The sequence below is a fragment of the Engystomops pustulosus genome, chromosome 7, assembly GCF_040894005.1.
Source record: "Engystomops pustulosus chromosome 7, aEngPut4.maternal, whole genome shotgun sequence".
In the NCBI taxonomy this organism is placed as follows: domain Eukaryota; kingdom Metazoa; phylum Chordata; class Amphibia; order Anura; family Leptodactylidae; genus Engystomops; species Engystomops pustulosus.
In genome coordinates this window covers 23,036,910-23,106,597 of record NC_092417.1, presented here as the reverse complement: position 1 = coordinate 23,106,597, position 69,688 = coordinate 23,036,910, and the positions used below count along the sequence as shown (strand labels likewise).

The 69,688-nt window shown below is 44.2% G+C and overlaps 2 protein-coding genes and 1 long non-coding RNA gene across 6 annotated transcripts; 2 read left to right on the top strand and 1 right to left on the bottom strand.

Annotated features, from left to right (window-relative positions):
- Window positions 1-12,078: 12,078 nt before the first annotated feature.
- Window positions 12,079-28,540, top strand: LOC140069430 (jeltraxin-like). 3 transcript variants are annotated; one of them, XM_072115126.1, is made up of 4 exons: window positions 12,079-12,242; window positions 14,220-16,064; window positions 23,504-23,558; window positions 26,780-26,857. In XM_072115126.1, exons 1-2 carry the CDS (start codon window positions 12,194-12,196, stop codon window positions 14,843-14,845), a joined length of 675 nt encoding a protein of 224 aa, XP_071971227.1. In that variant the 5' UTR covers window positions 12,079-12,193; the 3' UTR covers window positions 14,846-16,064; window positions 23,504-23,558; window positions 26,780-26,857. The 3 variants fall into 3 exon arrangements, with proteins under 3 accessions (XP_071971227.1, XP_071971226.1, XP_071971228.1); XM_072115125.1 differs by lacking the exon at window positions 12,079-12,242 and having other exon boundaries at window positions 16,020-16,064; window positions 26,780-28,540; XM_072115127.1 differs by lacking the exons at window positions 12,079-12,242; window positions 14,220-16,064 and adding an exon at window positions 22,798-22,879 and having other exon boundaries at window positions 26,780-28,540.
- Window positions 16,538-41,864, bottom strand: LOC140069433 (uncharacterized). The gene is made up of 3 exons (XR_011848789.1): window positions 41,397-41,864; window positions 19,650-19,781; window positions 16,538-18,546 (listed from the first exon to the last, which is right to left on the bottom strand). It is a non-coding gene; the product is annotated as an uncharacterized lncRNA (long non-coding RNA).
- Window positions 41,865-46,726: 4,862 nt separating this feature from the next.
- LOC140069431 (jeltraxin-like) lies at window positions 46,727-52,954 on the top strand. 2 transcript variants are annotated; one of them, XM_072115128.1, is made up of 3 exons: window positions 46,727-46,810; window positions 46,942-46,999; window positions 52,044-52,954. In XM_072115128.1, exons 1-3 carry the CDS (start codon window positions 46,808-46,810, stop codon window positions 52,652-52,654), a joined length of 672 nt encoding a protein of 223 aa, XP_071971229.1. In that variant the 5' UTR covers window positions 46,727-46,807; the 3' UTR covers window positions 52,655-52,954. The 2 variants fall into 2 exon arrangements, with proteins under 2 accessions (XP_071971229.1, XP_071971230.1); XM_072115129.1 differs by having other exon boundaries at window positions 46,741-46,810; window positions 52,047-52,954.
- The last annotated feature ends 16,734 nt before the right edge of the window (window positions 52,955-69,688 follow it).

The window sequence follows — 69,688 nt, the reverse complement described above, 5'->3', positions numbered from 1 at the left end:
CCTTTCCTTTAAGAAAAAAGTATTTAAATTATGCCAATGAACCTCAAGGGCTACAGGCTCCGTTAACACCCATGGAGCCCAGAGCCCCTGAGTCTCATTTGCATAATTGTAGAATTTCTTTGAAAAAAGCATAAAAGGGCATAAGAAGCTAAAATAAGAGCAGATCCTGTCTGACATGGCACACACCAGTATGTCAGTGTGCTTGGTTTACAATCATTCATCCTGGTGGTAGATGCCCTTTAAAGAAGTACACCTTCTTCTTCCCAATGCCTGTAACTGCGTGTTTTGCGATACAATTTACGTTGTCCGAATTAGTCGGATCGTCCGCCGATTTGTGTCGCGTAAGAGCCGGCACCGAAGCGCCAAAATCCGATCACATGTGCCAAAATGTCCTGTTAAATGAGGCGCAACTTGGAAATCGTCGGGAAACCTGATAAAAAATGCGGCCTGTTTACCCTTAGTAAATCAGCCCTGTTGGATAAAATGCAGAAGACTTTCTCAGGGTTAAATTTGTATTACTGTGAGTAAGAAAGATGTTTGATTTTTGGCCATAGATTTCATGGAAAGTGTCACCTATTAAACTTTAACCCCTTTGTGGCCGATGGTAATTTGTACTCGAGTGTCCAGGTCAATTTTTGCAGTTCTGCGCTGATGAGATGTTTGGAAACACTTTGCTTATCAAAAAAATGTTTTCTATGTTTTTTTAATGACATGTGCGACATTAAAGGGAACCTGTCAGCAGAAATTGACGTGATAAACCACTACCAGTATGTTACCAAGAAGCTGAACACCTTCCAGCTGATGTTTCTATCATGACACATGTGGTGGCATCATCCAGAAAATCTACTTTGAAGTGAGATGTAAATGGGTCAAGGAGGCAGAGATTTTACACTGAAGTCAAGCTCTCTCTTCCTCAGTAAGACCCCTTCACTGTCATTGATGGTCCTGCACCCAGAGACATCACTAACCAGATCTCCTGAAGTCCACTGCACAATGTCCATCATAGAGGCGAAGGCATCAGAGCTCCTCTACTTGACTTCAGTTTAACTCTCCGCCTCCTTGACTTTATACAACCGATTTACATCTCACTTGAGTGTTGATTTTCTGGATGGTGTCATCACATTGGACCATGAAAGAAAGAAAAACTAGAAGGTGTTACGCTGTTTGATAATATATTAGTAGTGGTTTATTGGGCCAATCGCTGATGACAGGTTCCCTTTAATTTTAATTACATATTTTTTCTCCATAAAATTAGCTGATAAATAACTACAAATGTGAAAAAATAAGCTTTTTGTCATTTTTCTGATTAAAGTTTTTATTTAATAAGTAAACTTAGTAAAACTTTTACCAAGATGTGTTATAAATATGTACAGCATCATACCATCACCATACTTTCACCAAGTTCAGGTACAGATGCAGAGAGTGCAGGTACTTCTACAATTCGGCACACTGTAAGCTTTTTCCTGTTTCAAACACTTATATCTCCTGAACCCTGGCACATAGGATGTCATATTAAACAGGAGAATCTCCACTTTAATACAATATAAGGATTGTGACTGGATGCTTAAAGTTACAATCCAACATCTCCGAAATAAAAAAAAAGCTGTATATAAAAAAAACAAAATTTTTTTAATACAACTTTAAGAGTGGATATCTCCGGTGAAACATCCATTCACAATCCTTATATCGTATTAAAGGGGAGATCCTTCTGTTTAATATGACACCAGGTGTTTCTAGGTGCCAGGGTACAGGAGAAATTGGTCACTGTCAAGATGTGCATATAGGATCTATATAGACGTGTGGCAGACGTGAAGGAGTTAAAGGAAATTCACCATCAAAATCCATCCTAATAAACCAGGGACATTACTCATAGATCCAGGCACCAGGACTGTGGTAATCATCTTATATTTCTTATCCATGGCCTCCTTCCGCCTAAAATCAACATTTCAAATTATTCAATAAGCCTCAAGGGCTCTACCAGTCTTCACAAGCTATTACACTGTTCTCACCCTCCCCCTGCTCCCTCAGCAAATCTCTCTCATTGCTCTAATCTCAAGGTATCAGCAAACAGTGGGAGGGGAATTGTAAAGGAGCAGAGGGGGAGACAGTGTAACAGCATGTGAAGACAGAGCACAGAGTGGCTCTGGTAGCACTCCCTAGAGCCCAACTGGCTTATTACAGTCATGGTGTCTGGATCTATGAGTAAGTGTTCCTGGTTTATAATGATAGATCTTGATTTCCTGTAAGCAGTTGCCCCATTGGGACAGGGACTGATTTGGCAAACTGTGCAGCGCTGCATAATCTGTGTGAACTATGTAAATAAAGGAATGATTATATATCAAAACTCGTGCAGTGTGTACTAGGTGCAGTTGAATCCAGATTCAGGATTTCCGGTGCACATTCTTCACAAACCTGACGCCCCCTGCCCTGCCCACGACAGAGTGCGCCAATTTTTTTTTAGTGCACCTTTAACATAGAGAGTGTGACACACTTCTGTCGATTCGCAGTAATGAATGTGGCGCACGGTCGGACTCTGCACAAGAACGCCCCTTTATGTGCAGAATTTTGTGTGACACAGTACAGCCCAGACACAAAATTGCCGCAGACACTTTAATAAATGTGGGGCATGTGTGTACAGATCCAATAAAGCTACACAAGGTTCAGAGACTTTTATCAAGACGGTTCTCTGTTCTAAGATGAATTTTAATGATGAGAAAGTAGAGAACAGGAGATATATATGTATATGTATAGGAAGAGTGATGGAGGTAAGATGGGATGTGGGGCGAAAGTACAAAATAAAAACCACTGATAAATTCGGCTGTTTAAAGAAGTAAGTACCACATATTGGGGCACATTTACTTACCCGTCCGTAGGAGTTTACAGAAAGTGCATTGTCCGTGTATAATGCGCTGTGCCGCGATTCACTAAGATCGTGCGCCCGATATCAGCATGTGTCGCTTCCCCGCTCAGGTCCGCCGGAGTTCACCTTCTTCCTGGTGCATGTAAGTTCAACAGAATTTGAAAGTTAATTCCTACACTCAGTCCGAAACAGTCGGAACGTCCATTGGCAAACCCCCCATTTCTGTTGCCACAATCGATCACGACGACCCAATTCCCAGTTAAATACCTGTCACAGCGCCGCAAATCCTGAAAATGTCGGAAACGATGAAAGTGCGTCCGGGGACCCTTTGTAAATAAGATCCATAATCTGTCATTACAGTGTGAGTAGACAGAAAGGTGTGGGGGGGGGGGGGGGGTGCATAGATGAAAGAAGGGTAATATAATGGGGTGTCCATACGGGAAAGCCATATTGAAAGCGAAATATGTAGTGGGGAGGTAATCATGAAGTCCCCGCACAATTACCCCTGCATGCGGTGCAAAGCCCTTGTGTATCCTACAACCGGGTGGTACATGATACAAGATGGTGAGTGTTGGTTTGCACTGGTGGGGCCAGAGGTATCGGCTTCATACATAGGGGTGGGGGGGGGGGGTTTCCAGTGCAAACTGCTTGTACATCTACTTAAGAAGTGTCTGAGCCACATATTTGTTGCACGTGTCAAATTTCGCCACTGAAGGGGGCGTTGCGGTGCTCAGTCGGATCGTATACCAGATTTATCATGCAAAGTCCGACATAATTGTGTCGCACGTCCCGTGGTAAAGGTGCACTACAAAAAAAGTGGTGCACTCTGCCGGAGCAGTGCAGGGGGCACCAGATTCACGCAGAACTTGCACCAGAAATCCTGAATCTGGCGCCCCCTGCACACTACACAGGACACTGCACATAGTACACAATGCACTGTTCTTAGTAAATACATTATTCACATAGCAAAATGGATCACTAGTTACTGAGGTCATACATACACTCGTGGTCAGAACGAGTAGAATAGCTCTGTGCGCAGCAAGTCCTGGGCTGTCTGGGACTGCAGGAAGATATCTGGAGTCCTCTCTGGTGATGGCCTGGGTGCCCACAGCAAGGGCTCTGAGTGCCACCTCTGGCACCCGTGCCATAGGTTCGCCACCACTGTCCTAGGACATTGCCTAATACAGACCACGTAGACCACGGCACACGCTGCTTTGCTGGTAACCCAATTGTGTTTATTTCTCACAACCTCAGTAGCATCCATCCCCCATAAGATCATCAAAATACAACGGAGCACATGTATCAAACTTTTGGCTTGCCTTTTTCTTTAATTTTTGAGACTTTTCATGGTGCTTGGGCTCATTTGTGACTTTTTTTGCACCTAAAACCATCTCCCCTCAAAGTTCACCATGGTCTAGTTTCCTGCAGTGTTCCAAGTTGTCACCTGAATTCAGATGTGAAAGTTGTGACTTTTTTAAAAAGTTGTGAATTTAGGCGCAAATTTACGGCTGCCCCTGACCAGCCGTAAAAATTTACTTGGGTCTTATTGCGACTTTTGGAGACTTTTTGCGTTTTTTGTTTTAAAATAGAAAAGAAGCGTATTCAATCAATCCAGCTCACCTGGTGTTGTGCGGATCCAAAAGGCTGAAGGGCTGGCAGCACACAAACAATAGGAGAAGCTTGTTGAAATGAACCAGCAAGTCCACAGGGATGAATTCTCAATAAAACTGTTTCTTTATTTCTTCCTCCTAAAACCAGTAACAGACAAGTTGGCAACATCAGAGAGTAGTAGATCCACACATCTTATGCGCTTCCAGTCCTTGTGACTCTTAATCATAGACACTGATAAAAAGAGCATGTAAGGGTTTCCTCCTCCCACTTTTGGGCGTTTATATACCCTTACATACTTTTGTATCAGTGTCTATGATTAAGAGTCGCAAGGACTGGAAACGCATAAGATGTGTGGATCTACTACTCTCTGGTGTTGCCAATTTGTCTGTTACTGTGTCAGCACCTGTCTAGCAAACGCACAACCACAACCAGGCTTGGCGCTAGCTGTCAGACTAGGTAAGTGGTGGCGAACTCACCCTGCAACGTCCCTGCGGGCTAAGGCCCTGCCTAAAGCAGATAAACCGCCCTGGAAAGGGCAAACCCACTATCAGGAACCTAACTGATGGTCCCTGAGCGACCCTACATGATGACAGGGAAGACTTACTGCGTCTGGCAGCTGCTGGATGGTGGAGCGGACAGGTAACGGGAATACAGATATAGGTCAGTGTTCACACTGGTGCACAGAATACTAACACAGGTCTGAGACAGGGACAAGCAACAGATATATACAGGTCTTCAGGCGGGTTATACACAGGTCAGGTCAAGATCAAGCGGGTATATACAGGTCAGGTCCAGATACAGACAGACAAGCGGAGACAGGTCAAGATCAAGATGGCTGCACAGGTACAGAATCGTAAACAAAACACAGAATACCAAACAAGATAGCAAGAGCACTAGATACACAGGTAAGACTAGAAATAACCAGCCAGGTATCGTGGGAATGGACAGGTATATAAGGCCGATCCCGGACACGCCTCCAGCAGCACACTGGGGGAACTGTCCATCAGGCTAGTAACCCTTGCTGGGCAGGGCTTAAATGCAAGGAGTAGGGTGTTAATCAAAACACTAAGCCATAGTTCACACACAAATTAACGCCATCTATTCTGCAAAATGCGGATAGAGCGACGTTCAGGCACGGACGTTACATACTGGTTTTATGAGCAAAAAATAAAGAAAAAGTTTTATTGAGAATTCATCCCTGTGGACTTGCTGGTTCATTTCAACAAGCCTCTCCTTATGTTTTAAAAAGTCGCCAATTCACTAAAGACCAAACACCAAATGTATCATTAAGGAAAAAAAAAAACACTAAGATACATCCGACCAGCAGGAAAGTCAAGAAAAATCCCAAAAAACAGATGGAATTATGATACATGTGCCCCATTGTATGTACGGATCCAAAAACTCATACAAGTTTTCGGACACTTTAAAGACTCTGTCCTAAAATAAAATATAATGTAACATTTGTGTTGGTGTCATCCTCTGTCTGTGGTATGATTGTGTCTTTGTGCCTTTCTAGATGCAGTGTGAACACAGGTTTCTGCTTGTAAGGTTTTTTTGTTATCTTAGCATCACAACCTCTCTTTCCTGCAGCACTGTTTCATTGTTAGTTAACCCCTTGCAATCTACAGCTTCTCACAACATTCAATTGCTCTCTGTAATGTCTGGATTTCTTAATTTTTGCCCAATCACTAGTGAGGTCTCGGAGATCAAAAAATAGTCCTTTTTATAGTGTTTAATTTTTAGGCAGCTCCATACTTTGTTTGTGAATATGACCATTGTTTTATGGTATCTTGACCTTTGGCTTTTATTCAGACTACTTGCGATTTTGTACTGCTTTTGCCCTCTTTGTTGTAACCTTGCGACTATTCTTATCTGTTTGCGCTGTTTTGTCTTTGTTACCATGTCTTTGTTACCATTGGTGCAGTGAGGGATCATCACCCAGTGGAGGTGGAGGTGTACTGAAGCTACAGTATATTAAGGAGAGTTGATGAACAATGCATAAATATATTGGAGTTCCTTATTAACTAGTAAAGTGAAATTGAAGAAGTAACTTTCCTGTTACATAACATTTGTGGTTGTGTTGTAACCAAGGATGATAAAACTTACTCTCATCTTCAACACATTTATAGAGAAATTATTATAAAAAATGGATATACTCACAACAAATTTCTATAAAGGATTGAGTTTTTTGGTTTTGGTAGTAAATGGCTTGAGGCTATCAATACCCCACAACGACCAACTCCATATCATAATTCAGCTCGACTAAAAGAAAGAAAATGGATTTGGTCCTCCAAGTATCTTCTCGTTTTTTGGCTGCAGTAGCAAAGACATTATAAGACTCCATGGATTGGTCGTCTATTGTACGGTTGGAAAACCCCTTTAATGCAGACACCACAAATTCCACTGATGATAAATTACACCTAAAATCTGTTTTGTTTTGTTTTTTTGCTGAAGAACTTAAACTTTAATTGTTACTAAGAGAAGATACATACAACAACGTCACACTATTACTATTGATTTTACTGAAAGGCATGTAGTTGGAGGAGCATTAATAACCATAGATGAAACCAGAAGTACCACCAGAAAATGGCTTGACTTTCTCTTACAGGAAATGTCACATGAAGGCAGAGCTTCTAAACCAAGTACACTTACATGTGGGGTGTACCTTCTGAGACAGGTCCATTCTTCTTTCCCAGTTTCCCATTAGATACACACATAAGCAGACCAGACTTTCCCGTACCCTGTATATAGATAGCCCAGGCACTGCACATGCCCCCTCTCTGTACATAGATAGCTCCAGCACATGCTCCCTCAGTATACAGATAGCCCTAGCACATGCCCTCTCAGCATATAGATAACCCCAGAACAGGGGCGTTGCTAAGGTGGTAAAAGATCCGGGGCACGGGCCCCAATGCAAATATATAGAACTTTCAGTAATGCCTACTCCTGTATACAACCCCCTTCATGTTTGGTTGAGCCTATAACTACTGTACATAACAAATACAGCTACAGAAACCACAGGAGAAATCCCTACCTATTCCCTCCAGTGACTGCAGGTGATATGACCTCCATATTCTCCATTAGGTCCTGGCATCACCACGTCTCCTCTTTAGCCACGTGTCCTCCCTGTGGAGTTCACCACACAGGCATCTTATGTTCTTCATTGTCCCTGCATCTTGTCCCCCTAACAGTGTTATCCTGCTGCTACCCCTAACACTCTAGCTCCTTTATTGTAAGGCCCCTTTCCCATAAATATATGCTACAGCCAGGCCAGGACTGCTTGGCGGGGAAGGTGCCCCCCCCCCCTCCACTAATTTGCCCTCAATGTGACTCTAAACTAATTGATGTACGCTACCCACTAAGAAGTCCCCCATAGTGCACCAATGTCCTCACAGCCCCCAGTATTGTGCCCAACAGTCCCCACTAAGAAGTTCTCCAGAGTCCCCTCTAATGCGCCCCCACAGCCCTCTCTAAAGTCCCCCACAGCCCCCCCCCCCCCCCCGCAATGTCTAAAGAGCCCTGTTATGTCCTCCAGAGCCCACCTGTAATGTCCAAAGAACCCTGTTATGTCCACAGACCCCCCTCTAATGCCCCCACACCCCCTGTAATGTCTGAAGAGCCCCTGTAATTTCCCCCACAGAGCCCCTGTAAAGTTCACAGGACCTCCTCTAATACCCCACACAGCCCCCTGTAAGGTCCCTAAGAAGACCCACCACATTTCCCAGTAATGTCCCCCTACAGCCCACTAATTTCCTCACAGGCCCCAGTAATGGCCCCAAGGGTCCCCTGTAATGTCTTATAGAGCCCCAACTTAATGTCCCCCACAGCCCTCTGTATTGTCCCCCACAGCCCCCTATAAATGTCCCCAACGTCCCTTATTTCCTCACAGGCCCCAGGGATTGACCCAGAGCTCCCTGTAATGTCCCCCACAGCCCCCCAATGTCCCTACAGCCCCCTTTAATGTCTGCTAGAGCCCCCACTAAGAAGTCCCCCCACAGTCCCCCTGTATTCTCCGAACAGTCCCCTGTATTGTTCCCAGAGCCTCCTGTTCTGTCCCCAGAGTCCCCTCTATTGTCCCCCAGTGCCATCAGCAATGTCCCCCAAGGGACCAAGTCTCCTCAATGTGCCTCTCTTCCCTGCCCCACCGCATAATAAACAAAAAAAAACACTTATACTCACCTCAGTCTCCTCCAGCTTCTCGCTGTTCACTGCAGCACTGAGGTGACGTCATCAGCCGGCGTCTCCTGCTCCCAGCAGCTGTACTGAACTGCTTGAAGTAGGAGACGCTGGGTGACCGCGTCCCTGCTCCCTGTAGTGGAGAACGGAGCCGACGGTTCTGTTCACCATTACAGGGTACCGAGTGGGGAAATCTGCCCGGGCAGCTAGAGGAGTGTCTTGCTGACCCGGGACATTCGGGGCACGAGGCAAAAGATCCGGGGCACAGGCCCCGGATCTTTTGACCTAGCGACGCCCCTGCCCCAGAACATGCTCCCTCAGTATATAGTTAGCCGCAGCACTGCACATGCTCCCTCAGTATATAGATAGCCCCAGCACATGCCTCCTCCACATACAGATAGCCCCCAGCACATGCCTCCTCCACATATAGATAGCCACCAGCACATGCCTCCTAAACATACAGATAGCCCCCCTCCCGCAAAGGAAACCCTCTCAGCATGCAGATAACCCCCTCTGTATGCACATAGCCCTCCATCATGCACATAGCCCCCTCCAAATTAACAAAGCCCCCAGTGTGAGCACATAGCCCCCGGATTATGCACATGCCCCCTCAGTGTATATAGATAGCCCCCAGCACACATTCTTTTTATTTTTTTTATTTATACTAACCTTCTTATACTCCCTGTAGCCTCCTCTGTGTTCCTCTTCTCTTCCAGGGCTCCAACTAATGCCTCCTCTCTATGACTCAGGCGCCTGGGTCACTCAAAGGTTGGAGGCAATGGAAACACAACTACCTACGTCCAGTGATCAGGGCTGTGAGCTCCTAAAAGATGCACACAGTCCTGATCGATATCGCTATGGTCAGGAAGGCGCTAAGAGGGTTTGTAAGCTCTGTTCCTGTGGGGCCCCTCTTTGATTGCTTCCTGAATGTGCAACATGAGAGATGCAGGAGCAGGTAAGCTGCCTGAGATAAACTGTTTCCATAACTCCCTCAAAGTAGATAGGAAAACTGGGAACAGGGTACAACAGCACCTTCACAGGAACAGCATAGTCTACTGTCCCAGATTTCCTATACGCTTCTAATGGAGTTGGAAAAACAGACAGCTCGGCTGCTTCGGCAATTCCCAGGTCATCATCTCAACCCTCTTAGCGTTGAGTCAAAGGCAAGTTGCTCGCATACTCTGATTTTCATTGACCATGATTGCACGAGTTTGGTCACATTTCAGTCCTTATGTTATCCAAATGTCCGTTTTTGTAGTCCTAACGTCATCCTTGTTGTGTCAAATTTTTATGGCTCTGAGCTTCTTCCTCAAAAAAACATGAGGGAAAAAAAACTGACCACACTAGGGTGACAGCTCTGTGGAATCTTTTGTTACTCTTTGGTCCAGTTCACATCTTCCCTCAGAGCTTTAAACAGAAATGAAACGCAACGGAAAATGCAACGGAAATTCTAAATGGAAGCTTAACATGAAATTCTTCTGTTCCCCTATAGATTTTGATGTAAAGAAAAGTTACTTTCCATTCATACCAGAAAAAAAAATATGCAGGGTCCACCACCTACAACCCTGGGCCCGCCCCTGGATACAGACCACAGAAGGGGCGGCCTGCCCTCTCTTACTCTTGGTGATTACCTGATTGTTTTGAGCAAGTTTTTGGAACTTTAGATTCAAGGTTTGCACTTTTTCCTCTCATGAGAGGTGTATTATTGTATTATATCATATTTTTTATATGTGAATACTTATAACCTCTTGGGGAGACATCTTTATTACTCCTGTTTTTACTGTTCCACCACTTTTCTTACTTAGTTTTATTTGAAATATGTTATTGTCATTATGATTGACTATTACATTCCATGTGATTTTTCTGTATTTTTTCCTCATGTAAGTGTTTGCGTAGCATCGCTTGTCATAAGAATGTTATTATCTCTCAATGGTTTGTGTTTTATCGACATCAGTAGAATGCCGTAAATATGAAGGGAGTGTTTCAACTTATAGATTAAAGGAGATCTACCACCAATTCTGAAGAATTGTAAACCAAGCACACTGACGTACTGGTGTGTGCCCCCTCTGGCATGATCTGCTCTTCTTTAAGCTTACTGTGCCCTTGCTTTTAAGAAAAAAAGGCTTTGAAACTTATGCAAATGAGGGGTTCCAGGCTCCATAAACATCTAAGGAGCCCAGAGCCCCTCAGGCTCATTTGCATAAGTTTTAAAGCCTTTTACAGCACAAGAAGCTAGAAGAAGAGAAGATCCTACCAGAGGGGGCACACACCTGTATGTCAGTGTGCTTGACTTACAATCCTTGTAAGTCACAAATTGACAGCTTGCCGGTATTTAAAAATAACCTGCATGCTATATACCACACCACAGGGGTTTCCATAAATCCTGAGGATCGGACTAGAAGAAAAAATGTGTAATTTCCTGGTCCAACCACCGATTCAAATGTCACATTTCATTTTCAGTTTTTGACAACTTTGTGGATGACACCTGCTTTGACCAATCAGTGGCCTCCTCATTACTTGTGTCAGTAGATCTGAAGAGGCTGAACATTTCCAATATTTGGTTGACCTGTCAGTGTCAAAGGTCGGACTGTGGCAGGACTGGAACCAAGAGCCCGAGAAGGGTAAGTATACTTGATTCCCGGAAAACCCCTTTGAAGTGTAAAACAACCAACTTCTGGATACAGGCAGTCTCCGGGTTACGTACAAGATAGGGTCCATAAGTTTGTTGTTAAGTTGAATTTGTATGTAGGTCGAAACTGTATACTTTATCATTGTAGATCCAGACAAAAAAATGTTTTGCCCCAGTGACAATTGGAGTTTCAAAATTTTTTGCTGTAATGGGACCAAGGATTATCAATAAAGCTTCATTACAGACACCTTACAGCTGATCATTGCAGTCTGGGACTATAGTAACATCCAGAGACCCTAACCAGAGGTCATAGTGGGCAGAGGGGTCCGTCTTTAACTAGGGGTCGTCTGTAAGTCGGGTGTCCTTAAGTAGCGGACCGCCTGTAATATTTTTCATAATGTGTAAAGGTTTGCCTCTTGTTGTATCAAATTTTGATGAAATGCCCAAAACCCAGTTGGCAGTTCTAGGCATCAGTGTCTTCTCCGTACAGTGAACATTTCAGTCCAGACCTGAACAACTAACCCAATTTTGAGCCACAAGGCCACCACTCAGGACCTCTGTATATGGTCCAGCACTGGAAGGAGAAGTAGTCTGTGGATAGTCAGAAGGGTCTCATTTCTGTAGATATTGTACAGTGAAGAGCTCGTATTATTATTATACTACATTCAAGTGTGATGCTTATCGCAGACTTTTCTTATCAGAATCTTATTCAAGGGAAATTGGTCCATTTGTTCCTCTCTAAGTAAAAACTCTTGACTAATCTGTAATGTCAGTATCAGGAAACTATATTTCATCAGAAACCATCAGCTCCGGCTTAGTAACGAGTCCGAGTCCAGTCTCCGATTACATCGGTCCTTTGTTTGGTGAAGACTTTAACAAGACTCTTTACTTAATTAGATTCAGGGAAAAGTAAGAAAATGTTGGTCTGGATCTTGTTGTGGATCTCAGGAGTTTTGGGCCAGGAAGGTAGGTGGACGTTTTCTTACATTCCATTAGTGTCGGAGTAGTTTGGAAATTCTTACAATTCTAACTGATCATTACATATGAAAACCATAAAATGGCTTTAAAACTATTCTTTAAGGTGCCCATAAATATTAGAAGTTTTTTAAAACTTTTTGTAAATTTTTATGCCCAGCCATTTTTCTCCCCCATGATAATTATTTACAGTGAGCAGTGAGCACCTTCACCTTCATTGTTCATAATCCTACCTACAAATAACAGCGTCCAATGATCTTACATGAAACTCTACAGCAGTGTTCCCCAACCTTTTTGCATCTGGGGACCCGCTGCACCAAAAAATGTTTTTCTAGGGGCCGGGTAACCCTTTTACCATGGTATTGGAAGAAAAACATTGTGTGCCCCACAAATACTCCATTTCTAACCCCAACCCAAATGATGTCCCATGTTCTGCAGCCCCTGGTCTAAAATGCCCATTCTCCTGCAGCCCCCCTCTATAGTGCCTCTTTTTCTGTGGCCCTTTTATAATGTTTTGATAAGAAGACAGATACAGAAAAGGGGACATTATAATACCCTCATTATAATGATCCCCCCAATGCAATGTCCCCAGAAGTGCTCCACCAAATGCAACATCTCCAGCAGTGCCCCCCCACACAATAAAACATCCCCAGCAGTGCTCCCCCACACAATGAAATGTCCCCAGCAGATCCTCTCACCCAATTAAATGAAATGTCCCCACTCATAAAATGTCCCTAGAAGTGCTCCCCCATTAATAAAATGCCCCTGACAGTGCTCCCACCCAATGAAATGTCCCCATCAGATCCTCTCACCCAATGAAATGAAATGTCCCCACCCATAAAATGTCCCTAGCAGTGCTCCCCCATTAATAAAATGCCCCTGACAGTGCTCCCCACATTAGTGAAATGCCCCCAGCAGTGCCCCATGAAATGTTCACAGAGGAGGCCCCATAAAATTCCCCCAACAGTGCTCCCCCCATATAATGCCCCCAACAGTGCTTCCCCCCATGAACTGCCCCCAACAGTTTCCCCCCATGAAATGCCCCCAACAGTATTCCGTCATGAAACTCCATATACATAGCCGAGGTCTTTTTCCCACCTTCAGGAACCCTAAAGGGGCCTAGCAGCTCTCTCACCATGATTCCAGCCCAAAACATGACTCCTCCATCTCCTTTCTGACATCGCCGCCTTGTTGGGACATGGTGGCCATCCACCAACCATCCACTTCTCCATCCATCTGCACCATCCAGGGATGCACGACACTTATCAGTATGTATGGGCCCACTAAACCTAACACTAACCCTAACCATATTATCAAGATCTATGTGGGTGGGAGGCTGTTCACATCGAAAAGCAGCTCTGGGAGGTTATTCTGACATCATGCAGAAAAATTCAATCAGAAACTCTCCGAAGACTCACAAGTTCAATGGATGCAAAAATTGTGAAGGGGATATCACAGAAGGTCCTATGTGACATGTAACTTGGCCTGTTACTGTAGGATGTTTTGGATTAATATTGCTTTTGATTTCAGTGAATGTGACCTCCTTATGCTGCAAATAACCATTTTCAGTTCTTTACAACCTATAAAATGTTTGGAAACTCTGCTGTGCCTAATAATTTGGAAATGTGCATTGTGAGTTTGTTTTTTTTAAATTTTGAAGAATATCCTGTCCTCACTGGCAGGTTTGTTAAAAAAAATTTTAATTTATACTCTTAACGGGTAATTTTTATTACACTGACTGTCATTTGCATTGACCATTTAGTAAAATCAGGGAAAAATATAATGTTGCGTAATAATTTGGAACATGATGTAGACTTCAAAAGTAGGAGGCACTTTGAGTTGTTATTTTCTAATCTAGTTAATGTTGACTTTTCCATAACAGGAGATGATTTTTTGTAGCTATTCTTAATTCCAACTAATAGAAGAACTGATTAAGAACTGATTCTTTTACTTTCTATTCCTACACAGATATGAGAGAGAAATTATTTGCTTTCCCAGAAGAGTCGTCTCACACATATGTCCAGATATTTCCAGATGGTAAAGGTCCATTTAGAGAGGCGACTGTCTGCATGAGATTACACTCAGATCTGACCCGGCAATATTCCTTGTTCTCATTGGCCACTCCCAAACTACCAAATACTTTTCGTTTGTATAATTATTCCATTAAAAGAAAGCAATTTAAACTAACAGTCAACGCTGTAGAGCAGTATTATGATCTGCAGGACAATGATTTCAAAGAATGGACAAGTATTTGTGCGTCTTGGAGGTCTTCGGGGGCGGTGGTGTTTATCAACCAACGAAAATACGACAAACGCAAGATATCCGTTACAGAGATCAAGGCTAACCCAATAATCATCATTGGTGAGGAGCAAGATTCATATGGTGGAGGATTCAACAAATCCCAGTCTTTTGTGGGAGAAATAACGGATGTTAATATGTGGGATAAAGCGCTGACTGATGAGGACATGATGGATTATTTTGCCGCTGAAGAAATGAGTGGTAACATCATTGACTGGAAGGCTTTACGTTATACTATTGTTGGAAATGTCATCATAAAACCTTATTCTGACCCTTATCCCTGTGAGGCTATATAATGTATACATATGTTATTGCTTATGTCATGGCAATGTATTGTTTGTTGATCTCCTCCTACTTCTGTATTGATATCATTGCATTACCTAAGTGAATGTGCAGCACTCTTGAGATGATGATGGCCTAGGTCAGTGGTGGCGAACCTATGGCACAGGTGCCAGAGGTGGCACTCGGAGCCCTCTCTATGGGCACCTGCGCCATCACCCCTGGGCAGAGTTCGCCAGACCAGACTCAAGGCCTCTTGCAGTCCCAGGCAGCCCAGGACCCTAGAAGGAAGCTACAATGATCTACACCTTCTTTCTACTGTATTGGTGTCCTCAGGTGCCTATACAATTTAAACATATGACCGAGCAGGGAGTAATAAGTTACTGCTTAAATTGACGCATCGGCACTTTGCGAAAAATACGTGGGTCTTTGTTGTAGTTTGGGCCCTCGGTGTCTAAAAGGTTTGCCATCACTGGCCTAGGTGGTTCTCCACCAGGTTCTGCCAAACTATTCTTGGGCCGTGGCTACTGCAACATAAGATATGGAACGGATGAAGTTGACTTCTCCTCTGGACACCCCTGGTCAGTTAGTATTTGGGTTCTGGGTGACTATAATGAAGTCCCCGGTGTGCCAAATGAAGGATCAAGGAGACTCTGTGTATGTGTATTTTTTTCCAGCTTTTCTCTTTTTATTCACTGTCTCAATTTTATCAAATTTGAGGCTCTGTCTCATAGTTAACTTATTTACAAGGCATTGGTTTGGCCTCACCTGGAATATGCTCTCCAATTCTGGGCACCGGTCCATAAAAAGGATGCCCTGGAGCTGGAGAGGGTTCAATGTAGAGCCACACAAATGATAAGGGGTATGGAGGGTCTCAGTTATGAGGAAAGATTAAAACAACTTGACTTATTTAGTCTGGAAAAGAGACGACTACGAGGGGACATGATTAATTTATATAAATATATGAATGGTCCATACAAAAAATATGGTGGTAAGTTGTATTAGATTAAATCAAATCACAAGACAAGGGGAGAAATCAAGGTTTAATCACCGGAGGCGACAGGGTTTTTTACTATGAGAACTATTGATCTTGATGGACAAGTGTCTTTTTTCAACCGTATAAACTGTGTTACTATGTTACTTTTCTTCATTGGAAACTACTGCCTTAATCCACTGCAATTCCTTCTGGACATATCGAAAGTAGTGATGAGCAGACCCATTGAAATTCGGGTTCGGGTAAGTTAGGCACACCCAAATTTTTAAAAAGCTGTTTAAATTACATGTGGACACGTGCGTGGTGCCATTTTGGGGAGGATCTTCATATCGGATGAGTAAGGGCTGGGACATGTGGCCTTGGGTAATTTAAATTATGCTGTCAACCTTGCCGGTACCTATTGCGGCTGTTTAGTGGTGGGGGATTGAGCCGAACCAGGCCCCAGCCAAGATACCGAACCCCCAAAGTTTGATATGAAACTGAACTAGGTGGCTCAGTCCACTCAACACTAAGGAAAAAGGAAATACAGAGGACTTTACACCTTTAGGGACTTCACTGCTAGTGAAAATATTCTAGCAAAAACAATAGCAGAACCAACTCTCAAATATCAGAGAGTTTTCGGGTCCATGTTATGAGGCAGCCTGGCTCTCGCCAAACGTAACTTAACTGCAACTCTGCTCTTCTCTCTGGCTTCCATCCATCACGTCAACCAGCCTAAAGCATTCAATGGGACTCAGTGGGCTTCATGTCTTTCCTCAGTTTTATGAAATTGCATTTTTAATCAATTTATGTAGAACACACATCACTCCTTGTAGATAAGGGGCGCCCAAGTAGGATATCACTCCAGATACGCAACTCAGCACTCAAACACTTTTATTCCAAAATTGTGCAATCCAAGTTTTGGTCAACAAAGAGACCTTCTTCAGACACGATTGCAGAGTGAAGAAGTCAAATGAGAGCAGATGATTCTGTACTGTCGTAATCTGCTCTGCTATCCGTGTCTGAAGAAGGTTGATGCTTTGACCGAAACGTCATATAATTAACTGTGGATTCCTCGCTGTAAAACTAACAGTATCCTGGCTTCAATAAATTAGATAATACCAAAATAATAATAACAACTAATTCCCTTCATGAAAACTAATGTTTTCTTAAAATGCTGGGAAATAAGATTATTTTATTTTTTGGGGATTAGGTTGAGGCTATTGCATAGACATATTTTGATGTGTTCTTTATTCATTGATGTATCTATATTAGATTTTCTCAGATATTGTAGTATTTCTTTTAAGGTTCATAAAAACTGCACTTGTTCCTGCATCTGTCACTTCCCCACTGAGGTCCGCCGGAGTTCACCTTCTTCTTCCCAGTGTATGTGAGTGCATGGCTTGCGACACAATTTGAATGTTATATCCCGCGCGTTGTCTTAATCCGTCAGATCGTCCGACGGCCCGCCCCCTGATTTGTGTCATGTGAAAGCCGGCGCCGATGTGCCAAAATCCAATTGCATGCGCCAAAAACCCCTGTTAAATGAGGCGCAATACGGAAATCATCGGGAAACCCAACAAAAATGTGGTACGCGGACCCTTACTAAATGAGCCCCATAGTTCTGAATAGATGCCTTGGTGGGTTCCCTTTTAATTCTGATACATAGGGGGATATTTTCCAGCCGCTGCATTTTCACAGCGCGATACAACAGGATCGACTGCTGTGTTTATTCTTCGCCAAGCCCTGTGAAAAGTCACCGGAAGCAGCGAGTCCGCCGGTGCAGAGACAGTAACGCCCCGCGCCGGCCCACAATCGGTCGGCCGAGCCCTCCACTCGACCGACAGCTTCCCCCCCTTCACACCAATGGCGGTTTTGGGCAAATAATCGCAAGTGCGAGCAATTGCTGTATAGACTGTATACAAACTAAAAGAATAATATGGGCCCTGGGCTGTATGAATACGCACATGTGTAATGAGAGCAGGAACAGATCTATAAGGATTTCATGGGTAAAGATCCTGCTTGGTCTAAAATTTGGTGGATGGTTTGGGTGACCATGGGCCCTCTAGAAGGCTTTGGCCCCGGGCTACCGCCCAAACTCTCTGTATTATAATCCACTACTGGAGGCAGCTGGTTGGCTTTGTTGTGGGAGGTGGTTAGCCGGTAGTTTATATGGGAGGAGTTCAGCTGGCATTGGTTATTGGAGCCATAAGTTGGCATTGCTTATGGGAATCTGTCTGCTGGCATTGTCTACGGGAGGCATTCACTGGCGATGCTTATGAGAAACACTCACTTTGTTTATGTCAGATGGTTGGTGGGCATTGAGGTGGTAGGTGGCCAGCTGGATAGTTGAAGGTGTTTACAGCTAGAATGGCTTATGGAAATCAGTCTGGTGGAATTGTATTGCAGAGTTGGTCTCCTGGCACAGTTATGGGAGGCATCAGCTGGCATTGTTTATGGGAGTCGGTCATACGGTAATGGGGTGAGACAGCTGGCAGGAGGGACACCATTTACGTGTTTTATTGCGATTAGTGAGCAGTGGAGGTTGTGGAGCTCAAAATTTATTTTTCCCACGGGGAAGTCAATGTAGGGAAAACAATGAAACTTGTGACTGGAACTCTTACATTTATCATGAGAACATTGAAAAGACGTAGATAAAAAAAAGACCCAGAGTTCCTGTTCTTGTTTCTCAGATATTTCCTCAAGTGTCTGATGGTGAAAGTTGCTTCCTGAGAATGTTATTTCCTGTAGAGGAGGGAGTAGAGAAGTTTATGACAAATACATATCAAATATAATAGAATGAGATGAGATATTTTCATATGTTTGTATACTCAATGCTGTTTCCTCGGATAGTGCAGCTCGACCCATGTCCTATATTTTTCCGTGCACAACATCTGCTCGCTGCACCATGACTGGGAATCATAGGCATCAATGCGGAGCGATAATACTGGTCCCCCCCCATGTTTGTCTGCATGGGGCCTTATTTGAAGAGGCATTGCCTAACATACAGATTCAGACAGCCGATTTTTATATTTAGCACTAGTGACCCCAAAACTGTCATCTGCAAATGTGATTTTTAGCTACTGACAGGTTCCAATAGCCCATGCTATGCTGATTTTAAAAATATCTTTGTCAGCATTTTGAATCACTGAAGTATTTTCTAAAAGTTTATTTCACATGACTTGGCTTGCAGCCAGCAGCATGTGGCAAGTATCGGCATGGGGAATCAATCAATGGCCTGCTCAATGCACATGACAGGAAGTGGGGAGGGAGCAGGATGAGTGTGGAGGAAAGGAGACTGACACAGGCACACACAGGCTGCAGCCAACCCTCCATCCCGCCCATAACTCTCCACACCCTGCTGTCAGGGAGAGAGGTTGTGTGAAATAAACTATTATACTACTGAACAACCACTACTGAAATAATTCCAAATGCTGACAAAGGCATCAGCACAGAATAGGCTATTGGAACCTGTCAACAGCTAAAAATGTCATTCCTGGTGACAGGTTCCCTTTAATGCTCAGGTACCCAACAGGGTGTCCCTTATCTACAGGGGAATGCACTGATCAGAGGAGGGAAGATTAGAAGTAATGTTACTGGCCCTGAAATATAAGTATAACCCATATGGCCAGGATGCAAGGGGAGAACCAAGAGCAGGCTGGGGAAATAGAACTGGGTCGCCCTTAGTCAACTTTAATCACTTTTGACACTAGAACAAAAGTAATAGAAAGTAACTGCTGTGTGTTCAACATTATTTGGGCCCAAAGCAAATTTACTTCTAAATATCTCATCTTATACATAGTTCTGATCCGAATAGTGAAGCAGGGCCTGTGCTGCTATATCGTTACCTGTGTTGGTGTCTTGTAATGAACAGTAGAACCATGAACCATGGAGCACACAACTTCTCCTCAGTTCCTGGTTTGTAAACGACTTCTCCATGAGAATTGGCTGGTCGCCACCAACGTCTGGTCCCCTTGACCCTAGTACGACATAAAAAACAAGTATAGCATCTTGTTGTCTGTTCCCCACCCATCGTGTGTTCCTGGGTGAGAGATGTCAAAGATCAGAACAAAGTTGTTAAGACTTCCCATAAGTGACACAGATACTCTTGTTTGTACTCTCATTATCTTTACTAATATCCTGCTAGAGGAAGGTCCCGTCCATCTGTTTTCCTTAAGTTGCATGAAAAAATATTTCACCTAAAAACAAATTACAAGTACCTTGAATGAGGTCAGCTCAAAATATGATCTTCACTTCATCAGTCATGGAACCAGCTGGTGCTATTTATTAATATTTTATGTCTATGGTGATGGTGGAACAACCTCTCTTCTAGGTGTAGAGGATGACCTTTGACTATGGTGATGGTAGAACCGCCACTCCTCTAGGTGTAGAGGATGCCCCCTGTCTATGATGATGGTAAAGCCTCCTCTCTTCTAGGTGTAGAGGAAGCCCTCTGTCTATGGTGATAGTAGCACAACCTCTCTTCTAAGTGTATAGGATGCCCCTTGTCGAAGGTGAAGGTAGAACCGCCTCTCCTCTAGGTGTAGATGATTCCTATGTCTAAGGTGATGATAGAACCTCCTCTCCTCTAGACGTAGAGGATGCCCCTTGTCTATGGTAGTGATAGAACCACCTCTGCTTTAGGTGTATAGGATGCCCTCTGTCTATGGTGATAGTAGAACCTCCTCTCCTCTAGTTGTATAGGATATCCCCTGTCTATGGGGATGGTAGAACCGCCTCTCCTCTAGGTGTAGAGGATGCCCCTTGTCTATGGTGATGGTAGAACCGCCTCTCAACTAGGTGTAGAGGATGCCCCCTGTCTATGGTAATGGTAGAACCTCCTCTCCTCTAGGTGCAGAGGATGCCCACTGTCTATGGTGATGGTAGAACTGCCTCTCTTCTAGGTGTAGAGGATGCCCCCTGTCTATGGTGATGGTAGAACCACCTCTCCTCTAGGTGTAGAGGATGCCCCCTGTCTATGGTGATGGTAGAACCTCCTCTCCTCCAGGTGTAGAGGATGCCCCCTGTCTATGGTGATGGTAGAACCTCCTCTCCTCTAGGTGTAGAGGATGCTCCCTGTATATGGTGATGGTAGAACCTCCTCTCCTCTAGGTGTAGAGGATGCCCCCTGTCTATGGTGATGGTAGATCCTCCTCTCCTCTAGGTGTAGAGGAAGCCCTCTGTCTATGGTGATAGTAGCACAACCTCTCTTCTAAGTGTATAGGATGCCCCCTGTCGATGGTGAAGGTAGAACTGCCTCGCCTCTAGGTGTAGATGATTCCTATGTCTAAGGTGATGGTAGAACCTATTCTCCTCTAGACCCAGAGGATGCCCCTTGTGTATGGTCGTGATAGAACCACCTCTGCTTTAGGTGTATAGGATGCCCCCTGTCTATGGTGATAGTAGAACCTCCTCTCTAGCTGTATAGGATGCCCCCTGTCTATGGGGATGGTAGAACCTACTCTTTTCTACAAATAGAGGATGCCCCTTGTCTATAGTGATGATAGAACCACCTCTCCTTTAGGTGTATAGGATGCCCCCTGTCTATGGGGATGGTAGAACCTCCTCTCCTCTAGTTGTATAGGATGCCCCCTGTCTATGGTGATAGTAGAACTGCCTTTCCTCTAGGTGGAGAGGATGCTCCCTGTCTATGGCAATGGTAGAACCACCTCTCCTCTAGGTGTAGAGGATGCCCCCTGTCTATGGCAATGGTAGAACCACCTCTCCTCTAGGTGTAGAGGAAGCCTCCTGTCTATGGTGATGGTAGAACCACCTCTCCTCTAGGTGTAGGGGATGTCTCGTGTCTATGTGTATGGTAGGACCACCTCTCCTCTAGGTGTAGAGGATGCCCCTTGTCTGGGGTGATGGTAGAACCTCCTCTCCTATAGGTGTAGAGGATACCCCCTGTCTATGGTAATGGCAGAACCTCCTCTCCTCTAGACATAGAGGATGCCCCCTGTCTATGGTGATGGTAGAGCCGCCTCTTCTCTAGGTGTAGAGGATGCCCCCTGTCTATGGTGATGGTAGAACCGCCTCTCCTCTAGGTGTAGAGGATGCCCCCTGTCTATGGTGATGGTAGAACCTCCTCTCCTCTAGGCGTAGAGGATGCCCACTGTCTATGGTGATAATAGAACCTCCTCTCCTCTAGGTGTAGAGGATGCCCCCTGTCTATGGTGATAGTAGAACCGCCTCTCCTTTAGGTGTAGAGGATGCCCCTGTCTATGTTGATGGTAGAACCTCCTCTCCTCTAGGTGTAGAGGATGCCCCCTGTCTATGGTGATGGTAGAACCTCCTCTCCTCTAGGCTTAGAGGATGCCCCCTGTCTATGGTGATGGTAGAACCTCCTCTCCTCTAGGCTTAGAGGATGCCCCCTGTCTATGGTGATGGTAAAATTGCCTCTCCTCTAGGCTTAGAGGATGCCCCCTTGTCCTGGTCACAGGCCGAGGTATAAAAAGATCTTTGCAGAGATCCTTGTCCTGTCCGTCGGTAATTGTATATTATAATGAGGTCTCCCCTCAGCCGCCTTTTTTCTAATCTGAATAACCCCAAGTTTATTCATCTATCATTGTAATCTTGTCCCCCTATTCCCCTTTGCTCTCCTCTGCACCTGTTCCAGTTCTACTATGTCCTTTTTATACACCTTGATGCAGGAAAACAACCCTAGATGTGCAAATCTACTAGAGACATTACATAATAGACGGAGCATTGAATACATGTGCACATTCATTCTCCACATTCTTCACAAATGCTTGATAATATTTCACAACAAATATCAATACAATATATTGAAGTTTGTGTCTATAAAGTTTAAAAATTAGGAAAACTTTTGCCACCCCCTGTATAATGTGTTTATAATGGTTCTATGTACATTGTGTACAGATGCTCTGGGCTTGTGCCAGTATTATAGATTAATGATCTGGACACAATGGACACAATGTAGATGGGAATTTGGTTGGCTGATTCGAAACAACAGATTATGTAAAAGTGCCGAGGACGGCATAATCTCAGGATATGCCCTGGATATAAGTAGCAGGGTCCGTATACTGTAGTGACCACTCACATAGAAGGAGAGGACAAGGTACGACTGTATATTAAGACGCATAACTCTTTGTTTTTATGTGTTTTCTATGATGTTATTGCATTGTTTTTGTTATTTTTTTTTTGTGTATTTGAGTATTGCATGTAATGTGTTGAGATGCTGTGAAATTTTTCCCAATATTTGACAACAATTTAAGAAAGACAAATAGAGCAAATCCATGGTAGAATATATCATTAGTAAAGCGCTACGGAATACAATGGTGCTATATAGATAGAGATTGTTATTACAGGCGGTCTCCTACTTAAGGACACCCGACTTACAGACGACCCCTAGTTACAGACGGACCCCTCTGCTCCCTGTGACGTCTGGAGAAGCTCTCTGGATGTTACTATAGCCCCGGGCTGCAATGATCAGCTGTAAGGTGTCTGTAATGAAGCTTTATTGATAATCCTTGGTCCAATTATAGCAAAAAATTTTGAAACTCCAATTGTCACTGGGGCAAAAAAAAAAATGGTCTGGATCTACAATTATAAAATATACAGTTTTGACTTACATACAAATTCAACTTAAGAACAGACCTATGGAACCGATCTTGTATTATTATTATTATATAATGTGTCATTTCCAGTATAATACAGAGATAGATGTGATTGTGTTTTGTAGATGAAGGGTCTCGTCACTTTCTTTTTCATGTTGGCTGGATGTCATGTGGCAAGAGGTAGGTGACTTCTATCACTACATGTCTTCTCTATAACAGTGTAATATTATATATGATATAGTATATGATATTACAGGCCAGTCTCTACAATGAGGGGATGTTTTACCATTGTGTTCAACTCTACCTTTATCCTGTGGCTGCAAATAGAGAGCCTACAGGACCTCCTGCAGCTCGGATCGCTGGACAGACCACCAAATCCAGGATGGCCCAGACAATTCTGGAGTGGTTGGGAGAATAGGGTTGTAGTTGGAGATGGTATCATACTTCTACATAACTAGTACTACCTCTATTCTCATAGCTCCTACTACACTCTGCTGAGCAGATGATGCAGCTTCTACTGTAGTTGTTGGGTAAAATGTTCCTATTCTCTTAATCTGGAGAGAAAATCAGCATCCTTCTAAATTTGGGAGTATAGGGTTGGTGGTTTGAAAATGGTATTGTACTTCTACACACTTAGTACTTCCTCTTTTCTCATATCTCCTACTACGGTCTTTTGAGAAAATGATGTGGCTTCTACAACATGTGGTTGTTGGGTGAGATGTTCCTATTCTTTTAATCTGGTGAGCAAACCAGTAGCCTTCATCACTTCCTGAGCTTGGGAGTACTGGGTTTTGGTTTTAAAATTGTATCATACTTCTAAACTCGTACTTCCATATAGGGCTTCTACTGTAGTTGTTGGGTGAGATGTTCCTATTCTCTAACTCTGGTGAGCAAACCAGTATCCATCAGTTCCTGTGCTTGGGAGTATAGGGTTCTGGTTTGAAACTGGTATATAGTACTTCCTCTATTCTTAAAGCTCCTACCAGTGTCGGACTGGGTTTCCTTTGGCCCACCAGAGAAAATCAATTTGGGGGCCCATTCTTCGTTATCCCCCAGGAAATATACTCTAGAAGCCTCCAAATTGTGGTGTTTTCTGATGGACCTCTGGGGTTCAGTATTGGGTGGAGCCAAAGCCCACCGGAGGATCCTCTGGCACTCTGGTGGGCCAGTCCGACACTCGTTCCTACCACAGTCTGCTGAGAAGATGATGTAGCTTCAGTTGTACCGGTTCTACTACTTCAGTTGTAGAGTGAGATGTTCCTACTCTTAATCCGGTGAGCAAACCAGTAGCCTGTATTATCTCATATGTTGGGCTTCTGTATTGTCCTCTGCCTTACCCAGGAATGAACATGTGCTACCATAAATTAGGTTATGGACCACCATGATACCACCATTAATTGACCACATACTAATAGATGCCCACAATGCTGACACTGTAGACAGTGATTATGATAAAGTTACATCCAATGACTCCTTTGTGGCATCTCCTCTGATGTATTTCCTCTTTTTTTTCCCTTCACCCAAGACTGTCTTGAACAATTCTTCCAGCTAAAACATTTCTTACAAAGAAAATGTACACTCCTTTTGCAAATTTGCGACTTTTCGCTTTACATGCACCCATCCCCTCTGGCACTATACCCAGCCCTGACAGAGGCTTCTCATCCTATATTTTATTTAATAGTACAATCCTTTTACCTGCCCTGAAATTGGCCCCAAATTTGCTCTCTAAGGTGCTCCCATATCTATAGTTACCACCTAAAGGAAATTAGTACAGTTAGTGCTCAGAAGATAAAGATACCCCAGACAATATCATTACTGCCTTTTGTGTCCTACAAGCACCGCCATCAAAACAGCCATAGTCAGTGTCACACGGGGGTTTCTTGGGCTCACAAGATAAAATTATCCTGGGGACCCACCCTTCATCAACCCCCAAGAAATAAACCCTAGTAGCCTTCAAATTTGGATGTCTTCTGTCTGACCAGTCTAGGCACACTGGAGGATCCTCTGGTTCTTTGGTGGACCAGTCTGACACTGGCTTTGGTGCATCCATCACAGTAGTGTGGTAAAAATGTGTTTGGTTTAAAAAATAATATTACGTGGCGCCCTAGGAGGCAAAGGGGTGGACCTTAACCTTGCGTAGGGAAGAGTTTTTGTAGTCTCTGAATTAGGGGGCTGCAGCGTAACCTGTGTCTGTCAGTGTATAGCCGACAGAATAGCAAATGGGTGTGTGAAATCTGTGAAAATTACAGGTTTTTTAAATTAATTAAATTAAAAACTACTTTACACCTAATCGTCATCCATTTCAGTCTTAGGGACAATGCGTATACATAAACCTGTAATTTTCAAAGATTTTACGTACCCAGAAATGTGTTTGGTCAGGTCTTACAGTACAGGTGCTCCTAATGACCTCTCCACAGTAATACGGCTCTCCGGAGGACCACATGGCTCTAGCAGTGCCTTCTGGTTTTTCTGGTCCTGTAAGGACTGGATCTATTGATGTCACATTTATTCAGTACCTGACTACTTCTGCACTAAATGGTCAAATGGCATTTAGTGACCACTAAGCCTAGGAGTGGAAGCACCAGAGGAGGTATACTAGGAGGTACTACGTGAGCTATTTTTTAAAATTGTGTAACAAATTTTCTTCTAGAAAACCAAACACCTTAAATAATCCATCACATACCGTACACTCGGTGCTCTACACCAGAATTATTTACTGTAAGAGCAGCAGGATTGCTCTCCCAGCCACAGAGAATATCAACTTAATTTTCTTGATGGTACGGTGATCCGGGGTTTTAGTCATGTTTGGGGTCAAGAATTATTATTTTTTTTTTAATTTGGGCCAATTGGCATCTGCTTTATGGGGTTAATTTTAGCTTTCTCTGTACCAAGGTGTATGGTGGTATAAGGTACTATATCTAGGCCACCATAGAATTCATTAGTTTTAGTGTCCTCAAGGATATATTATGGCTAAGATTTGGGAAATATGATAATGAGGAGGAGTATGTTAATAAAAATGATAATGATAAGGATGAAGATATTGATGATGATGTTGGCCATGACAATGAGGATGATGTTGACTATGAGTATGATGATGATGTTGACCATGACTATGATGATGATGTTGACCATGACAATGAGGATGATGTTGACTATGATTATGATGATGATGTTGACCATGACTATGATGATGATGTTGACCATGACAATGAGGATGATGTTGACCATGACTATGATGATGATGTTAGCCATGACTGTGATGATGATGTTGACCATGACTATTATGATGGTGTTGACCATGACTATTATGATGATGTTGACCATGACAATGATGATGATGTCGACCATGACTATGATGATGATGATTAGTTACAATTTTGACCATTTTTTTCCTTTATCAGCAAGTTTTAAAACAATGCTGCTTTTCCCGGAGGAAGAAAGCACCGACTACGTGACTCTGAAGGCTAAGAATATAGTTGCAAAACAAATCACAGTATGCATGCGCTCCTTCAGTGGCCTTACCAAACCGCATTCCCTTCTTTCCTTAGCTACACCTGAATACAACAAAGCCTTCCTTATTTACCCGATGCCTCCAGACAAATTTTTGATCTCCATAAATAATGAAGATACTTACTTCAAGGTGGATCCTGATGTTTTCCGGTGGAAACTAATTTGTGTAACTTGGGACTCTAAGACGGGACTGCTCCAACTGTTGCTCAATGGCAAGCGTTACCCTAGAAGAGTTACCAAAACCAGAGCTCCGATAGGACCTCAGATGAGTGTTGTCCTTGGGCAGAAACAGGGCATCTTTGGCGGTGGGTTTAACGTTAATGAAGCCTTTGTAGGTGAAATGTGTGAAGTTAATATATATGATAGTGTCCTGCCTGAGACAACTATGAGGAGCTATTTGGCTGACACACTATATTATGCTGGGACTATTTATAATTGGATCGATTACAAATACACAATCAATGGGTCCATTCTTGTCTTGCAAGACCAGTTTTATTTTTGATAGCACATGAGAGCCAATGTGAGTCCTCTGATGACTCCCAGTCTGGGTATCTTCTGTGCTACTACTTGGCCACTTTGGTCAGTTGCCAGGGATTTCATTTACTTGTTCACTAATGGTCAAACTATTGGACCTATACGATGAGATAAGCTTCAATACGATCCCGATGGATTGAAAGAGAAACCAATCCAAAATGTCCACTCCTTACCAACCAAAAAGAAGAACTACGTAATCTGTGGACTGCCTGTATTATCATTAAGGATTTAAGACAAGATACAGTACATTCTGTTCTGTTCACACAATGAGATTTCTAGGCAACACTTTTTGGATTTTGTATGACACTAAATGGATGCTTAAAGGGCATCTACCACCAGGATGATGGATTGTAAACCAAGTACACTGACATACTGGTGCGTGCCCCCTCTGGAAGGATCCACTCTACTTTTTGCTTCTTATACTCTTGTTTTAACAAAAAATTAAATTATGCAAATGATGATGCCTGAGGGTTAGGGCTAATTTGCATAATTTTCAAAGCCTTTTTTGTAAAATCACAGGCATAAGAAGCCAAAAGAAGAGTGGATCCTGCCAAAGCAGGACACACCAGCATGTAACATGTCCTTTATGAGCCGCACGTTCTGAAGAGACTAGTTTCTATTTCGTCTTCATTCGTTGATAATGACAGGTTATGATAAAGGGGTATTGACATATTGGTTGATTCTGGTTTAGGTGAGAATAGCCTCGTCTCCACTACACTGTGGGGCTCGGAGTTACAGAAGACAGCCAACATTGTAGTTCTATGCTGCCCCTTTGGCTATGCTATTTTGTGTAACTCAATAAAACTATTTCCATAAATCTGACCACATCGGAGGTGGAAATAGACATTTTTGGAATTCTTTCATTTCTTGCATTTCTCGATGTGCAGATTTTGGGTTATCCTTATTGATTTTTCTGAGTTGAAGTTATAATGATGTATTTTCTGTAGAATTCCCCATATTTATGAGCTATCACTTTCTACAAATGGTATATTTTATTTTTGTAAAATCATGAAACCACCCATGTTATTGATGTTATGTACCTCCCTATGTGTAACCTCCATATTATACATGAGATTTTTTTCTGGTTAACAAATAAAATCTTACCACGTTGCCTCACATTGTGCCGTATAAACATCATGATCCCATATAAAGCTCTTAAGCTGTGTTTACTTAGTTTTAGCTCTCCGGCACACAAACCTAGGCCAGTTGTGGCCAGTTGTCATCTGTAATAATAATAGACTGCCTGAGACGCAATACCGGGCAGGAATAAGACCTGCTTTGTCTTTTGAAGAGGTCAGCTCATCCAATTGGACTGTGGAATAGACAGCTGATTGCATGAGCCCATAGAGACCTGCTTGAGCCCATAGAACTGAAACTGGACTTGTGCTAGCTGCTGAAAAAATGGCTAGAGCACGTCCAAAATACACATAATTTTGTATGGGTGCTCAGACAGTCTTCAGAAAGGTTGTCTGTGATTTGATATTGAAGACCTGCCCTCAATATGCAGGGTACCCCCGACTGACTATGGAGGGTGCGCTCTGACTGGGGGTGTCCAGGAGTTTCACTTAAGTGTTTATTGTGGCGTTTGCACTTTATGGGGCGTTAGTGCTTAGTTGTTGGGTTCTCCTCCCCCTCCCTGATGTTTCCCCTCCCCTTGGGTTTATAAGCTGGGTGCCTGGGCGTGCTGCTTCCTCTTGCCCGCGCCACCGGTGAAGCTGTGGTGAGCGAGTAATTGTTTGTGTGCCTGTGTCCTCCCTGCCAGGTTTGCTGACTATGGGCAATCCCCTGATAGAGGCACTTCGCGCCCGCATTAGGCTGGAGGGAGAGGGCTGGCTGTCTCAGGTCCTCTCTCCCTCCCAGCTGTCCCAGAAATTTTGTCTTCTTTAAAGCAGATAGTGGATAAGTTGCCTTCTTCTGTTACTCCATCTGTAACGCCCCCTCAGGTTCCCGTCCCTTTTACCACCTCTGCGCCCGTGTTAGCTGGGATCCATAAGGACTCCGTGTATTGTGCTGTCAGGCCCTTAGGGGATCATTAAGACATTGCGGTGAAAGAAAAGATTTGGTCTAATGCGTATGTTGACATCTGGTAGCTGGTAACGGTAGACCAGCATACAGTGGACAAGGAGCGTCGGGTTTGGTCTGAGCGGCCCCTGGATTGGAAGCCCCGGGTGGCCAAGACCATTAATAACCAGGTCCAGGCCTTTTTTGTTTTGGGGGGGGGGGTCATGGGGCAGAACGGTGTTCCGAGTTGTTTATGTACATGGATGGTATTTATTCTTCGTATAAGTCACATGGCGGTTCTGCATGGCGGTTAGCTTTGCATCCGGAAATGGGTTGGGGTGTAAAAGCGTGGTTGCGGTTAATGGTGTCCCAAAAGCCCCCTTCCTTTCCAGCCGCGGCCGCCTCCCTCGGAGCAGTCAGTGCTTCAGGGGCGGTGGCTGTTAGGCGCCCGGGAGCCTGTTGGCTCTTTAATGAAGGACACTGCCATTTTTTCGGCCTTTGCAAATACAAGCACGAGTGCTCGTCCTGCGAAGGTTCCCACCCCTTCTCCCGTTGTAACAGAGCGGCGAGTAAGCAGCCGCCTAAGCCCTCAGATCCAAAAGATCCCGGTGAGCGTGGACGCGATGCAGCCGTGGCTCGACATTTACCCCAATAGGGAGGCGGCCGAGTCCCTATCTCTCGGTTTTCGCGACAGTTTTTTCATCCCTTTTTCTCTGTCCTGGGAAGGGTTTTTCGCGGATAATTTGAAATCGGCCAGGGAGCACCCCGAAATTTTACGGGAAAAAATCGCGAAAGAGGTCTCTTTGGGCAGGATTGAGGGCCCTTTCAGTCACCCCACGTTTTCTAATTTGCGCGTGTCCCCGCTGGGGGTTGTTCCTAAGAAGAAACCGGGCAAGTATCGTTTAATTCATCACCTTTCCTTTCCTAAGGGTTCGTCGGTCAATGACGGTATTCTGCCGGAGGAGTCCTTTGTCTCCTATGTTCCCTTCGATAGGGCTGTCGCGGTGCTGCGCGTTGCAGGTCCTGGCACTCTTATGGCGAAGTCCGATATTGAATCGGCTTTCCGGCTGTTACCTATAAACCCGGATTGTTATCACTTGTTGGGGTGTTGTGTGGACGGGGGTTATTATTATGACACTTGTTTGCCTATGGGCTGCTCCATTTCCTGCCGTTATTTTGAGTTGTTCAGTTCCTTTTTGGAGTGGGTGGTTCGGTATGAAACGGGTTTCAATTCCGTCATCCATTATTTGGATGATTTTTTGTTCATTGGCCCGGGAGGTAGCCCTGTTTGCCCCTTTTTGTTGAAGACTTTTCAGTATTTTATGCGTTATTTTGGTGTTCCTTTGTCAGCAGAAAAGACCGAGGGTCCGTGCACGGTGATTACCTTTTTGGGCATTGAACTGGACTCTGTGGCTATGGTTTTTCGCCTTCCTCAGGACAAGTTGAGCAAGCTCATTGGTTTGGTTGAGGGATTTTGCGCAGCGAAGAAGGTTACGTTGCGGCAGGTGCAATCCTTGCTGGGCATGTTGGTTTTTGCTTGCAGAATAATGCCCATGGGGAGTTTTTTCCAGACGCCTTTCCTTGGCCACGCGGGGCGCCACTAAGCCGGAGCATCACATCCGGGTCACCTCCCAGCTTAGGGCTGATCTCCAGGTGTGGCGTGTTTTTCTGTCCTCTTACAATGGGCAGACGTGTTGGCCTCTTCCAGAAGTTCCCAGCCATGAGCTGTCCCTTTTTACGGATGCGTCAGGGTCCATAGGTTTTGGGGAGATTTTCGGGTCTGATTGGTGCACCGCCGAGTGGCCTTTGGTTTGGAGAGATGCAGGTTTGTGCAGGAACCTGACCCTTTTGAAGTTGTTCCCGATCGTGGTTGCAGTGGAACTCTGGGGGCCTTCTTTGACGAACCGTAAGATTTGTTTTCATACCGACAATCTTACGGTTGTTTTTTGCATCAAAAGATTGACGTCCTCATCTCTTCCTGTGTTGTCACTTTTACGCCATCTGGTCCTTCGGTGCCTGGAGTATAACATTGTTTTTAGGGCCCAACACGTTCCTGGTTGTGTTAACATTGTTGCTGATGCTCTTTCCCGTTTTCATTGGCAGGAGTTTCGGGAGTTTCTTCCTTCGGCCGCCCAGGAGGGGCGGGAATGCCCATCAATCCTGTGGGACCTGATCCTCAATTGATGTCGCTGGTCTTGTCCTCTCTTGCTCCTTCGACTTGGCATCAATATGGTAAGGCGTGGGAGTCGTGGTTGGCTTTTGCCGGGGACAGGCCCATTTTTTCTAGCTCGTCGGAAAGGGTTGCAGTAACTTTAGCCTTTTTATCTTCTCTCCACTCCCGCGGAGCTTCCGGGGTGGTTGTGCAAAAATGCCTTTCTGACTTGGCATTCCATTTTCAGTTGCAGGGTTGGCCAGATATTACAATTGGTTTTCTCATTAGACAGATCCTTAAAGGTTGGAAAAGGGAGGCGGTGTCTGCGGAGTCTCGGCGCCCGGTCTCCTTCTCGCTTTTAAGGTCTTTGGTGTCAGCCTGCAGGACGGTTTGTCCATCTGAGCACGAGGCCTTGCTGTTTTCCTTGGCTTTTAGTCTGGCATTTTTTGGAGCTTTCCGTATCGGGGAATTATTGCCGGCGTCCGCTTCTTCATCTGGGGGTTTGCTTAGGCAGGACGTGGTTTTTGGCCAAGATGTTTTGCGGATTAAGGTCCACAGGTCCAAGACGGACATTTATGGAAGGGGTTCATGGATTCGTTTGTGCACTTTGCCTGGTCCGTTTTGCCCTTTTATGTTGTCCCGTAGTTTCCTATCCCTTTCTCCCCAGGGGGATCTTTTTTTGGTGCACGCTGATGGTTCACCTCTTACCCGTTTTCAATTTTTGTCTGTTTTTCGTACATGTTTGTCAACTTTGGGACTTGTCCCGTCTGAGTACGGTACTCATTCATTTAGGATTGGTGCTGCCACTGAGGCAGCCAGGGCGGGTTTGCCTGATTCTGATGTTATGCGTATTGGGCGCTGGCATATTTTTGTCGGGCCTGCAGGACGGCATTGGGCAGGCGCTTTTTCGGAGCTCCTGGTGGTGGTAAAAAGGAAGAGATTGGTGGAGATTTGAGATATGGAACGAGATTTGCCCGGAAGACGCAGTGTTGGCCGGGAGTCCGGTCGAGCAAACCGCTTCGGGCAGCTGTGGTTTTGGCACCAAGAGTGAACATCTAACAGTGCCGTTTAAGTTTGGAGTTTTGTTAAAATGTTAAAATAAATAGCTGTGACCTTTTTTACACCCAACAGGAAGCCTCTTTGCCTTTTATTCTTGTGTGGATGTTTTGGTAGAGTTTATAACTATGTTTAAACGGGTTTGTTTTAAAGTGCCTTATTGGGAAATTGGTGTTCAAGTTTTCTACCTCCCAGTCTGCAGGGTACCCCCGACTGACTATGGAGGGTGCCCTCTGACTGGGGGTGTCCAGGAGTTGCACTTAAGTGTTTATTGTGGCGTTTGCACTTTAAGGGGCGTTAGTGCTTAGTTGTTGGGTTCTCCTCCCCCTCCCTGTTGTTTCCCCTCCCCTTGGGTTTATAATCTGGGTGCCTGGGCTTGCTGCTTCCTCTTGCCCGCGCCACCGGTGAAGCTGTCCCTCCCTCCCTCCCTGTAGTTACTGTTTGGTGTTTTTGATGTCTCTCTTTTGTATTACATACTGCAAAGTCACAGCTGGCGGTAAAAAGGAAGAGATTGGTGGAGATTTGAGATATGGAACGAGATTTTCCCGGAAGACGCAGTGTTGGCCGGGAGTCCGGCCAAGCAAACCGCTTCGGGCAGCTGCGGTTTTGGCACCATGAGTGAACATCTAACAGTGCCGTTTAAGTTTTGGAGTTTTGTTAAAATGTTAAAATAAATAGCTGTGACCTTTTTTACACCCAACAGGAAGCCTCTTTGCCTTTTATTCTTGTGGGGATGTTTTGGTAGAGTTTATAACACTGTTTAATATTACGGGTCTGTTTTAAAGTGCCTTATTGGGAAATTGGTGTTCAAGTTTACCGTATTTTCCAGACTATAAGGCGCACTTAAAAGCCTTGGATTCCTTGGAAATCCAAAGTGCGCCTTATAGTCCGGTGCGCCCTATGTATGGCACAGGGCATATGTATGGCACAGGGCAGCGGACCATACTTACATAGGTCCCCGCTACCGGAGACCGGAGACAGCAGATCTCCAGCGGGAACTGCAGACCACGCGGCACGAACAACTTCTGCCACGTGGTCTGCAGTTCCCGCTGGAGATCTGCTGTCTCCGGTAGCGGGGACCTATGTAAGTATGGTCCGCTGCCATCCTCCACCTCCCCCTCACCTTCCCCGCGTTCCGCGTTGCGTCTCGGCGTCGCGTCTCGGCGTCGCGTCTCGTCCCGTCGGGTCTCCGCTCCGCCCCCGGACCTCCGCCACGCCCCCGGACCCTGCGCCTTATAGTCCGATGCGCCTTATATATGGAATTATTACATATATAAGGCGCATCGGACTAATGCGCCTTATATTCCGGTGCGCCTAATGGCCCGGAAAATACGGTACTACCTCCCAGTCTCATCAATATCTGAGCATGAGAAGGCAACATTGTGCTCTTCATTAGAGATGAGCAGACCCAAAGCTTCCGTTCAGGGTTCGGTTGGGCCCTGCGATATATTGCTCGATTGGCTACTGAACAGCCAATAGGTAAATTAACACCCCTAGCCATGGCTATGATTGGCCAGATTTCTCCCCTTGGCCAATCACAGCCATGGCTAGTAGCAAAAGGTGTCAATATGTCTGGGTCAGGCGTTGTGTATCCGAACCCCCAAACACTAAAGGAAACTAGTCTGCTCATCTCTACTCCCCACCGATCAGACATCATTTAAATGTGCAATATTTTTAACTAATTAATTTGATTAAGCTTCACAAAGGCTAATTTGCTGTGGGTATGGAAAGTATTCAGACCACTTTAAATTTTTCACTATTTGTTTAATTAAAGCCAATGGGGACAGGATAAAGGCTATGGGGCAGGGACAGGATGAAAGGAAATAAAAAAGACAAATGCGGCCAAGGACAGAGATATCCTGGATGAAAACTTCTTCCAGACTGGGCCCGAAGGTTCACCTTTCAACAAGAGAATGACCCTAAGCACACAGCTAAAATAACAAAGCAGAGGCTTCAGAACATCTCTGTGACCATTCCTGACCGGCCCAGCCAGAGCCCGGACCTAAACCCAATGGAGCATCTCTGGAAAAAAATGGCTTTCACCAACATTCACCATACAACCTGAGGCAACTGGAGAGGATCTGCAAGGAAGAGGCAGAGGATCCCCAAATCCAGGTGAGAAATCTTGTTGCCTCTTCCCAAGAAAACTCCTGGCTGCACCAGCTCCAAAGATACTTCTACTCAATACTAAGCAAAGGTGGCTGAATACTTATCACCAGGGGCTGAATAATTATGACCATGTAATACTTCAGTTTAAATATCTACATTTATGTTTTTTTACTGTTTAAATGGGGGCAGAAAAAAGAACTATTTCAAGCTTACTAATTGGCTGCAATGAAACAAACAATGAAAACTATAAAGGTGTCTGACTACTTTCTGTACCAACTGTACGTGGGATGAATACCACTGACAAAGTCAACAGCAATGTGAACATGACAAACAGAATTACCTTATATACTCGAGTATAAGCCTAGTTTTTTAGCACAAAAAAATGTGCTGAAAACCCAAACTCGGCTTATACTCGAGTAAAAAATATATACATTTTACCAGGTTTTTGAGGTAATATTAGGGGCCTCGGCTTATACTTGGGTCGGCTTATACTCGAGTATATACGGTAACACGAAGTGACTGAGCTACAACACTAAGCCACACTATGTATATCATATCAATACTAGAAACTGCAGTTATTTTACGCCCCCTGTATGTACATTGTCATAAACCAGCTTAAATTCCAGAATCTCTTCTGTGTACATCGTCCTCAAAATTACTGAGGGAGGTACATAAGTCTCCCCCTCCTCACCCTTTTTTCCCTGACCTACATTCTATTTTGGATGTGGAAGGACGAGAAGTGGGGGCAGACCATGGGTAGGCAGGGGCATGAACAACCGGCCCACCGGATTTACTATAGTAAAATGTTCTTTCTGTTAGGACCTGGTCTGCAGGTCCAAACTGGCAGAGTTTGTGCCCGGATATCCCCCAGTGTGTCTGTTGTTAGAGGTCTTCTAAATTGCCCGGCACTGCTAATCACCTACACATCACTGCATAAAGTAGTGCCAGCGGGCTGCTACACTACTGAGAGCGCAGGAAACGGACAGATCCACCTGCAATGCAAGAGATTGGGGCAGATATACTTACCTGGTCCTGACGGCTCTGCCGGGATTCACTAAGCTCGTGTGCCCGAGTTCCTGCATCCGTCGCTTCAGCGCTGAGGTCCGCCGGAGTTCACCTTCTTCTTCCCGGTGCATGTAAGTGCTTGATCTTGCGACACAATTCCTTTTTTAAATTCTGCCGGCCCGACGGCCACACCCCCCATGCAAGCCGGCGCCAATGCGCCAAAATCCGATCGCGTGCGCCAAAATCCCGGGGCAATTCGGCGCAAAGCGTAAACCGACAAAAATGTGTCCGAGGGACCCTTAGTAAATGAGCCCCATTGAGAGTAAGACTGCAGACTCAGCTCTCATTCACATCTTTGTACAACAGGTAAATTCCTGCTCCGATTGTACTGTGGAGAGTGCATTAGTAGTAGTAAGGCCCAGAATAACCCATTTACTTCTATTTTTTCCCCAAAAATATTCCCCAAAAAAGACATAAGATGGATTGGGTGTCTGGAAAAGCACAGAGACATGACATGTCGTTGTTGAATAAAATATCAGCTAGTAGTTATCACAGTGAAGTCTCCTAGAAATTAGTGCATAATGGATCTTGCAGAGTTAAAAGGGGTTTTCCCACCAAACATTCACAGGATAGGGCCTAACTTGCTGAACGGTGGGGGTCTCAAAAAGTGCTGTGCATAGAAATCTCCATCAGCTCCAGAGAGAAGACTGGAGCAGAACGGACACGTGTCTGCTCCACTAATCTCAGGGAGCTACGAGGGCTCCAAAATAGATACCTCTGACCCCGTCAGACCCTCTGTTCTCATGACCTGTGGGGGTGTCATCCCTGAGACCCCTATTGATCATCAACATAGGCCCTATCCTGTAAATAGCGCCTTACTTGCTTGGTGGAAAAACCCCTTTAAAGTGACATTTACCCCATTAATAATCCATTTCAGCGAAAGTTATGAAACCGCTAGGAGGTACTGTAAAAGCATTTATGAAACTTGCAAACGTTAAACTATTTTTAGAAAATTATAAAGCTGTAGATTTCTGCAGAATAGATGCAGAGAGTTCCTGTTTTCAGCTATTTACTAGACAGTATTATTTAGTCCTAACGTGAAAGTTGCTAACAAGAAATTTCCACAAAATACCTACAGAGAAGGAGGTAGTGTGAGTAGATACAGCTGAGGTCTGTGGTAATCACATCCTGAATATATGGGCACAGCACAGTACTACTACTCCTATCCTGTATATATGGGCACAGCACAGTACTACTACTCCTATCCTGTATATATAGACACAGCACAGTACTACTACTCCTATCCTGTATATATGGGCACAGCACAGTACTACTACTCCTATCCTGTATATATAGACACAGCACAGTACTACTACTCCTATCCTGTATATATGGCACAGCACAGTACTACTACTCCTATCCTGTATACATGGGCACAGCACAGTACTACTACTCCTATCCTGTATATATAGACACAGCACAGTGCTACCACTCATATCCTGTATATATGGGCACAGCACAGTACTACTACTCCTATCCTGTATATATAGACACAGCACAGTACTACTACTCATATCCTGTTTATATGGGCACAGCACAGTACTACTACTCATATCCTGTATATATGGGCACAGCACAGTACTACTACTCCTATCCTGTATATATAGGCACAGCACAGTACTACTACTCCTATACTGTATATATGAGCACAGCACAGTACTACTACTCCTATCCTGTATATATGTACACAGTACAGTACTACTACTCCTATCCTGTATATATGGGCACAGCACAGTACTACTACTCATATCCTGTATATATGGGCACAGCACAGTACTACTACCCCTATCCTGTATATATAGACACAGCACAGTGCTACTACTCCTATCCTGTATATATGAGCACAGCACAGCACTACTACTCCTATCCTGTATATATGGGCACAGCACAGTACTACTACTCCTATCCTGTATATATAGACACAGCACAGTGCTACTATTCCTATCCTGTATATATGGGCACAGCACAGTACTACTACTCCTATCCTGTATATATGGGCACAGCACAGTACTACTACTCCTATCCTGTATATTTGGGCACAGCACAGTACTACTACTCCGATCCTGTATATATATGGGCAAAGCACAGTACTACTACTCCTATCCTGTATATATAGGCACAGCGCAGTACTACTACTCCTATCCTGTATATATGGGCACAGCACAGCACTACTACTCCGATCCTGTATATTTAGGCACAGCACAGTACTACTACTCCTATACTGTATATATGGACACGGCACAGTACTACTACTCCTATCCTGTATATATAAGCACAGCACAGTACTACTACTCCTATCCTGTACATTTGGGTACAGCACAGTACTACTACTCCTATCCTGTATATATAGACACAGCACAGTACTACTACTCCTATCCTGTATATATGGGCATAGCACAGCACTACTACTCCTATCCTGTATATATGGGCACAGCACAGTACTACTACTCCTATCCTTTATATAGTGCAGTACTACTACTCCTATCCTGTATATATGGGCAAAACACAGTTCTACTGCTCCTATCCTGTATAAATGGACAAGGCACAGTACTACTACTCCAATCCTGTATATATGGGCACAGCACAGTACTACTACTCCAATCCTGTATATATGGGCACAGCACATTACTACTACTCCTATCCTGTATATATGGACACAGCACAGTACTACTACTCCTATCCTGTATATATGGACACAGCACAGTACTACTGCTCCTATCCTGTATAAATGGACAAGGCACAGTACTACTACTCCAATCCTGTATATATAGGCACAGCACAGTACTACTACTCCTATCCTGTATATATGGGCACAGCACAGTACTACTACTCCTATCCTGTATATATGGGCACAGCACAGCGCTACTACTCCTATCCTGTATATATAGGCACAGCACAGTACTACTACTATTCTGCATATATGGATATACATATTACAAGTTTGCCCCCCCCCCCCTCCCCCAGGAATTAGAAAAGGGAATATTCAAATAAGTTTATTTTGGAAAATGGAAACATTTGTCTTGAATGTAGCAATTTAGAAAAAAATATGTCTTGTGTCTTGATACACACCAGTCCCATCTCTGACGGCTGTTTTATGGCACATGCTCCTCATCAGTGCAGTGCAGGGAGCCAAAGGAGGCAGTTTCCTTTTTTCCATCCAGGAAAATTTCCATAAAAGTTGTATATTTCCAGATTGTTACATCATTAGAGAGACATAAGGACGTTCTCTATGATAAGATATGAGATACAATGGGCCAATATTGTTCCTGAGCAGAAGGTCCTTTACTGTCCCCCACTGCTGTTATGGAAGAGTTGGCCATGGAGAAGAGCAAAATTGAGGCTTATGGGAAGTAAGGTTCAATCAAAGAGATCCAGGAGCATCTGCAAGTACATTTTTGGACCTTACAGTTGGAGCAGAAAGCAATATATCTGGTTATGTAATGAGGTGGCGTAATCCACGACCTTTGACTGATTCCATAAATACACAACGACATAACTTCCCGGGAAGGATAAAGAGGAACCAAGAGGCATCTACAAACAAAACAAAAACTTGACCTCAAACAGAAGAAGTGTCGGTGCTCATTTGTCCCCATTAGAGATAAGTGGACCCAATGTTCACGTTGTGTCACGACCACGTGGCCGGCAACACCTGTGGCCAATCATAGCCATGGCTAGATGCTAGGGGCATCGGTTTGTTGGATTGGCCGTTCGGATTCTAGTCCGGCAATGTTTCCGGGTTGCATGAATGTTGGATCCGCTCATCTATAGTTCCTCTACCCTTTGCCATTTTAGAGGTTGTAAATTTTGTATTTTGGTAAAAAAGTTGCATAATGATGTTTTTGAAGGCAGGGATGGAGGTAAAGTACCTATTCACGAAAATTGTAACGCAACATAAGTTTGTCAACTGACCAATTTGCCTCAATAGCCTCAAAAAGCTTTTGTGCACATATGGGGAGATTTATCATAGATGTCTTAGAGCAGAGCTATTCTAGATGCCCATGCAACCAATCAGAGTTCAGCTTTCATTTCCCCACAGCTGTTTATAAAATGAAAGCTGAGCTCTGATTGGTTTCCATGGACAACTAGAACAGTTTGCCTCAGAAACTTGATGCTTAATCTCCCCCATATACTTCAAAACCTACCCAAGAAAGACTAAAGGGGACATTTATCAGGGAATGTGAAAGTGCCAGTTTTCTGACATAAATGCCAAGAAATAATTACAAATCCTTGTGCACTGCCAGAAATTACAATTATTTTAGCCTTACGCCACCTCAAGAGGTGTGAATGACACTGTGTCAGGGGACGAAGTAGGCCGGCATCGCCTCTTCCTGTCCCAGCTAAGGCCGGCATCGCCTCTTCCTGTCCCAGCTAAGGCCGGCATCGCCTCTTCCTGTCCCAGCTAAGGCCGGCATCGCATCTTCCTGTCCCAGCTAAGGCCGGCATCGCCTCTTCCTGTCCCAGCTAAGGCCGGCATCGCCTCTTCCTGTCCCAGCTAAGGCCGGCATCGCCTCTTCCTGTCCCAGCTAAGGCCGGCATCGCCTCTTCCTGTCCCAGCTAAGGCCGGCATCGCCTCTTCCTGTCCAAGCTAAGGCCGGCATGGCCTCTTCCTGTCCAAGCTAAGGCCGGCATGGCCTCTTCCTGTCCAAGCTAAGGCCGGAATGGCCTCTTCCTGTCCAAGCTAAGGAAGGCATGGCCTCTTCCTGTCCCAGCTAAGGGCGGCATCGCCTCTTCCTGTCCAAGCTAAGGGCGGCATGGCCTCTTCCTGTCCCTGCTAAGGGCAGCATGGCCTCTTCCTGTCCAAGCTAAGGCCGGCATGGCTTCTTCCTGTCCAAGCTAAGGTCGGCATGACCTCTTCCTGTCCTAGCTATATCCTGTGCCTGTTCAGTGCAATTCTATGCCAATCCCTGTTTGGAATCCTATACCATGCAAAGGTGGCCACCAGATATATCAGGATCCGGAAACATACTGGTAGGGTGATTAGATTGTGAGCCCCATTGGGGACAGGGACCGATCTGGCAAGCTCTGTGAAGCGATGCGTAATCTGTGTGCGCTATATTAATAAAGGAATTATTATTATTACCGCAGCTTCCTGTTATCTGGTACAGTGAAGGGGAGGGGTTTACGATATACACTGGCGCATGATATGTGAAGCCAGATTTATACCTCTACAGTTAGTGTATACTCCGCTTCTAAGAAGAAGACGCCATGTGAATAATTTGATCAGGTGTATGGTTGCAATCAGTGCATAATGGTAGATGATTAAATCCCTCATTTACAGACAGTCCCCGACTTAAGAACACCCGACTTTCAGACGACCCCTAGTTACAAACAGACCTCTGGATATTGGTAATTTACTGCACTTTATCCTTAGGCTACAATAATCATCTATAACAGTTATCACAGGTGTCTGTAATGAAGCTTTATTGCTAATCCTGGTTCTTATGACAGCTCAACATTTTTAAAACCCAATTGTCACAGAGACCAAAAAAATGTTGGCTGGGGTTACAATTAATAAAATATGCAGTTCTGATTTACATACAAATTCAACTTAAGAACAAATCTACAGAACCCATTGGGGCAAATTTACTTACCTGGTCCAGTCGCGATCCCCGATTCGGATGGTCCGACTAGGATGATGTCCAGTGTGATTCATGAAGCTCGTGCCCCCGAGTTCCTGTATTCGTCGATTCTGCGCAGAGGTCCGCCGGATTTCACCTACTTCTTCCTGGTGCTTGTAAGTGCGTGTCTTACGACACAATTCTAAATGTTAAATCTTGCGCGTTGTCCGAATCCGTCGGGTTGCCCGACGGCCCGCCCCCTGATTCTGCTGCGTGCAAGCCGTCGCCGATGCGCCAAAATCCGATTGTATGCAACACAATCCCTGGCACGGTGCGGTGCAAAATGGAAATCGTCAGGAAACTCGACGAAAATGCGCTCCGCGGACCCTTAGTAAATGAGCCCCATTGTGTACGTAACCCGGGGACTGCCTGTACTTCCTAATTAATAAGATGAGTTTCCCGTCCCCTTCCCTATGGCTGTGCTCTGGTGTTCCCGTCAGTCCTGAGGTTTGTGAGCTTCCTGATTCCTGGCAGTATATGGTGACACACCTTGTATAACATTCCTAAATAATTTGACGCCTTTCACACTTTCCATTTACCGTATGTTGCTAAACTGGCTCAATGACAAAACTCTTCCAAGATTGGGAGGAGCAAAGTTTTTTTTAGCACTACTGATAGGCCATTGGTTAATTTTAGGTATTGCCATATTAATAAATGTGATAAATGTATAGTAGAAAAATGGTTTATCAAGGGCTTTACATATTTAATAAGAATAGAAAAGTATAAATATATAAATGAATTAATAGGGACCCTATATAAAGTAATAACTGATGGTATATAACTTAATTTGAAGATCATATATATATAAAATAAGGGGATGCTACATATAATTAATTAGGGGGTGTTACTTATAAATGACTTAAGGATGCTATATATAAAATAAATAGTGGTGGTATACACAAATTAATTAGGGGATGCTACCGTATTTATAAAGTAATTAGGGGTTACTATATATAAATTCATTAGGGGGTGCTATATATAAAGTAATTAGGGGTTACTATATATACATTAATTAGGGGGTGCTATATATAAAGTAATTAGGGGTTACTATATATAAATTAATTAGGGGGTGCTTTATATAAAGTCATTAGGGATTACTATATAAAAAATAATTAGGGGGCTATATATAAAGTCATTAGGGGTTACTATATATACATTAATTAGGGGGTGCTATATATAAAGTCATTAGGGATTACTATATAAAAATAATTAGGGGTGCTATATATACAGTAATTAGGGGTTACTATATATAAATTAATTAGGGGGTGCTATATATAAAGTAATTAGGGGTCACTATATATAAATTAATTAGGGGGTGCTTTCTATAAAGTCATTAGGGATTACTATATAAAAAACAATTAGAGGGGCTATATATAAAGTAATTAGGTGTTACAATTTATAAATTAATTAGGGGGTGGTATTTATAAAGTAATTAGGGGTTCATACATATAAATTAAATAGGGGGTGCTATATATAATTAAAAAGGCCCCAAATTAATAAGGAGAGCATTGTCTACAAATTAATAAATGGAGCACAGGATAAAAAAGGGGTTGCTGTATGTGATGAATTAGAGGGCTTTATACAGTCCTTTAATTAGGGTGAAGAGTATATATGCTGGGAGGTGGTGCACAGTGTGGTGAGTTGTGTTGTGAGGATATATATTATTTAGAAGCACAGTGTGGAGCACAGTTATTTTGAAGGGGACACTATACCATGCAGTTTGGAGATGCAGAAGTTAAAGACTTCCACTAGTTAATTTTATGGTGATGTCAAGGCCGGTAGAAGTAGTGATGAAGTTCTCTACCTGATGGAGAAGTCTCTTTGATTCTTCTATCTATTTCTGATCAGAATTAAAGTCCCTGAGTTATCATCTTTCTGATGAGACAACCCAGTAACCAGGGTCGGACTGGGGTGCCTGGGGCCCACCAGAGAAATTTATTCTGGGGGCCCACCATACCGCTGCCTAGAAATATTCGTCATTTCACAGGAGTTCACAGTGGCTGTATTGTGCTTAGCACTAACTTACCAATAAGAATAACTACCTATAGCCCTTCACCTTCTCCATATGTTCTCTGCACCACATAAAAATAGTCAGTAATTACAGTTACCAGACTCACACGTCTTCTCCTTTGGGTACTGAATTGCAGGACAACTTCTCCCATTTTTTTCTTATCAATGGAGAATCTTCCACCAGATATCCTCATCTCTGTGTAGCATATCTCCACACTGTAGAACTAAAAATATCACCGTCACTACAGCACAATGTCACCTGGATAACACTGTCCCACACTGTGCTCCTAAATAATATTTACCACTCACAACACAACTGACCACACTGTGCCCCCCATAACAAAAGCCATACTGTGCCCTCTCCATAAATCAAATATTACATTGCGACTCCTCAGTACTGTATATTACATGCACACCCCTGAGTAAATAATATGATACACCTAATAAGTTAAATTGAACATCATTCCCTTTCATAATATATCATTCCCAATTAATCTTTTCATCCAAACAGTCTTACAGTGCTCCTACTTATTAATAATGTTTTATATAATGCTCTCCTTAATTATTATTCTTATATTTAGTGCCCCTCTTATGAAATATTTTATAAAAAAAAGTCCTAATAAAAACTCCTATTCGGCATATATTGGCACAGTACTACTACTCCTATCCTGTATATATGGATACAGCACAGTACTACTACTCCTATCCTGTATATATATGGGCACAGCACAGTACTACTACTCCTATCCTGTATATATGGGCACAGCACAGTACTACTACTCCTATCCTGTATATATGGGGACAGCACACTACTACTACTCCTATCCTGTATATATGGGCACAGCACAGTACTACTACTCCTATCCTGTATATATGGGCACAGCACAGTACTACTACTCCTATCCTGTATATATAAGCACAGCACAGTACTACTACTCATATCCTGTATATATGGGCACAGCACAGTACTACTACTCCTATCCTGTATATATGGGCACAGCACAGTGATACTACTTCTATCCTGTATATATGGGCACAGCTCAGTACTACTACCCCTATCCTGTATATATATGAGCACAGCACCACTACTCCCATCCTGTATATATAGGCACAGCACAGTACTACTACTCCTATCCTGTATATATGGGCACAGCACAGTACTACTACTCCTATCCTGTATTATATATGGGCACAGCACAGTACTACTACTCCTATCCTGTATTATATATGGGCACAGCACAGTACTACTACTCCTATCCTGTATTATATATGGGCACAGCACAGTACTACTACTCCTATCCTGTATTATATATGGGCACAGCACAGTACTACTACTCCTATCCTGTATTATATATGGGCACAGCACAGTACTACTACTCCTATCCTGTATTATATATGGGCACAGCACAGTACTACTACTCCTATCCTGTATATATGGGCGCAGCACAGTACTACTACTCCTATCCTGTATGTATGGCACAGCATAGTACTACCACTTCTATCCTGTATTTTTGGGCACAGCACATTACTACTACTCCTATCCTGTATGTATGGGCACATAATAGTACTACTACTCCTATCCTGTATATATGGGCACAGCACAGTACTACTATTCCTATCCTGTATATATGGGCACAGCACAGTACTACTACTCCTATCCTGTATATATGGGTAGAGCACAGAACTACTACTCCTATCCTGTATATATGGGCACAGCACAATACTACTACCCCTATCCTTTATATATGGGCACCACACAGTACTACTACTCCTATCCTGTATGGGCACAGCACAGTACTACTACTCCTATCCTGTATATATGGGCACAGCACAGTACTACTACTCCTATCCTGTATATATGGGTAGAGCACAGAACTACTACTCCTATCCTGTATATATGGGGACAGCACAGTACTACTACTCCTATCCTGTATATATGGGCACAGCACAGTACTACTACTCCTATCCTGTATATATGTGCAATAACAACCCCCCCCCCCCCTTATTACATATTTGCCCCCTTACTATACTGTATATTTCCTCTAGTGGCCATTAATTATATATTCTGGCAACCAGTCCCATTTTAGCAAATAGTCTTCTAGTGCCCCCTTGGAGTCCCTTATTATATGTTGTCCCTTACTACTGTGGCCCCCTATGATATATTTGGTCTAGTAGAGGAAAATAATAAAATTCACTTACCTGTCGCAGCGCTCCCACGTCCTCCGCGCCTCTTCTCCCTGCAGCAGAGGAACTGTGAAGAACAAGGCGCGCGGCAGCGTGATTGCACCATCACGCTGCCGCGCATCAGAGGTCATAGTGCGACGCGGGCCAGGTAAAAGAAGAGGCCGCGTCGCACACGCACAGCAATGGCCGCGCAATTACTTCAAAGGTGGTACTCGAGTGGCCGCTTATGGCCGCATCGAGTACCACTGCTGTTACTCACTGGCAGGGGCCTCAGCAGGGGATGGAGGCCCCTACCGCAGCGGAGATATCGGGGGCATACTGTGGGCCAGCGCGACCTTGCTGGCAGGGCCCCCCGATGGGGATGGCGGCCCCTGCCGCAGCAGAGGTATCAAGGGCCTACCGGAGGATCCTCCGGTCCTCCGGTGGGCCAGTCCGACCCTGCCAGTAACTCATTGGGGCAGATTTACTTACCCGGTCCATTCGCGATCCAGCGGCACCTTCTCTGCGTTGGATTCGGGTCTTCCGGCGATTCACTAAGGCAGTTCCTCCGACGTCCACCAGGTGTCGCTGCTGCGCTGAAGTCCGCCGAGGTCCGCCGGAATGCACGAGCCTATACCTGGTGAAGGTAAGCGCGTGTCCAGCGACACTTTTTTTTTTAAAATGTGGCGGTTTCTCCGAATCCGTCGGGTTTACGTTCGGCCACGCCCCCCGATTTCCGTCGCGTGCATGCCAGCACCGATGCGCCACAATCCGATCACGTGCGCCAAAATCCCGGGGCAATTCAGGAAAAATCAACGCAAATCGGAAATATTCGGGTAACACGTCGGGAAAACGCGAATCGGGCCCTTAGTAAATGACCCCCAGTATATTTTAGACAATGCAGCAATTTTGAGACCTGATGATCATGGATTAGAAGCTGATGAAATGCTGAATAAGGTAAGTTGTGGTTTTCTATGCTTGTTGCTGGTGTCATGTTTTTTTTGGATATTACAGGAACAGATGGGTGAGAACATTTTTAGGGCTTTGATTTTGTAATTTGGTGAATTTAAGCAATAGGGTGCGGCCACTATAAGTGCTTAGGGCGGCATAAAAACATAGGGTACAGCCCAGATTCTAAGTATATATAGGGAAGTGCTTATATACTGCAATTACCATACACACAGCAGAAGATCTCCCTGGCAAGAGAGGACATGGTATGATCCATCTCCATTGCGTCCTGCAGTAGATATAATGCTCTCTGTCAATACTATTGTATACAGTGTATTATATATAATGTGTATAATTTCCAGTATAATACAGAGATACATGTGATTGTGTTTTGTAGATGAAGGGTCTCGTCAGTTTCTTTTTCCTATTGGCTGGATGTCATCAAGCGGCAGGAGGTAGGTGACTTCTATCACTTCCATGTCTTCTGTAATATAGTGCAGTATTATATATGATATAGTATATGATAAAGCAGGGCTGAGTTCTCTGCAGGTAATTTGTGGTTATTAAATTGGAGATTTGGAATTGTGGGGGCATAGGTGAGAACATTTATAACTAGATCCAGAAGAATGACTGGTTGGCCCATCATGGTGCAAAGATTGTAGGATTGTCTTGAAAAAAGTACTACACAGTAACAATGTAGAAGAGCCCAGAGGTCTGGATTATGGAAGGTACCTGGTGTCGGCGCTCATGAAAGGACTGCTCTGCGCTCACCAAGGGAGAGGAAATAGCTCTAAAAACCCCTGTACTCTGTATGTAACAAGGGGCTGCAGTGTGGATCTACACTGCAGCCCCTTGTTACATACAGAGTACAGGGGTTTTTAGAGCTATTTCCTCTCCCTTGGTGAGCGCAGAGCAGTCCTTTCATGAGCGCCGACACCAGGTACCTTCCATAATCCAGACCTCTGGGCTCTTCTACATATCACCACAGCGTTGTCTGAATCCTTGGAGCAGATAACCGTGAGGAAGGAGGAACCGGCAAGCCACATAGGACAACTCTACATATAAGCGCTAACATTAGCGCTACAAGGTGAGCGCATGATACTTACCCTATACACCTGTATTCTCTGCATTAACCTACTACACTAGGAAAGCGCCTGTTTGTTCCTCTCTCCCTTCCTTTTCCCTTCTTCCATTGAATGACCCTGGTTTTTTCGGGGGCACCATACGGAGGGATTCCAGCATTTTTACACAGTAACAATGCTTCCATTGCTAATTGTTATACCAATACAGAAATCACAATCAGATCAATATTTGGTGGGACCACCCTGTGACTTCAACAGAACATCAATTCTTCTAGGTAGACAATAGATAGGTAGCCCCAGCAGATGCCCCCTTGTAAATAGGTAGCCCCAGCACATGATCCCTAGTAGATAGGTAGCCCCAGCAGATGCCCCCTTGTAAATAGGTAGCCCCAGCACGTGATCCCTAGTAGATAGGTAGCCCCAGCAGATGCCCCCTTGTAAATAGGTAGCCCCAGCACGTGATCCCTAGTAGATAGGTAGCCCCAGCACATGCCCCCGTGTAAATAGGTAGCCCCAGCACATGATCCCTAGTAGATAGGTAGCCCCAGCAGATGCCCCCTTGTAAATAGGTAGCCCCAGCACGTGATCCCTAGTAGATAGGTAGCCCCAGCAGATGCCCCCTTGTAAATAGGTAGCCCCAGCACGTGATCCCTAGTAGATAGGTAGCCCCAGCAGATGCCCCCTTGTAAATAGGTAGCCCCAGCACGTGATCCCTAGTAGATAGGTAGCCCCAGCACATGCCCCCGTGTAAATAGGTAGCCCCAGCACGTGATCCCTAATAGATAGGTAGCCACAGCACATGCCCCCTTGTAAATAGGTAGCCCCAGCACGTGATCCCTATTAGATAGGTAGCCCCAGCACATGCCCCCTAGAAGAAAGGTAGCCCCAGCACATGCCCCAGTAGATATGGATATGAATATATGAATACTCACCTACCTGCGCTTCTGGCAACCAGCTCCTTGTTGCTCCTGTGCTTTTCTCTATGACCCAGGTGGCAGTGCAATCGCTTAGGGGGAAGAGTGGATGCTGCCGTCCACTCCTTTCTATGACCCTGGGACCATCGCCTAAGCGACAATGGCAGTAGCATCCCAATTGCTCAAAGGAAGTAGACAGAGGTAATATGGCTGCCTGCATCCAGTGATCGACACTCTGTGTGTCTTAGATGCACACAGCACCAATTTCTATTTTTTAAACATCTGTTTGTGAGCCAGAGACAGACATCAAAAGTGTCACATCGGCTCCCGAGCCACAGGTTCCCTACATCTGGCTTAGATCCTTCTCCTTTTGGCTCACATGGCTTGTATCCTCTCCTGTATATAACCCCCTCACATGGCTTGTATCCTCTCCTGTATATAACCCCCTCACATGGCTTGTGTCCTATCCTGTATATAACCCCTCACATGGCTTGTATCCTCTCGTGTATATAACCCCCTCACATGGCTTGTATCCTCTCCTGTATATAACCCCCTCACATGGCTTGTATCCTCTCCTGTATATAACCCCCTCACATGGCTTGTATCCTCTCCTGTATATAACCCCCTCACATGGCTTGTATCCTCTCCTGTATATAACCCCCTCACATGGCTTGTATCCTCTCCTGTATATAACCCCCTCACATGGCTTGTGTCCTCTCCTGTATATAACCCCTCACATGGCTTGCATCCTCTCCTGTATATAAACCCCTCACATGGCTTATATCCTCTCCTGTATATAACCCCCTCACATGGCTTGTATCCACTCCTGTATATAACCCCCTCACATGGCTTGTATCCTCTCCTGTATATAACCACTCACATGGCTTGTATCCTCTCCTGTATATAACCCCTCACATGGCTTGTGTCCTCTCCTGTATATAACCCCCTCACATGGCTTGTGTCCTCTCCTGTATATAACCCCCTCACATGGCTTGTGTCCTCTCCTGTATATAACCCCCTCACATGGCTTGTGTCCTCTCCTGTATATAACCCCCTCACATGGCTTGTGTCCTCTCCTGTATATAACCCCCTCACATGGCTTGTATCCTCTCCTGTATATAACCCCCTCACATGGCTTGTATCGTCTCCTGTATATAACCCCCTCACATGGCTTCTATCCTCTCCTGTATATAACCCCTCACATGGCTTGTGTCCATGTGGATTTGCAATTTGATTGAAGATACAAGTTTGCAGAGACATATTTGTTAAGTCCCCTTCAGCGTATACTTCATTAGATAACATCAGGACAATTCCAGAGTCCAGACAAAACTGTCCTTATGACCCTGATGAAGAAGGCTGATGGCCTATGAAATGCATTGGAGGACTTTTTGTACCTCTGGACAATTCGTAGTACGGTGATGCCACCGACCAGGGTTCTCTCCAATCACTTGTTTTACCTCTCTCTACCTACCACCACGTGCCACCAGGACCTTGATAATTGAAGTTTAGAAGAGGGGTTGTCTTAGCAAACATGTTGATTCACAGCTTCATAGACTACATCCGCATATGGCAACGAGATCTCCTTTCCCTTTTTTCACTATATCCATTGGTATTGTCCCCTTGAAACTTTTTTTTCCTACAGCCAATATTTGTAGTTATACAATGGATGTTTAAGGTTGCTCCTACCATATATTATTACCATGTGTGCCAGAGGATAAGTACAACATTTATTTTTTAAGGGGGCCTCTACTATGGACATTTTAATAATGAGGATCTCTGCTGGACATTTTATTATTAAGGGGGCTCTGCTGGACATTTTATTAATAAGGTGGTTCTCCTGGACATTTTATTAACTGGAGGGGCTTCTGTGGACATTTTATTAATGAGGGGGAACTACTGGATATTTCATTCATGAGGAAAGACTATTGGACATTTCATTAATAATGGGGCTGCCTTTGGCTTATACTCAAGCTAATATGTTTGTTCCAGTATGTTTGTGGTAAAATTGAGTGCCTAGCCTTATACTCGAATCGGCTTATACTTGAGAATTTATATACTTGAGAATTACAGTCTAATAACATCCAGTGACTCACAGATGATGCTACCTCTAGTCTGACGGTATTCATTCATTCGTCTTCATTCCCTTTCCCATTTCTTCAAAACTCCTTAAGCTGTATGTTTTTGATTCACTTCTACATCATCCTCCTACTTACATTAAAACTATACTTCACATAAGTTCTTCAGGAGAAAATTGCATGCCGCACCAGGTGTGGATAAAACCATGAAAAACTTTTATTCCAAGAACTTCTTAAAATAACAAGGAAGGTATACATGAAAAAAGACGGAGCATCCTGTTTGATAGAGAGTGCATATGCTGACAAATGGCCTACGCGTTTCGGGCGTACACGACGCCCTTACTCACAGCCATGAGTAAGGGCGTCGTGTACGCCCGAAACACGTAGGCCATTTGTCAGCATATGCACTCTCTATCAAACAGGATGCTCCGTCTTTTTTCATGTATACCTTCCTTGTTATTTTAAGAAGTTCTTGGAATAAAAGTTTTTCATGGTTTTATCCACACCTGGTGCGGCATGCAATTTTCTCCTGCTGAACTTCTATTCAATCCTCGTGGTCCCAGAGTAGCAGCCAGCACAGCGAATTGTCATCAGACGGTGAGCGGAAAATGTTATCTTTTCTTTGTTTTTATACTTCACATAAACCTCCTATCCTATTTTTGTATGTAACCATACTTCCATTTCCCACATTAGTGATGCCCGAGCCACTCCCATATGTATAGGTTATAGAGCTCCATTAAATGTTTTTGTCCTTTTTTGGCATCAAATCAGAAAAAGTATTCAGAACACAAATGTTTGTTACAAAAAATATGCGCCCCTCTTAAAGTACAAGTGCCCCATAGGGCTCTTATATAGTGATGGTGAGACTTCAGGACTCCAAAACAATTAAAGTGTCAGTGCTTCTGACACAGTGCCTCTTCATCTTCATTGTCAAATACACAAAACAATGCCCATGCCCTCCGTATAAAGACAGTGCCCCTTCAATGACCCACATACAAATACAGCATCTGCCCATCGATACAGTGCCACCTCAATGACCTACAATTACATGCCCCCTCTGCAGATACAGTGCCATCTTAGTGCACCCAGACACAAATACAGTACTCTTAGCCAATATCGTCAACTCTTAGGAAATAACCCCCCCAAAACCACAGTATCTTCATTACGGGAATGCCCTATGGCTATCGACCTCCTCCAGATTGTGGTCTGCTCATCTGGGACATAAATAACAGTCTGCAACCTATGAAATTTTAAATTCTTACCTTCCCGGTCAACCTCCCTTAGTATTTAGCTATGTGCATCCTCAAGGATGTAATTTGACTGCAATTGGAAGATCGATGGCTTTCATAAGAAGACGTAAATGAGGTTGACAATATTAATAAAGATGTTGATTATGAGGTCTGTTAACATAATGTTTTTTCCCTACAGCAGTAAATACTAAAACCATCCTGCTTTTCCCCGAGGCAACAAGCACAAACTACGTGTCTCTGAAGCCAACAGAGAAAGTATTGCACCAAATCACAGTATGTCTTCGCTCCTACACTGACCTCACCCGAGAGCATTCCCTTTTTTCTCTCGCTACCCCTAACAAGGACAACGCCTTCCTTATTTACTTCAGTCCCCCAAACAATATTTCTATCTCCATAAATAATGAAGATATTTTCATCAAGGTGGATCCTGATGTTTATTACTGGAAAAAAACCTGTGTCACTTGGGACTCTACTAATGGACTCCTCCAACTGTGGATCAACAACAAGCGTTACCCTAGAAGAGTAACCAAGACCAGATCTCCCATAGGACCTCAGATGAGTGTTGTCCTTGGGCAGGAGCAGGACTCATACGGTGGTGGGTTTGACATTAATCAGTCCTTCTTAGGGGAAATGTGTGACGTCAACATGTGGGATAGCGTTCTCCCCGAAACATCTGTAAGGGTCATTTTAACTGATCAATTTTCTCTAACTGGAAATATCTACAATTGGAACGATGAGAATTTCCAAGTCCATGGCCCCATTCTTGTCTTGAAGGACCAGTACATTTAATTATGAAAAAGAGTGAATTTCAGCCTTTTCTATTACTTCACCAAATCACCAAAGATCACCTGAAGGAACTATTCTGATTCCATGTCTTCGTGGTATAGTTCCTGTAAAATCTACATCACTTCTACTAGGTTTACTTACACATAGATTTTAAGACACTCTTCTGGGAGGTTGTTCTAAACATCTCATAGAACTTAGCCCTCGAGCAGCCACGTGAGCATGCACCACTCTTTATGTGTTAACTCTAAATAAGACCTTTGATTCCTTTACCCTATCCTTCTGCTTAATAAATTTGATGTTACAGCCTTGCCTCTGATCTCATTTTTACCCATCACAGATATTTTCAAGTCCATACTTGGACTTGTCCAAAAAAATCACTTGTGGAAACAAGAATACATAAGGGGCCGTAAGTTGTATTTAGTTTTATACTGGTGTTGTTGCGTTTTCTAATAATGTCCTGTCTTCAGAATTCGCCATCAGTATCTGACTTCATTATTTTTACCTTGTAATCAAATAACCAACAAAGGCGATCCACCATATTTCAGATCATGATGGCAGATAACGATAATGATAGGCCTGGACAACCTCTTTGACCTTCACAAAGGCTTATTTATTGTATACCTCTTTGTTGAAGACTAATGTGCAAAATTTAGCCAACATTTATACTAGTGACAAAGTTCTCTAATTCACTCTTATTAACAAAAATCCAGCATTTCACAGATATAAGTCCAACCGGTCTCCATCAGTCCTGGTGTACATAATTTTATTTGCCCCGGGATCTGACTATAAATCAGAAGTGTAGGGTAAGGAAGGACATATTGTCCTCCTGTCTGAAGCTGCACTGAGCTCCTCTCAGCCTCTAGCCCCCACCCTTACATTCCAGGACGAGCTCACACAGACACAGACTTCCTGCCGGCAAGTGGCGTGAGAAGAGTAAATTTACAAGCTACAGACAGATAAGGTCTTTATCCAGGAGAGGGATGCATATAGCAGAGCTGATCATGTATGTTAGACCGTGAGAGTCATTGGGGCACATTTACTTACCTGTCCCTGCGCGATCTCCAAGGTGCATTGTCCGACGATCCTGCACAGCTGCCGCTATTCCCTAAAATCATGCACCCGATATCCTGCATGTGTCGCTTCCCTGCTCAGGGCCGCCAGAGTTCAACTTCTTCCTGGTGCATGTAAGTGCTTGGTATTGGGACACAATTTAAATGTTAAATCCCACGTTTTTTCCTAATCAGTCGGATCGTCTGACAGCCCGCCCCCTGATTTGTGTCGTGTGAAAGCTGGAGCAATTGCGACACAATCTGATCGTGTGTGCAATATAATCCTGGCGCGATCCCCGAAAAGTCAAAAAACCTGACGAAAATGCGGCTGCAGGGCTCTCAGTAAATAAAACCCATTGGGGCAGATTTACTTACCCGGTCCATTCGCGATCCCGCGGCGCGTTCTCTGCGGTGGATTAGGGTCTTCCGGCGATTCACTAAGGCAGTTCCTCCAACGTCGGGTGTCGCTGCTGCGCTGAATGCACTGGAGTTCACCAAGCCGCGCCGAGTGAAGGTAAGCGCGTGTCCCACGACACTTTTTTAAAAAAATGCGGCGGTTTTTCCGAATCCGTCAGGTTTTTTCGTTCGGCCAGGCCCCCCGATTTCCGCCGCGTGCATGACGGCGGCGATGTGCCACAATCAAATCGCGTGCGCCAAAATCCCGGGGCAATTCAGGAAAAATCGGCGCAATCGGAAATATTCGGATAACACGTCGGGGAAACGTGAATCGGGCCCTTAGTAAATGACCCCCATTGTGTGTTATATGCATCTCATGGATTGAAAACTTTATCAAAAGTCACTAAGACACCACCCAAAGCTTTGTACACCAAAGTATGAAAAAGTTATTAGCTCCAGAAGATGGCAATATAAATTGTCTTTTTTTTCTGTACAGGAGGTTTTAATTTTTGTAAATGTATGCAAACATTAAAAAACCTGTACAAATTTGCTATCCCCATAATCGTACAGACCCAAAGAATAAAGTAGACATGTGATTCAGGGCGCAGAGTGAAAGCCGTAAAAATCCAAGTCCACAAGAATACGGCGCGAATGGGTTTTTTTTCACCATTTTCACAGCATTTGGAATTTTTTTCCCGCTTCCCAGTACACGGCATGGAATATTAAATACCGTCACTATGAAGTGCAATGTTTTACACAGAAAAAAAGCCCTCACAGAGCTATTTACGTTTTTGAAGGTGGGGAGTGAAAAATGAAAATGTATTAAAAATTAAAACATCATATTAAAAATTAATATATCATAATCTATGACAGTGGTGGCGAACCTATGGCACGTGTGCCAGAGGTGGCACTCGGAGCCCTCTCTGTTGGTACCCAGGCCTTCAACCCAGCACAGAGTTCACCTTACAGATTTCATTACCTCCTCCGGCAGTCTCATGCAGCCCGGGACATGCCACACTCTGCAACATTTTAAAGCAACATATCCTTAGCTCCATTGGACCACAGGTGTGGTTTGGAGTTGTGGAAAGAGCTGTAATATCATTACAGATCCTGCTCCTGACCCTACTATTCTTCATGTTCAGGGGACCATGGATGGACCATGCAGTAACAATCCTTCTTTCTACTGTATTCATGTCCTTGGGATCCCGATACGATTGAAAACTGTATCAGAGCAAGGACCAATAATTAACTACTTAAATTGCCATTTTGGCCCTTTGCAATGTATATGTTGGTTTTCTTTGTTGTTTGATAGGTTCCCCATCACTGCTATAGACTATTGATTGTGGTCTGTTGGGCTGCACACATGAAGTGCAGGTAGCCTGACACCGTATGCACCAGAATCTTTTGGTGGGCCCAGGTTATAACATATTACAGAACTCCAGAGGTAAAGTATAAGATCTAACTTGGAAACTAATAGAGTCTATTAAGTGGGGGATGATGATGTGTGGGACCCCAGAAAATTGTTATTTGGTGGGCCAAAGGATCTCCAGTCTAATTGTAGCTGGTTGTCTAATTTTGTCAGAGACACTATGGGGGTCATTTACTAAGGGCCCGATTCGCGTTTTCCCGACGTGTTACCCGAATATTTCCGATTTGCGCCGATTTTCCATGAACTGCCCCAGGTTTTTGGCGCGATCGGATTTTGGCGCATCGGCGCTGGCATGCACGCGACGGAAATCGGGGGGGCGTGGCCGAACGAAAACCCGACGGATTCGGAAAAACCGCCGCATTTAAAAACCAAAAATGTGTCGCGGAGCTTGCACTTACCTTCACTCAGCCGGGCTCGGTGTATTCCAGTGCGTTCCGATGCTTTTCAGCACAGCAGCGACATATGGTGGACAGCGGAGGAACTACCTTAGTGAATCCCGGCCGGACCCGAATCCACCGCAGAGAAGGCGCCGCTGGATCGCGAATGGGCCGGGTAAGTAAATCTGCCCCAATATAGAAATTGTCAGTAATATCTACAGGCTTCTCAGGAGCAGTGTGAGTGTTGACAGAAAACTGTCCCTTGGTATTGGGGGGAGGGGAACAATGGTAGATCTTCATATAGATGATATGGGCGAGCGAGGTCATATATGAAGATGTCCAGAGTGGTTGCAGCTTAGTCTCTAATGGCTTCAACTTAAAAAAAAACTTTATTCCTACCTTTGGCTTCTTCTCCCCGGGGCCCCATCGCCTCCTCTTCCTGCACACGCGCAGACACTTTGATGCGGTGCTGTCGCGGCCACGTGACATCATAGTGTGTGTGCGAGAGGGCAGGAAGAGAACAAGACCAAGGCGTGGGGAGAAGAAGTCGAAGGTAAGTATAGCGGGTTGTTCTTTTTTTAACCCCTTAAGGACGCAGGGTTTTTCCGCTCATTTCTCACTTTCCAACTTCAAAAATCCATAACTTTTTCATGTTTCCGTGTACAGACCTGTGTGAGGGCTTATTTTGTGTGTAACAAATTTTACTTTCCCGTAATGTTATTTATTTTAACATGCCGTGTACTGCGAAGCTGAAAAACAATTCCAAATGTGGAAAAATTGAAAAAAACCGCACTTCACGTTCTTGTGGGCTCAGTTTTTTCGACTTTGACTGTGCACTCAAAATAACACATCTGCTTTATTCTTTGGTGCGATCACGGTGATACCAAATTTATATAGGTTTTATTGTGTTTTAATACATTTTAAAAAATTAAACGAATGTGTACAAAAAAGAAAAAAAATTTTTTGCCATTTTCTGACGCTAATAACTTTTTCATACTTTGGCGCACGGAGATGTGTGAGGGGTAATTTTTTGCGAAATGAGGCGACGTTTTCATTGCTACCATTTTGAGGTCTGTGCGACATTTTGATCATTTTTTTTTTCATTTTTTATGTGATGTAAAAAGGTGTAAAAGTCGCATTTCGGACATTTGGGCGCCATTTCCCGCCTCGGAGGTCACCGCCGGCCGTAACCGTTTTTATATTTTGATAGATTATATTTTGATTGATAGATTTTGGGACGCGGCAATACCTAATGTGTCTGCGATTTTTACTGTTTATTATGTTTTATATCAGTTCTAGGGAAAGGGGGGTGATTAGAATTTTTAATATTTTATTATTTTTTATTACTTTTTTTTTCCTTTTTTTTCCCACTATTGCTTAGACCATCTAGGGTACATTAACCCTAGATGGTCAGATCGCTCCTACCATATACTGCAATACTTCTGTATTGCAATAAATAGCATTTTTGCAGCTTATTCATTACAATGAGCCACTGGCTCATTGTAACGAATCTGCAGAAGCTATGTAGCCTCGTGTCAAAAGAAGACCCGAGGCTACCATGGCAGATCTCCAGCGGGAACTGCAGACCACGCGGCACGAACAACAGGCGCCATAGCGCGAACCAACTGGTCTGCAGTTCCCGCTGAAGATCTGCTGTCTCCGATCTCCGGTAGCGGGGACCTATGTAAGTAGGGTCCGCTGTCCTCCTCCACCTGAACGGACCCCCTTCCCTATCTCCCTGTGTAACCGCTCACCTCACCGGGTTGCCGGGCCTGTGGAGAGTCGCTGGTTGCGACCTCTCCGCTCGGCTTTCAAACCACGCCCCCGGACCTCCTTCTAACCCTGCGCCTTATAGTCCGGTGCGCCTTATATACGGAATTATTCATGGTAGCCAGCCTTTGTTCATAATGCGCCTCATAGTCTGGTGCGCCTTATCATCAGGAAAATACGGTATGTCTGAAATTCTCTTCCTACCTATGGTACTAGAATAAGCTTCTTGGGGAATGGAGGATGTGTCCCTTTTGCTGAGTCCCTTTTGCTGCTTATCACTGGCTGATGTGTACATGTGATAGCGGGAGCAGATGTATGAGGATTTCATGGCTGAAGATCTTTCTGAGTATAAAATTTGTGGGGTGTTTTGGGTGGCCATGGACATCCTAGAAGATTTGAGTCCCCTTCTACCGCTCAAACCACCCATATTATAATCCACTACTCCAGTGTACAGAATCTGCCATACAGAAAGAGAGATTTGCTCGAATTAAGTTAGGTAAGGTCAAGGTTTGACTTTAAGACTTTAAAAAAACAATTTTCATTCATATGTCCAAGTAACACAGGTTTGAGCTTGATATAATAGCATTAGGCTACAAGGAACCAGAGGACTAAGATAAGATATGCCAAATTTAGACTTTGCCCTGAATAACAAATGAGAACTGATGATAACCCTCAAGACTAGAAGATCATAATCCACCTTCAGTTGCTCACCAGATAGATTAACAAAAATATAATTGTCCTACAGAACATCAATCAAGTCAACAGAAGACATCTTAGTGAGACTACTTCATTCTCAACATCACTCAACAAAATAGTATTGACCGATTTTTTTGGTTCTGGGTTTACTACCTACACCTCCTTTTTACTGAAGCCACTGCCACTCATGGGAGAGAGATCAATGTGACCACTAAGGAACACTCGTGATTATTGCCCGAATACTTCAACTCAAACCAAACTTTTGGATTGGGTTCAGCCGATCTCATTGATCCTGAACTCGATTAGGTCCACCCATCCCTAGTCACAAGTACTCTGGCTCCACCTCTTGAGCCCCCCACAAGCAGCAGCTGGTTCCCGTTTTTCTATTTCTCTATATCTGCTGTTGTATTCACTGAATGGTCAGCATCTTGGATTTTTTAATTTCAATCATTTCATCTGGCAGCAGAGATTTCTGTCAGCTTCTGAGAACATCTCATTGGTGAGTCATTGTTAATACACAATATAAAATAGAGTATTCCAAGGAAAAACAGTATTTTCACGAGCAAATGGCACAATAATTACTTAACTTCAACACTTCCAAAGAAATTTAGCTGCAAAATAAGCATTTATCACATAAATACACTCACCGGCCACTTTATTAGGTACACCATGCTAGTAACGGGTTGGACCCCCTTTTGCCTTCAGAACTGCCTCAATTATTCGTGGCATAGATTCAACAAGGTGCTGGAAGCTCCTCAGAGATTTTGGTCCATATTGACATGATGGCATCACACAGTTGCCGCAGATTTGTCAGCTGCACATCCATGGTGCGAATCTCCCGCTCCACCACATCCCAAAGATGCTCTATTGGATTGAGATCTGGTGACTGTGGAGGCCATTTGAATCCAGTGACCTCATTGTCATGTTCAAGAAACCAGTCTGAGATGATTCCAGCTTTATGACATGGCGCATTATCCTGCTGAAAGTAGCCATCAGATGTTGGGTACATTGTGGTCATAATGGGATGGACATGGTCAGCAACAATACTCAGGTAGGCTGTGGCGTTGCAACGATGCTCAATTGGTACCAAGGGGCCCAAAGAGTGCCAAGAAAATATTCCCCACACCATGACACCACCACCACCAGCCTGACCCGTTGATACAAGGCAGGATGGATCCATGCTTTCATGTTGTTGACGCCAAATTCTGACCTTACCATCTGAATGTCGCAGCAGAAATCGAGACTCATCAGACCAGGCAACGTTTTTTCCAATCTTCTACTGTCCAATTTCGACGAGCTTGTGCAAATTGTAGCCTCAGTTTCCTGTTCTTAGCTGAAAGGAGTGGCACCCGGTGTGGTCTTCTGCTGCTGTAGCCCATCTGCCTCAAAGTTCGACGTACTGTGCGTTCAGAGATGCTCTTCTGCCTACCTTGGTTGTAACGGGTGGCGATTTGAGTCATTGTTGCCTTTCTATCAGCTCGAACCAGTCTGCCCATTCTCCTCTGACCTATGGCATCAACAAGGCATTTCCGCCCACAGAACTGCCGCTCACTGGATGTTTCTTCTTTTTCGGACCATTCCCTGTAAACCCTAGAGATGGTTGTGCGTGAAAATCCCAGTAGATCAGCAGTTTCTGAAATACTCAGACCAGCCCTTCTGGCACCAACAACCATGCCACGTTCAAAGGCATCAAATCACCTTTCTTCCCCATAGTGATGCTCGGGAGAACTGCAGGAGATTGTCTTGACCATGTCTACATGCCTAAATGCACTGAGTTGCCGCCATGTGATTGGCTGATTAGAAATTAAGTGTTAACGAGCAGTTGTACAGGTGTACCTAATAAAGTGGCTGGTGAGTGTATATAGACACAGCACAGTACTACTACTCCTATCCTGTATATATGGGTACAGTGCAGTTCTATTACTCCTATCCTGTATATATGGGCACGGCACAGCACGACTACTCCTATCCTGTATATATGGGCACAGCACAGTACTACTACTCCTATCCTGTATATATGAGCACAGCACAGTACTACTACTCCTATCCTGTATATATGGGAAATGCAAAGTGCTACTACTCTTATCCTGTATATATGGGCTCAGCACAGGACTGCTACTCCTATGCTGTATAAATGGGCACAGTACTACTATCCTGTGTATATGGGAAATGGGAAGTACTACTACTCTAATCCTGTGGATATGGGCACAGTACTGCTACTCCTATTCTGTATATATCAGCACAAAACAATACTACTACTCCTATCCTGTATGTATGGGAAATGGGAAGTGCTACTACTTCTATCCTGTATATATGGGCTCAGCACAGGACTACTACTCTCATCCTGTGTATATGGTGTGTATATGGGCACAGTGCCAGGGGTGTGTATATTTCAGCAGTGTGGGAGGTGTCACAGGCCAAAGACAGCCTGTATACAAGAGATCTCACCCAAACAGACACATTTATGTGCATGAAGCCCCAGACTAAGTAATGAGCAGCATCTTCTAGACAGATTTACTACTACATCCAACATATTTACAGGATACCAGGAACTAAAAAACAGCGGTTAATAGAAGTGATCAGCGGACACGTTAAAATTCATGTTTGGCTGAGTTCTGCCGCTGTTCTCCAGTGTTAACTGTTTAAATGCTACTGACAAAGGCACCAGCTGCATGAAAACCACAGCAGCAGCGCTACCTCCCACCATTTTGGAGATGGTCGTCGCTCCTGATGAAGACGACGGAAGTGATACTTAGCACATCTGGTTTTTGCTTTACTGAATCTCAATACTTGATTGCGCATTGGGGCAGATTTACTTACCCGGTCCATTCGCGATCCAGCGGCGCGTTCTCTGCGGTGGATTCGGGTCCGGCCGGAATTCACTAAGGCAGTTCCTCCGCCGTCCACCAGATGTCGCTGCTGCGCTGAAGAGCATCAGAACGCCCTGGAATACACCGAGCCGGGTGTACACCGAGTGTAGGTAAGTGCAATTTTCGCGACACATTTTTTTTTTTAAATGCGGCAGTTTTTCCGAATCCGTTGGGTTTTCGTTCGGCCACGCCCCCCGATTTCCGTCACGTGCATGCCAGCGCTGATGCGCCAAAATCCGATCGCGTGCGCCAAAATCCCGGGGCAATACAGGGAAAATAGGCGCAATCTGGAAATATTCGGTTAACACGTCGGGAAAACGCGAATCGGCCCTTAGTAAATGACCCCCATTGTTGGGAGAATAGAAGCAGAGCCTGGTCCACTGCCTCTGTGTATACTGGCGCTCATGTGACAGAACATGTGATCATCAGGATCACATACTAACATTGTTTTATCATTTATATTGACAGGGAGCCTGTCAGATCCTTCATCTGTATTAGGCTTGCTTACCGGTCCAAGGCCTTTGGAACTCTGGGCGATCACATCTCAGGATGCTGATAGGGTTAGAGAAGAAGTTCCCACCTTCACAAGTCACGTAGATCCTTAGGTCTACTACAGTGGGGCACATTTACTAAGGTTCCGAATCGCGTTTGTCCGGTGGGTTTTCCAAATTTTACCATTTAGCGACGAATTTCCGGGGTTTTTGGCGCACGCGGTCGGATTGTGTCCCATCGGCGCCGGCTTGCATGCGACGAAAAACGGGGGCGTGGCCGTCGGAAAACCCGACGGATTCGGCAAAATTGTGCTGTTTAAAAAACGCGCTTACTTGCACCAGGAAGAGGATGTTGAACTCCGGCGGACCTTGGCACAGCAGCGACACCTAGTGGATACGGGCGCACGACCTTAGTGAATGCCGGCAAGCTCCGAATCAACGTCGGAGAACGCGCCGCTGCATCGCGACAGGACCGGGTAAGTAAATCTGCCCCAGTGTGTGTGTGTGTTTCCATTTTTGAATACCATATTGAGCTACAGATATTTACATCTTTGGAGCACATTTACTTACCTGGTCCGCAGAGTTCACAGAAAGTGCATTGTCCGGCGATAATGCACTGTGCCGCGATTCACTAAGATCGTGCGCCCGATATCCTGCATGTGTCGCTTCCCCACTCAGGTCCTCCGGAGTTCACCATCTTCTTCCTGGTGCATGTACGTGCATTGTCTTGCGTCACAATTTGAAAGTTAAATCCCGCACTCAGTCAGAATCAGTCGGATCGTCCGATGGCCTGCCCCCCATCTCTGTCGCATGAAAGCCAGTGCAGCTGTGCCAAAAAGCTATTGCTTGCGACAAAGTCCCCTGATAAATATCTGTCACAGCCGTGCAAAACCCAAAATCGTTGGAAAGTCTGACAAGAGGGCGATCTTTGACCCTTAGTAAATAAGCCCATTAATGTCTGCTTGGTCAATCAGCAATTCCACTTTCTTCTTGCCCACAGCCATCGACTTTCTAAATCAGGGAATCCAAATTCTCAATGATGGTAAGTATCCTGCAGCACATTTCAGTGCTGGAAATAGATAATCAAAAGATAATAAATAAAGGGATCTGTACACACAGGAGCACATTTACTAAGAGCTTTGCTCCATTTTTCTGTCGGACTTTGCACATTGGGGCAGATTTACTTATCCGGTCCGTTCGCGATCCAGCGGCGCGTTCTCTGCGGTGGATTCGGGTCCGGCCGGGATTCATCAAGACAGTTCCTCCGACGTCCACCAGGTGTCGCTGCTGTGCTGAAGAGCATCGGAACGCACTCAATTACACCGGCCTATCCTGGATGAAGGTAAGTGCAATTTTCGCAACACATTTTTTTTAAAAAATGCACCGGTTTTTCCGAATCCGTCGGGTTTTCGTTCGGCCACGCCCCCCCCCCCCCCCGATTTCTGTCGCGTGCATGCCGGCGCCGATGCGCCAAAATCTGATCGCGTGCGCCAAAATCCCGGGGCAATTCAGGTAAAATCGGCGCAGATCGGAAATATTTGGGTAACACGGCGGGAAAACGCGAATCGGGCCCTTAGTAAATGACCCCCATTGTTTTTGGTGTAAACTGCTTGCACAGGTATTAAAGAAGTGTCTGCACCACAAATGTGTCGCACGTGTATGTTTTGTGGCGCAGCTGCACTAGGCATTAGACACAAATTAGGGGGCGTTCCGGTGCTCAGTTGGATCATGCGCCAGATTTAAAAGAAATGTGTTGCACGTCCTATGTTAAAGATAGACCTGAAAAAAAGGGTCGCACTCTGTCGGGGCAGTTCAGGGAGCAAAAGGGTGCCAGTAATCCTGAATCTGGTGCCCCCTGTATTATACACAGGCAAGCCACACGTGGTGCAGTTTGTACCATTCTTAGTAAATGTGCCCCTCAGAGTCTCAGAATCACTTTTTCCTCTCACTGTACCCTACGGACGCTGGATGAAGTAGAACAGATCCATGGTTCGGATCAACTTGATTTATTTATTATTCTCACAAAAGAAAAAGCAAACGAGCCAGAAACTTCAATGCCCGATCCTGGGTTTCACTGTGTGGCTTTATAGTGAGTGAGTGAGAATAGGACGAAAAAATTGTGGTTATAGTTGATAAGCTATAAAGCAAATAACTACAGATGTGTCCACCCTCAAATTTCCCTGAAATGCATTAAGGAATAAAATGACACAAGGCTCAGTGCAAATAAAGTCTTATAATCCACAAAGCTAATAATGAGGCCCCTAAATCTATAAAACTTCTAATGCTGAAGGCAGATAATAGTGGTTGTAGTGCACAAGGATCCATTAAAATTCAAATTATTCCGAACCCCCACCAGGAAGACAAGCGACTGGTGGCAGCGATAACGGAGGGGGGTGGGGACTAATAATGAAGTACAGGGTTGGGTCCAGGAGACCCTAATTCACAAAATTTGTACGTGCCCAAACTTTGCAAACCCATTCCAGTAGGTGTATCTCTGGACACCTCCTAGACTTCTGCCACATGCGAATGGCATGCTTGTTGCCTAAGGGTATTGGCTTGCCTATTGCTACCCATTTCCCATCCCTTTTCATTCACAAGAGGGCCACTGCTTCACATATTGACAAGGACATTGGGGCTCATTTACTAAGGGTCCGTTGGATGCATTTTCGTCGGGTTTCCAGACGATTTCTGCACCCGACCCGGCTTGAACCCGACAGAAATTGGGGGGTGGGCCGTCGGACAACCCGAAGGATTTGGACAAACCGCGGAATTTAGAAACGGAATTGTGTCGCAATATCAAGCACTCACATGCACCAGGAAGAAGCAGGTAAATTCCGGAGGACCTCGGCGTAGAAGCATCGGATGTAGGAACTCGGGCGCGCGAGCTTAGTGAATCGCGCCTGACCCAAATCCTCATCGGACAACACACCACAGGATCGCGACATGACCGGGTAAGTAAATGAGCCCCATTGTCCTTGGAACAAATCCAATTTGGGGTCAGAGCAGTTATGACAATTAAGGGACATCCCCAGAAAGAAACCTTGATGGAAGTTACCAACTTGGAAAGGTTCCTTCTACTACATAATGTGAAGGATAGAGAGAAGGTAAAGTCAAAGTCATGCAAGCTGAGTTAAACTAAGATTGTTTATCAAAGACAAAATGCAATGCAACACAAAATCAAAAAGGGATGGTCAGAAAAAAAGGTTGTGTAGCTAATGTCTGTGTCTCACACATGTGTATAGCAGAACATGTCAGTTACTTGTGTAGCTGATGTCTGTGTCACACATGTGTATAGCAGAACATGTCAGGTACTTGTGTAGCTGATTTCTGTGTCTAACACATATGCATAGCAGAACATGTCAGGTACTTGTGTAGCTGATGTCTGTGTCTCTCTCATGTGCATGGAAGAACATGTCAGGCACTTTTGTAGCTGATGTCTGTGTCTCTCACATGTGTATAGCAGAACATGTCAGGAACTTGTGTAGCTGATGTCTGTGTTTCTCAGATGTGTATAGTGTATAGGGTCATTTACTAAGGGCCCGATTCACGTTTTCCCGACGTGTTACCCGAATATTTCCGATTTGCACCGATTTCCCCTGAATTATCTAACATGTGCATGGCAGAACATGTCAGGCACTTGTGTAGCTGATGTCTGTGTCACACATGTGTATAGCAGAACATGTCAGGTACTTGTGTAGTTGATGTCTGTGTTTCTCAGATGTGTATAGCAGAACATGTCAGGTACTTGTGTAGCTGATGTCTGTGTTTCACACATGTGTATAGCAGAACATGTCAGGTACATGTGTAGCTGATGTCTGTGTCTCTCTCATGTGCATGGTAGAACATGTGAGGCACTTTTGTAGCTGATGTCTGTGTCTCTCACATGTGTATAGCAGAACATGTCAGGTACTTGTGTAGCTGATGTCTGTGTTTCTCAGATGTGTATAGCAGAACATGTCAGGTACTTGTGTAGCTGATGTCTGTGTTTCACACATGTGTATAGCAGAACATGTCAGGCACCTGTGTAGCTGATGTCTGTTTATCTAACATATGTATAGCAGAACATCTCAGGTACTTGTGTAGCTGATGTCTGTGTCTCTCACATGTGTATAGCAGAACATGTCAGGCATTTGTGTAGCTGATGTCTGTGTTTCTCACATGTGTATAGCAGAACATGTCAGGTATTTGTGTAGCTGATGTCTGTGTTTCACACATTTGTATAGCAGAACACAGCATGTCAACATATACAGCACAGACAGTAGCAATGTTTTACTATACATTACACACAGGTATAAGCAGGGGAAGTACAGGAGAGGGGTAACAGGGGTAACATCACTTTCTCTCTCCATGTTTCCAGCCTCATTTACATAATGATACAATGATTAATGTATGAATTGACTAGATAAAGGTTGGGATGGGATCCTTGTGAGCTGCTCCAATAGGTAGTGGTGACAGAATTAGTGACAGAGACCTTATTACAGGTGTCCTTTAAATAAAATGCATTTAGCAAATTGGGAATACCCCTTTATGTATGGCCAATTTCATCTTGTCTCGAATTTTGGGGTTTCCCCTTATAGATATTACTACAAAAGCAACATGGGAAACTTTAAACATTGTTACACTACCATAATACCAAGTAAGTCTATTTCCACCTAAGAGTATTAATGTCACAGAAATAAAATAAAAAGCGTTTAGGATCATCAACATAGTTATGGTTTTAACAGCAGTGATATGAGGCTTTATGGTCGGGATTGTAGATCCTGCAGTAGAGACTTGTATCCTTCTCAAATGTCGGTGGAGAAAGAAAATTATAGGACATGAGGAGCTGAAGAAAAACAAAAACCACAATAAAGACACTATAATATAACACTGAATTGAGTACCAAAGCCTTGTAAATGTAAAAGAATCAAACTCTTTAGTGTAGGAAGATAGAACAGTCATGTTCTGAGAAGAATACAATTGAGAAGAGAAAAACGCCAATGGTGCGCTGTAGAGGAAAGATCCTAACACGGAAAGAAGCAGGAGCCATGGGAATATCTGGGGAAATCTTCTCTGTACATAGATGTACCATCCCTTGTTGAGGTTTACAATCTTCAGACAGAAGTAAACACTGAGCCAAGTGGAGAAGAAGAGGGTGCAGGATATGGTGGTGAGTAGAATTAATAAAATAAAAATTAAATAAAAAGACTTTCCAACGATGGTCATATCCCAAAATATAACAAAATTGTGGATAGTTTGACAAAGTCCATGTAATAGGTTAAAAATATTAAGACCACAGAACAGTTGATCCTTAATATCAAGACTTTTGTTCCTCATGAAGTCATGGACATACAACAATAATATTCCTGAGTGTCCGGGGACTGCGACAAGAAGAATAGAGGCATCTACCACCAACAGCACCAAGTACCCGACGCTCATCATTGTGGACGTTATGTCACCTTCTACCCTTCTAGTTCTAGAAACTATTTTATAATCCGGACAACCTATTCAAATAACCCATAATACCCAAGCATGGAAATATCCCTTCAGTCTGGTGAAATGTATATGGAAGTAGAAATAGATCTTTTTTTGCATGTCAAAACATTGCGCAATAAATTAGCTCCAGACCTGTCAGAGGCCTTGGAATATGTACTGTAGGATACATGCTAATCCTTGCAAACAATCTCTAAGACCCTAACCCCTTCAATATCAGTTTTTTCATTTTTTCTGCCTTTCTGTTTCTCACTCTTCTACTTCCTCAAGCTGTAACTTTTTGATATTTTTGTTTATAAAGTTATATATGGGCTTATTTTTTGCAAATTGTATTATCTATTTCATATTTTGTGGCATGTACTAAGAAGCTGGAAAAAAATTCCAAATGTGGTGGAATTGGCATTAAAACACTGTTAGAGATTTTGTCCACGGCTCCAATAACCCTTTCTCAGTTGTAAGGTGATCACAAATTAGTTGTTGTAAGGGAAAGCAAAATGGCTGCCAGTACTGGTGATAAAACAGTAGACACTTCACTCAAGGTCGTAGCTGTTCTCTATCACACTTTATTCAGAGTGCGCAGCTGTGTATATAGAAAACAGAAATGCTTTACATAGGGCGTGAAAAGGTGATAAAATACTAAAATGCTATAGGTTAGCTTGAATATACTTTGAGCACCTCCCAGAAACTCCCCCTAGGCTATTTTCCCAAAATCATGCTGACAGGTTTTCATTGTCTGTGAAAATCAATGTTCTCCAGGGAAGAGAAACGTATCACAATCTCACCCACAAATGTACTGTGAAAGCTCCACACTAGTGAAAACATGACCTTCAAGCAGGAGCTGCAGAGAAAGACAGGAGTCAAGGACAAGCAGGCAGATTACACAATATGGTGGCTGAATCATGAAATGGATGACAGTTGCCCAATATTTTAATGGGCTTTATTTTTACGTCTTTCAATGTACTGTTGAGACAGCACATCATTTTTATTCTATGGGTCAGTTTGATAGCAGAGATACCAAATTTATATAGTTTCGGTATGTCTTAAATCCTTGATGTTTGCCTGTCTATATTCTGACAAACGTAACTTTCTTATACTTCAGTGTACGGACCTGTGTAAGGTGTCATTGTTTGTTCAATTGGATGATGCTTTCACAGATACCATTTTGACAACCTTTTGATTGACCTTTTTTATTGGAGGCAAAAAAGTGGTGATTTGGACATTTAGGCGCTGATTTCCTTTATGGGATTATGTGGAACTTTAACAGGTTCCAAGGTGTCATTGTACTACAAATCCTCACAAAAGCCAATAGTTATTGAAACCAATACATCAACATGGTACAAAAAAAATCTATCTTTATTAATATTATTTACATCACATTACAAAAAATATATATTAAGAATACCCCATTAAAAGAGATACATGCAACACCCCTGCCAACGCATACGCTAGTTGGTAGTTGCGAATAGTGTCCTCTCCATGTCAGGAGCTGTTAGGGAGACTGATCACCTCTCTAGGAGGACTTGGTAATGGCAGCTCTAGCCACTGCCTGCTAAGGCAAGAGTTAACAATGAAATGATGTTACTGTCCAATGATGTGCAACATCCCCCACTGTGGCCTAGCCTTTTCTTGGGGCCTGGAGACAGCCGGGGCCCGCGGTACCTGAGTGGCTGGCGGTTGCGGCCTAAGCACGCTTGTGTCACGGTGCTTGGTATGGGGAGCCGGAGGGCTGTACTACAGCCTGGCAGGTCTCCAGCAGGGTGGTGTTGGCAAGAAATGATGAGGGAGAGGCTGCTATAGCGGATCTCCCTGGGGCAACCCTTTGGTGTCTAGAGTATGAGTCTCTGTGTGGTGGACAGGGTGCCCGTGATGGTGACAGCCGGAGTAGCAGGGACCAGACGGAGGCAGAGGTTGAACAAAAACAACTTACAGTTCTTTATTGGAACCGACAGGAACCGCAGCAACGTGCCTTTAACAGAATGGTGGAGTGCTGAGATGCAAGTTGGAGGGAGCCACAGGATGTAGATCACCAGCCTGGATGCAGAGGGCAGGCTGGGAGGTAGCTGTGTCCTAGTAGGATGCTTCAGCTTTCTCTTGGGTTGCTTCAGGTATCACCCTTAAAGGTAGGATGATACCCCTTTCCTCACTAACTCTTAGCTATTAGCTCCACTCTTCAGGCAGGGGCTAGGCTCTTCCTGCTCTGGTCTGGTATGCTAGCTGTATAGAGTTTAGACTGGAGTTACTCCAATCTGCTTCTGCAGACTCCTAGTCTGACTGCTCTCTTCTCTCTCCTGAGAGAGACTGCTCTCTGAGCCAGTGCTCAGCTAACTGAACTCTTCTGGAAGTTTCCTGACAGGGTCTTGTCATTCCCCTGGTCAGGTGGTGGCTGCTCCCCCAATTACATCTCAGCTCACAGAGAATAGAGTGTAATACATGTGATTGGATGACACATCTTACATCAGACAAAACACTTAACTCCTGCCTTGCCAG

What these genes read in the sequence shown, in the direction of transcription:
- LOC140069431 (XM_072115128.1), top strand. An exon ending in ATGTCATCAAGCGGCAGGAG is followed by an intron (nt 47,000 to 52,043) that starts GTAGGTGACTTC and finishes TTTTCCCTACAG; the next exon opens with CAGTAAATACTAAAACCATC.
- LOC140069430 (XM_072115125.1), top strand. Translation starts at nt 16,035, where the DNA reads ATGAGCAGACCCATTGAAATTCGGGTTCGG. An exon ending in CCATTGAAATTCGGGTTCGG is followed by an intron (nt 16,065 to 23,503) that starts GTAAGTTAGGCA and finishes TGTGTTTTGTAG; the next exon opens with ATGAAGGGTCTCGTCACTTT. An exon ending in TGGATGTCATGTGGCAAGAG is followed by an intron (nt 23,559 to 26,779) that starts GTAGGTGACTTC and finishes TTCCTTTATCAG; the next exon opens with CAAGTTTTAAAACAATGCTG.